Here is a 67,265-nt window from a genome sequence, read left to right as displayed (position 1 = left end):
CCCTGATTCTGTAGTTTACAGAAACACCCCATATGTGGTCGTAAACTACTGTACGGGCACACGGCAAGGAATGCCATACGGTTTTTGGAAGGCAGATTTTGTTGGACTGGTTTGTTTGACACCATGTCCCATTTGAAGCCCCCCTGATGCAACCCTAGAGTAGAAACTCCATAAAAGTGACCCCATCTAAGAAACTAAACCCCTCAAGGTATTCAAAACTGATTTTACAAACGTCATTAACCCTTTAGGTGTTCCACAAGAGTTATTGGCAAATGGAGATGAAATTTCAGAAATTTTTGGGCAAATTTTCCATTTTAATCCATTTTTTCCAGTAACAAAGCAAGGGTTAACAGCCAAACAAAACTCAATATTTATTGCCCGGATTCTGTAGTTTACAGAAACACCTCATATGTGGTCGTAAATAGTGTTGAGCGAACTTCTGTTTTAAGTTCGGCGTCTAAAGTTCGGCTTCCGGTTAGCGGAGAATCCCGATATGGATTCCGAATTCAGTTGTGGTCCGTGGTAGCAGAATCAATAATCGGCCATTATTGATTCCGCTACCATGGACCACAACGGAATTCGGAATCCATATCGGGATTCTCCGCTAACCGGAAGCCGAACTTTAGACGCCAAACTTAAAACAGAAGTTCGCTCAACACTAGTCGTAAACTACTGTACGGGCACACGGTTGGGCGCAGAAGGAAAGGAATGCCATATGGTTTTTGGAAGGCAGATTTTGCTGGACTGTTTTCTTTTGACACCATGTCCCATTTGAAGCCCCCCTGATGCACCCCTAGAGTAGAAACTCCAAAAAGTGACCCCATTTTAGAAACTATGGGATAGGGTGGAAGTTTTGTTGGTACTAGTTTAGGGTACATATGATTTTTGGTTGCTCTATATTACACTTTTTGTGAGGCAAAATAACAAGAAATAGCTGTTTTGGCACAGTTTTTATTTTTTGTTATTTACAACATTCATCTGACAGGTTAGATCATGTGGTATTTTTATAGATCAGGTTGTCACGGACGCGGCGATACCTAATATGTATACTTTTTTTTATTTATGTAAGTTTTACACAATGGTTTCTTTTTTGAAGCAAAAAAAATCATGTTTCAGTGTTTCCATAGTCTGAGAGCCATAATTTTTTCAGTTTTTTGGCGATTACCTTGGGTAGGGTAATATTTTTGCGGGATGAGATGACGGTTTTATTGGCACTATTTTGGGGTGCGTGTGACTCTTTGATCGCTTGCTATTACACTTTTTGTGATGTAAGGTGACAAAAAATGGTTTATTTAGCACAGTTTTTATTTTACATTTTTTACGGTGTTCATCTCAGGGGTTAGGTCATGTGATATTTTTATAGAGCCGGTTGATACGGACGCGGCGATACCTAATATGTATACTTTTTTTTTATTTATGTAAGTTTTACACAATGATTTCATTTTTGAAGCAAAAAAAAATCATGTTTTAGTGTTTCCATAGTCTGAGAGTCATAATTTTTTCAGTTTTTGGGCGATTACCTTGGGTAGGGTATGATTTTTGCGGGATGAGATGAAGGTTTGATTGGCACTATTTTGGGGTGCATATGACTTTTTGATCGCTTGCTATTACACTATTTGTGATGTAAGGTGACAAAAAAATTGTTATTTAGCACAGTTTTTATTTTAAATTTTTTACGGTGTTCATCTGAGAAGTTAGGTCATGTGATATTTTTTTAGAGTCGGTCAATACGGACGCAGTGATACCTAATATGTATACTTTTTTTATTTATGTAAGTTTTACACAATAACAGCTTTTTTAAAACAAAAAAAAATGATGTTTTAGTGTCTCCATATTCTGAGCCATAGTTTTTTTTATTTTTTGGGCGATTGTCTCAGGTAGGGGCTCATTTTTTGCGGGATGAGGTGATGGTTAGATTGGTACTATTTTGGTGGGCAAACGCCTTTTTGATCGCTTGCTGTGATGTAAGGTGACAAAAAAAGATTTATTTAGCACAGTTTTATTTTTTATTTTTTACGGTGTTCATCTGAGGGGTTAGGTCATGTCATATTTTTATAGAGTCGGTCGATACGGACACGGCGATACCTAATATGTATACTTTTTTTTTCCCTATTTTTTACCAATTTTTTTTAACTTTATTTGGGGAAAATGACGTTTTTGTTTATTTTTACTTGAAACTTTTAATTTTTTAGGGGGGAAACTTTATTTTTTCAACTTTTTTTTCAATTAATTTTTTTGTCCCACTTTGGGACTTGAACTTTTGGGGGTCTAATCCTTTACAATGCATTCCAATACTTCTGTATTGGCTTTGTGTATTACTCATGCAGCTTCCGGCCTGTGAGATCCAGGGGGCTGGATCTCACAGGCACATCACAGGAAGGCAGCGCGATGCCTTCCTTAGACATCGCGCTGCCTTCCATGCCATCGGGTCCCCCCTACAGCCGCATGGGGACCCAAAGGCACCGCCCGCCGCCGCCGCAATAGGTAAAAGTCGCAAACCGCAGGTCTGAATTGATCGGTCATGGGACCCCCCCCCGGGCATTTAGCCGAGGTGCATGCTCAATGATTTGAGCAGGCACCGGCTTCTGATCACCGCCCGCGTACCTGTACGCCCTGTGTCCTGAAGAGGTTAAGATCTGGCCCCCCTAACAGGTGCAGACTGGATGGTATTGGTTTGCACGCTGGCAGTGGAATAATAAAGGCTTCCATCTTATTGGTATTTACGACTGATGTAGGAATAAGTAAATGTAGGAATAAATAAATAAAACTGATGCAGAAAAAGTCTCCCTGCTCTCTCCCTCCCCAATATTCTTCTATTAATCGTTTTCAGCAACACTGTCCCTAGCACATGAGTGCTTGCCACATCTTTCCCTATGCTCAGCTCACAGGACAATGGTGGAGACCACACAGGATGAGGGTTTCACTGAGCTGTGACATCACAGGGGATGGCTATCTGCGGAGTGGCTGGCTACATGGCATTATGGGTGATCTTGCGTTCCTGGGCTTTTCTGTAGTGTACGGGGACTGTAATGCCCGTCACTACAAAAGTGTCACTTGGTGTGCTGTCGTCCCCCCTTACTTATGGGGAAGTTGGTATATGTCAGTTTTATAAAATGTCATGTAATGCAATGCTATGTATTTCCCTGTTACTGTGAAACTGCATGTACAGGCCTGCTAGGGGTGTCATTCCAGCTCTTAGTCACTAGAGGGAGCTAGGTAGCCCTAGTTTATATAAGGCCCAGTTAGGGAAGCAAAAGTCAGTCAAGTCTAGAGTTGGAGTTGGAGTCTGTAGTCTAGTCTAACCAGAGATTAGACTATGTCAGAGACCAGTCCAGGCCTGAAGCCTGCAGACCAGGAGAGGGTATTGCAGTCCCTGTAACCGGGTTCCAAATCCAAGGAGAAGGTTCCCCTCCTGAATATATAGAAATGCAGAAGCAGGAAGACCACTGTGCAGAAGTTTCTAGAGCCTAAGGAAGCTGAGAGGGACAGAGGCAAAGTGCAGAGAAGTAAGAGGTACTCAAAATAACAGAGGAGGTACTTTCTAAAGCTACAACCAAGGATATAAAGCCAGAACTAGGTTATTGGGCCTTGGTGAAGATTTGCTATATTCCAGGATCAGTCAGAGATAGAGTGCAAGCTCCTGTACTGCAAGACCTGTGTTTAACACTCTGTAATCACCTTACTTAATCTGTATTGCCTGCATCAACCGGATTGAAAAATCGACTGTATGCTAAGGAACTGCGATTCCGTAAATGTCTCTATGAAACCTACTAAAGTTGGAGTTCTGCTTTAACCTCACGGTGTTCCTCATTTATTCCTGCTATCCGCAAACGGCGTGCCACCGTTTAATTGGCACTGGCGTCACAAACAATTTCTACCATCACCTGCCTATGCAGAGAGTCAGCCATCTCAGGTTAGTGTTTATTGCACTACTACACCCAGGAACACTTTACACACAACTTGAGTACGCTGCACCTCTCTTTTGGCGTCACGAACAGGATGCGCACGCTTTCTAGTGCAAGAAGCGTGAACTTTGTGCCTTATACAGTTGCCCTGTGACCAAAGTGACAAATTGCCTGTTTATTTAAAGTGGACTTTGTGAACTGAAAATCATACCAAAAGTGTACCAAAAACCTCTAAAAAGCGCTGTGCAGTGTTGCACTACCCAGAGGAAGAAAATCGCCGCATTGGAGTGTGGTTTTGTGGACTTTTTACAATCCTGCTTGCTGTCAGTGAATGGACAGCGTTTTGCTAAAGATGGCCGCTGAGCTTGCTGAATTTACTGCTGCGTCACCTTCATCCCGAAAAGGCGGGAAAAATTGGCGCCTTTCTGAGGAAAAAGCGGGAAGGAGTTCAAGGTCAGGCGCCACTGCTTATCTGGACATTTGCATGTCTGCCAGCATGGACACCGCCTTCCATATACTGGAATACCTGGGGGGCGGCCTCCCAGTGCAATGGGAGGAGCTGGCTGCTGTAATTGACGCGAACCTATCGCTCTCCTCAGAAGGATCGAGCATGTTGGAAAGTGAACAGAGCGTTGCTGCAACGTCCGCACCTGAGATTACAAAGATGTCTGATATTGGTGTAGAGCCAGAGGAGGCTCCACCGGCCTACTCTCCGGGACCGGAGAAACCCGCCTGCCGCCCAAGGGAGAAAGAACCAGAGCCCTGCTATGGCTCGTGGAGAGACTTCTTTCAGCCCTCTTTCAAATGGTCCTCACTAATGGCGGAGATCCGGGAGGCCGCTATAAAGCGGAATACCAAGACCAAAATCGTTTATGAAGAATTGACTAAAACAATCCATGAAAAGCACACTAACACCCAACCCCGCCTGGAAAGGAGAAAGGGAGTGGTGGTGTCCTTTGACAAAACCCGTGGCTACGGGTTCATCCAAGACTATCTGACTGGCAGAGACCTATATGTGAATAGAAGGTCTGTCAAAAGAGACTACCTCCCTTCTTATCAGCACAGCCTCCGTGAGGGAGAGGAAGTGGAGTACACCCCTGCCGAGAGCCTGCGAGGCCCTTATGCGACTGCTGTGACCCGTCCCAAGCGAGAACCTGAGGACTGGGAGGCAGAAGAAGGAGAAGACTACTCTGGCTGCGAGCGGGAACCTGAACGCTCTCCAGAGCCGGCCCATCACGCCTTTCAGGAGCGGAGCTCCTTCATTGGGCCTAACGTCTTCTGGCAGCCAACCGTGTTGGAGAAATGGGTGAGCCCCTATCCTTCCCCCGAGCTGCCTCGTCGGGAGAAGACCATGCAGGAGATGGAGAATTTAAAAGGACTTCAAAATACCTTTAAGAACATCCGGAGGGGTCGGAGACCAGACGCATCGCCAGAACCTGCAGAGGCCGAGGCCGAGTCCGCACCATCGGTGACTGTACCTGCGCCGGCGGCGCCAGCAGATGACAGCGACTCCGACACAGAGAGCATCGGTGAGCAGATTGTCCGGCTGGAGGAGAAGTTGCGGGAGCTGCGCAAGATCGCGACCGCCAGGATCCAGACGCCGCCAAAGAAGGACGAGGTAAGGGTGCCTGTCACCACCCGTAGACCACCTTCTGCTGCTACCGCTCCGTCAGTGCCCCAAAGGAGACCCCCGGTTGTTGTGAATAGCTGCGCAGAGCCCACCGGACCGCTTGAGGCGGCGGTAACCACACCATTCCACCCCACAATCATTATGCCGGGACCGGTACGGTCCACCCAAGGGTTTACCCCTAGGCCCATGGGGCCTATACCTATTAGGGGCCCCTTCACCTTGCAGCTGCCCCCCAATACAGTTATGTGGGCCCATCCTCCTGTAGAGGACTACTACAGGCCGTATTTGCCAGCAGAGCCAAGTGGTTATGATATGCCACTGTGAATCAGCCTGCTAGGCCTTTGATTTATTTCACCGCAGAAATATGGTGTTAACCCTTCCAGGACAGGGGTCCTACGTTTCCTGGTCCTTTGTTGCGGCTGCCAGTTCATCCACGGCTCAGTGGTAGGTGTTGACCACTGAAGTAATAAAGCTAACAAGGCCAAGTTTGTTTTCAGGACCTCCTGCCTGCTTTTGCTACCCCACGCCAAGTTGTGCCTGTTCCTTAGTTGCACCTTTTACCCTTCACCCCCTTTTCAGGTTGATCAGGGGTATTACAGCACTTGTCTTTGCTGTCCTTTTATTGTGCAACTTCATACTAAGGAACCGTGCCCGGAGACAGACTTAAAAGAACCTGAGCCTCTGAGATTTTTGCTCTTTTAAAAGGAAATGTGCCCAGAGATGGACTCCACCGCATGAGAGCCTCTGTGATTTAATAGGAAAATAACCTGGGTACGGACTCATGTTTGTTCTTTGAGCCTCCAAGAACTTTTATACTGTTTTATCTTTTTTACTGTTCTATTATGGACTTATTCATTGTCATGGACTATCCTGGTTATAATGTTACGCTGTGCCAGGTCAGCGCCCCAGTTCCATTCACTATCCTGAGAGAAGAGAACGACGCCCCTTGTCATCACCCTTCACCTTTGCCAATTGGACCTGATATGAACGTAAATGCAGATGAATTACCTAAATGTATGCCTGCATGTTTCTTTTTCTGTTTCAGGTAGAGATTCCAGTTGGGCGAGCCCTGATGGAGTACGAGGTCGTACTCAGCTTAAAGCAGTGGGGTATGTAGTGTACGGGGACTGTAATGCCCGTCACTACAAAAGTGTCACTTGGTGTGCTGTCGTCCCCCCTTACTTATGGGGAAGTTGGTATATGTCAGTTTTATAAAATGTCATGTAATGCAATGCTATGTATTTCCCTGTTACTGTGAAACTGCATGTACAGGCCTGCTAGGGGTGTCATTCCAGCTCTTAGTCACTAGAGGGAGCTAGGTAGCCCTAGTTTATATAAGGCCCAGTCAGGGAAGCAAAAGTCAGTCAAGTCTAGAGTTGGAGTCTGTAGTCTAGTCTAACCAGAGATTAGACTATGTCAGAGACCAGTCCAGGCCTGAAGCCTGCAGACCAGGAGAGGGTATTGCAGTCCCTGTAACCGGGTTCCAAATCCAAGGAGAAGGTTCCCCTCCTGAATATATAGAAATGCAGAAGCAGGAAGACCACTGTGCAGAAGTTTCTAGAGCCTAAGGAAGCTGAGAGGGACAGAGGCAAAGTGCAGAGAAGTAAGAGGTACTCAAAATAACAGAGGAGGTACTTTCTAAAGCTACAACCAAGGATATAAAGCCAGAACTAGGTTATTGGGCCTTGGTGAAGATTTGCTATATTCCAGGATCAGTCAGAGATAGAGTGCAAGCTCCTGTACTGCAAGACCTGTGTTTAACACTCTGTAATCACCTTACTTAATCTGTATTGCCTGCATCAACCGGATTGAAAAATCGACTGTATGCTAAGGAACTGCGATTCCGTAAATGTCTCTATGAAACCTACTAAAGTTGGAGTTCTGCTTTAACCTCACGGTGTTCCTCATTTATTCCTGCTATCCGCAAACGGCGTGCCACCGTTTAATTGGCACTGGCGTCACGAACAATTTCTACCATCACCTGCCTATGCAGAGAGTCAGCCGTCTCAGGTTAGTGTTTATTGCACTACTACACCCAGGAACACTTCACACACAACTTGAGTACGCTGCACCTCTCCTCTACATTTAGCTCTGCTTTGTAACACCTGCAGCTGCCATTTTAGGAAAACCTGATTTGTTACCACGAAGCACAAGAAAATTTGAGTTCATCTTGAATCAAAGTTTTCCTAAACTTCGGACTGAATTCCACTTCGAATGCTTCGCTTCACTCAACACTAGTGGACACCTAAATCATTGTTTCTGGCCTGTAGATTGTGATCCGCTGCCCAGAAACAACGAGTTTTGCTGTAGCCATTTTTCATGCTCATACAGTGGAAGTGATCGCTGCATGTAAATTCCGCTCTTCATTTCCACTGACGAGCAGGCAGTTATCAGGAAGGAACAGTTCCTCCCTGATAACTGCTCGGCGCAGTGTAAATGTGCCTTTAGAGTAGGCCTGGTTTTAACCTCTGGATCTGAAAAGTAATAAAACACAAAAATATATCAGAAAAATTTTATAACTTTCATTAATACATTAATTAACCTTCATTAAAGTAAAACCAGAAAACTCCTCCTCTTCTTCGAACCAACTGCAATAACCAGAGTGCAATAAAATTTAACTTGTTTAGTGAACACTAGATAGAATATAATCGCATCTAAAGATCTATCAGAGAAATGTAAACTTCAAATCATGAGAACAAGAGACATATTACATGCATAGCAGCAACTGTATAGTAATCCCTTTATATTTTTATTCCATTACCTCTAGCACCTCAAAGACACCCCCTCAGTAGTAACACATTTCTTCCTAGTCCAGCAAGTACCAGTAATACTTTTTCAATGACACCTAAATGCTAACTTGCTTCTTGTTAACATCTATAGCAGCCGAATTTTTGTTGAGTCTGTAAAAATAAGGATCTTCCCTCAGTGTATATAAGAAAAATGAGTGCTTTTTGTGAAGGTGGAGGAGCTTGTGCAGGTCATTGTGCTTGTAGCTACCATCATTTTACAGCTTACAGTAAATGCTGCTAAAGTGTTTATATTTGTTTTCCCACCTACAGACATATTGCTAGTAATCTTTATGACATATATTTGTTTCTATTTCATGTAAAAATTGTTGGCTGAGATTTTTGGACAGGTTGTTCTGTATAATCAGGTTGGCAACCCTGACAGTAGGACATGTTATATCATACCTGCCATTGCACATCAACCCTGTACTGTTTTGGCAACCAACTTGCTGTATTTCTAGTACATTGCCTATTCATCCAAAGTTTTATTTTCTCACCTTCATTAGAAATGGCCACAATAATGCAGCAAATAATACATCTCTTTATAGCAGCATTGCATACCATACCTACCTATGCCCCACAAAAACATACACTCAGACAATAGATGCAGGCAGGAACATGTTTGCTTTGATTTCGTGTCTTCTCAGAATTAGGGTGTCAACTACCACAAAGGGAGGGATGGCAGTGAGACCACGTGGAAAAAAATAGAGGGTTTGTTTCAACAGAAACACAATGTCACGCTCTAGTGTGGGAGGGAAACCATCACACCAAACATAGGAGGTAAAGGGAAAAGGAAATAAGGCCTGAAAACTATGGAAGGAAGATGGACACCTTCTAGTGGAAACCCTAATCAAAGTCCTGACTGACTACCAGTATGAACAGACCCCAGAGGTAGGTGAGTTCATACACAGGAATACCTAAAGTCCTATCTAACCCCAAAGGACTCTGGTACTAATGACAGGAATGAGACAACCTGTTCCTCCAAAAGGAAGGATGAACGCGAGTCTCCCTAAGGCCTAATACAAAATAACAAAAATTCAACACACAAAAAAGCCACAATACAAAGGGAAAGGTAACATTTAACTTCCAATAAGCTATGGCAGCACCAAGAACTCAGCCGAGATCCAAGCACCAGCTATCCACAGGTCCAACTGAAGCTATAAACCGCACAGCATTGTGGGAGAGACAACTATAAATAGGAAAAGTTAAATGACCACAATAGCAACACCTGGAGGTACTGTGGCCAGTACCAGAAACAACCCAGACGCCTATTGATACACAAGGTAAGCATGTCAAATCAAACCACGTGTTGCCAGTCTCAAAGACCTCCTGCTGCTCACTGTCGCGGGGATGTCCGTATGTCTCGGTACGTCCATGACACACAAGTGGCAGCCTAGGTTTTCCTGTACCTGCCATGCCTCCTATCACGATATGTAACAGTCTTGAAATCAGCAGGTTGTCCAACAGTAACCCAAAATTATCTGCAAAAGTGTAGTATTTCAGTATAAATTTGACGAGACCGTCCAATCATTATTCTGATGACTCTTTTATACCCTTTTACTCTGCAAAGCAATACTTTTTGAATATTACACTAAAGGGCATCAGTGGTCTTAAAATGAGAATAAAAGGAGATTCATTTTCATATATTCAGTGTGTATTCCTGTAATATCTGTTAAGTAAACTTCACGTTCATCACAGGAGTTCTGGGGTCCGAAATACTGACTGTAGTTTCCTTGATTCACCACTTGCTATACACGTTTCATTCTTCTGTTCACTAAAAAGGATTTATTTTTCAAAATGTAGCATTCTTGCTCTATGGACATTTGGGATGAGTAGATGATCCAAATTTATTCCATTTTCTTGCCCTCTTCACTTGACTTCTGGAAGAAATGACACCAGAATATATTTCTGTGTTCCTCTTCCTCCCTTGATTGCATTGTCTTCTCCTGATTCTGATATTATGAGCTTACATGTGTTATGTATGTTGACCCATTGTCAAGCAGTTGAAGGTTGCCCCACATGGACACAAGACACAGGCTTTTCTTTTTTATGCAGTGTGTTATATATGTACAGTATATGTGGCTGTTTATTTAGGATCATGGCCATTGCTGTTCAGCAAGCTCCATCATCACATACTCTACACGTGATTAGACTTCCATTGGTTGATCCCATCCATGATCTTTTCTGTTACTTCATTCTCATTTGCTTCGTCTTTTCCCCTAAAGCAGTAGACCCCAAATAATTTATACTTTTTACTAGGAAACCCTAGGTTCCTCACCCCAGGCTCTGCTCCTCCACACCTTTGCCGTGGATTTACAATAGGGTAGCGGACACTGCCATCACTAAGCCATCCAGCTTCACATCTGTCCAAAAGCTGCAGTTTCCAGGCTGCATAAAGCTGACCAACTTTGGCTAAACTATCACCATTCTTCTCACAGGCTTTAGCTGCCTCTGGGAAACTCATCTTGTGAAAGGTCTTCAGGAAATAAACTTTACCTAAAATGTAAAAATATATATATATATATCAATGAAGTAAACTGATAACTTTTCATTCATTACTTTTCATTTCCTTAAATTACTGTTGCCAAATGTATATTGTCTTGTTGCCCTTATACATAAATATAACATGGCTATCAATACTAAATTATATCCACTATACAGAGACACCATAACCTTATGGAACCACTCAAAAATAGATATTAAACCAACTATGTTCCCCTTTTAAACAATTATCCTTTTTTTATTGTAAAAATAACATCTCTTAATTATTGTAGCAGAATACATTCCATATAGCACTATGAACCATACCATCTAAATATACTTAATTATTGCAGCTAATCCCTTAAACCTGACATGTGACAGAGTATGCAGCGGATTAATCAGAGGAGAACCTACAGTAATATGCCAGCAAGCCCTAAAGTACTTCCTAAGAACAAAGTAAATAAGACAACCCCCTAAAGATGGCCGCTATAGTGACTGGTCAGGATGTGTGGAAAATATGGGCAATAATAAATAATATAATGATTACATACCAAAAGAAAGATGAAGTTGGCATACCCCTCTGTTTAGTGTAATGCTTCTTCAGGAGGAGAGCAATAAATATAACATGGATATACTTTGCATTATAGCAGTACAGGTGAAGCCATCTTAGTATTTCACAGGTTTGGAAGATTCTAATAATTCATACACTTAGGCCCTGATTTATCATACCTTCACTCCAGAATTCTGGCATCAAAGAGTTGCAAAATAGGGCTTTTGCAACTTTTTTGCACTCGCTTGCGCATAATTTATGCAATTGCGCGAAATTTTGCAACTCTTTACACTCACTTGCACAAAATCTTTAAAACTTTTTGCATGTGTACACCACTCACTCCAGTTTTGTAATATGGGTGGAAAAGTGGGCGTAGTGAGCTGTGGTAATGAGTTTCACTCCAGATTTATCATTGAGACTTTTTTTAAAAGTTGCAAATAAGTCGCAGTCTCAGTCCAGGAGCAGGGTGGAGTAGGAAAATTGGAGTAGCTTCTCTAGACAGAAGTGTTAGGTTTAAGGACAAGTTTATCAAACAACATGCAACATTTGATAAATGTGGCAAAAAGTACTCCAGCACAGACTGAAGCAAAAGATATATTTGTATTTGCAAAAATCCCTAATACAATGGCCTAGATTTATGTCTCTGCACCTAAAATCTGTCCAAAAAGTGGTGCAGTTTTGGAGTCATTTTGCACAATTTCGTGTGCGGCGTATGCTTATAGCAATGCGCCACACAGACCTGTGAGTTTGAGAAGAAGGAGCGGCCGGCGGTCCCAGCACAGGTAAGTACAATGCTGACTAACTGACCATGGCAGCCAGGACTTCAGTAGCGTCCTGGTTGCCATGGTAACCGATCGGAGCCCCAGCATTACACTGTTGGGACTCTGATCGGAACTGCCGCTGCCACCAATGATGGGGGGGGTTCACTGCCAGCAATGATTACTGGGGAGGGGGGATATTGAGGGTGCACTGCCAGCAATGATTAATACTGGGGTGGGAGGGGGGATTGAGGGTGCACTGCCACCAATGATTGTAATACTGGTGAGGGGGGGGGGTTAGGGCGCACTGCCCATGAATGATTTTAATAGTGGGGGGTGGGGGGGGGGGGCGCACTGCTGCCCGGCTGCACCCAACCTCCGACAGGGTGCTGTGATCCGCGGCACCTAAGGGGTTAATTGTGTGGATCACAGTGTCCTGTCAGAGGTCAGGTGCCGCCAGGCAGCAGGGGGCCAGTATCTATGCGCCTGTTGGTATACTCTAACTTCAAGCGTCCCCATCACCATGGGAACGCCTCTGTGTTAGAATATACCATCGGATTTGAGTTTTCATGATCTAACTCAGATCCGATGGTATATTCTAACCACCAGGCACTCCCATGGTGACGGGGACGCTTGTGGGGAGGAGTAAGCCAAGGGGGTTTAACTGTACTGTTTGGAGAGAAAAAAATTAACGAATATTCTAAAAAATGTAAAACGAATATATTCGCTATAGTGCTATATATCCGTTTTTTAGAATATTCGTCTTTTTTCAACATCTAAAGTCATGATTTCTCCCTGCTTCTTGCTTGTAGGCCAATGACTCATTGACCACAAGCATTTTAAGCAGGGAGGAATCAATTTGTTCAGATGTAAAAAATGACAAATATTCGATATAACAAATATATAGCAGTATATTCGTAATATTCGCAAATTATCGAAGTTGCGATATTCGCGATTAATATTCGCTATTCGAATATTCGCGCTCAACACTACTTAATAACTGGTCCTCCAAAGTTTCATGACTCAACATTCTCCAAAGGTCCTTATATGTATTATTTTACAAAATACCTATGCATGATTATAAGATTCAGGCAGAAGCGTGAAAATGCTCAGAACAGCAATATCATGATGCAAGTAAAAGGATATTGATCGTCATATACTTGGACCAAAACTATCCTCAATTAATGAAATACACTGAGCATAATGTAGGTATGGCTGTAACAAACAATGGAATACAAATTAATTTACAAGAGATTGTTCAATTGTTTTATGTGCATCTTTAGATATACTGAACTTTATAATACACCAGAGATCCCACTATTTTGTACCTTTTTTTGACATACATTCAATGTCGAGTGGTGGCTGGAAGCCCATTCATCTCAAAAACAGAGAGACGTATCAACCCTTCCTGCCAAAGCCGATTTTTTTACATTTTTGTTTCAGTTTTTCCTCTCCATTTTCCAAGAGCTATAATTTTACTTTTGTTTTTACATTTACATATAGTCAGTCTTGGAAACCCAAACATATCAGTTCGCCTATACGATACACTGCAATACTTTAGTGTTGCCGTCTATGAAAATTCTTATGCCTTCCTAGAGTCTGTAGAGAAGATTTGACAAACTGCACAATTTGGTGGTGTGTGATACAGTGCGCCAGAGATACCTATTAGCGACACAATGAGCCACATCATTTTTTTATACCACCCTGGAGTTAGTATACTTTTAGAGATAGGACTCAAAATCTAGGACAAGACAAGGTGCAAATTATGGTTAGTGTCAGAACAAATGATCCAAAAAAAGGTATGTCTAACATGGCACACTTTGTAACACTTTTAGGAGCGGCACATTAATACAGTGTGTCATGCAAGGGATGTGCACCAACTGGCGCAGTGCCCCACTATATTTCATACTCTGTCTCCAAGCACTTCTCTGGGAACCTGTACTTCTACCACAGCAAAGGGTAGCATACATCTCATAGCCCATGCAGTAGGTCTACATCAGTGCACTGACTCCACTGACATGTCAGAGTCTTACAGTCAGAGGCATTTTTGGGTAGAGTCAGTAGAAATGTAAGAGAAGAGAAAGGATGTTCTTTATACAGAATGATAGCAATTTAAAGGGTATCTGACTGTCACCACGATATTGGACTATTATGTGTACTAATGTCTATCTGCATTCCTTCTCATGTGAGTAGTACTGGGGAGAAGGAGTGCAGATAGACATTTTTTATATTTCTACTGCCCCCTGTCTCTGTCACCTGTACACCTATGACAATGTACTTCAGCGCAGCTGTTAAAGTTGACAGTAGGGGAGTAGGAAAATAAAAAGCAGCAATCTGGACTCCTTATCTGCCATACTAGTTAAGTATTACTACAGATAATAGTCGAGGATCCTGGTAACAGATTCCCTTTAAGTGACTGATCTGAAATTCTCTGTCCATCTTTTCAGTTTTCTGCAGAAGCTTGAATATGTACTATATGAACTTATTGACCCCAACAATCCACTATTAAGACTATTAAATACAGAGACACACATTTAGGATGTCAATATGTAAAAAAATAATAATAATAAATCAGCATCACAACTCAAGGGAATTTCACTAAAAGTGTAAAGTGTGCAATTGTGGACAAAAGTTTAGGTCAAACAGACTTCATACAAGCAGTGTGATAGGAAAACTGCAGCATAGCATGCTGAAGGTGTCATTTTTTACCTTAAAGGGAACCTGTCATCTCTACTATGCTACCCTCACTGAGCGTTTCTAAATGTTCATTGTGTTACCCTAAACATATAAATTACACGTTTAATTTCATTTGCAGACAAATTCAATAAGTATTATGCATTTTTGTACTTCCCGCCTTTTATGCAAATTAACATAAAAGAGTCATATCTTACTTGTGTGACCAGAGAAGAGTCATATTTTCAGGCTCTGACTCATTTCAGGTTAATTTGCATATGTATCAAATCGGTTTTTTTTACACAATAAAAGCACACAGAGCTATGGGGACTGGGTATTGCGGATGTGCTAGCGGCCATCTAGCAACCCATGTCCTTAGATCTATACACAAAATCCAGGTGACAGGTTCCCTTTAAGTGTTCAGTTTTGTCCATTGTACAAATAAGAGGGTTGAGCCGATAGCAACTAAGAAAATGGGCCTCTAGTAGACTACCAGGATACTATACCCTTTTCCTGACTCATTAGCCTATCCCCCCAACCCTGTTCTTGCCAACAATGTAGTTTCTCTGGAGAGGAGAGACTATATCACATGTTCTCAGAAGCAAAGAATTAAAAGTCATGGAAATTCTTTGACCTACAGTACAGACCAAAAGTTTGGACACACCTTCTCATTCAAAGAGTTTTCTTTATTTTCATGACTATGAAGGCATCAAAACTATGAACTAACACATGTGGAATTATATACATAACAAACAAGTGTGAAACAACTGAAAATATGTCATATTCTAGGTTCTTCAAAGTAGCCACCTTTTGCTTTGATTACTGCTTTGCACACTCTTGGAATTCTCTTGATGAGCTTCAAGAGGTAGTCCCCTGAAATGGTCTTCCAACAGTCTTGAAGGAGTTCCCAGAGATGCTTAGCACTTGTTGGCCCTTTTGCCTTCACTCTGCGGTCCAGCTCACCCCAAACCATCTCGATTGGGTTCAGGTCCGGTGACTGTGGAGGCCAGGTCATCTGGCGCAGCACCCCATCACTCTCCTTCATGGTCAAATAGCCCTTACTTTTAAAGTTTTCCCAATTTTTCGGCTGACTGACTGACCTTCATTTCTTAAAGTAATGATGGCCACTCGTTTTTCTTTACTTAGCTGCTTTTTTCTTGCCATAATACAAATTCTAACAGTCTATTCAGTAGGACTATCAGCTGTGTATCCACCTGACTTCTTCAACGCCACTGATGGTCCCAACCCCATTTACACTGCGTGCAGAATTATTAGGCAAATGAGTATTTTGACCACATCATCCTCTTTATGCATGTTGTCTTACTCCAAGCTGTATGGGCTCGAAAGCCTACTACCAATTAAGCATATTAGGTGATGTGCATCTCTGTAATGAGAAGGGGTGTGGTCTAATGACATCAACACCCTATATTAGGTGTGCATAATTATTAGGCAACTTCATTTCCTTTGGCAAAATGGGTCAAAAGAAGGACTTGACAGGCTCAGAAAAGTCAAAAATAGTGAGATATCTTGCAGAGGGATGCAGCACTCTTAAAATTGCAAAGCTTCTGAAGCGTGATCATCGAACAATCAAGCGTTTCATTCAAAATAGTCAACAGGGTCGCAAGAAGCGTGTGGAAAAACCAAGGCGCAAAATAACTGCCCATGAACTGAGAAAAGTCAAGCGTGCAGCTGCCAAGATGCCACTTGCCACCAGTTTGGCCATATTTCAGAGCTGCAACATCACTGGAGTGCCCAAAAGCACAAGGTGTGCAATACTCAGAGACATGGCCAAGGTAAGAAAGGCTGAAAGACGACCACCACTGAACAAGACACACAAGCTGAAACATCAAGACTGGGCCAAGAAATATCTCAAGACTGATTTTTCTAAGGTTTTATGGACTGATGAAATGAGAGTGAGTCTTGATGGGCCAGATGGATGGGCCCGTGGCTGGATTGGTAAAGGACAGAGAGCTCCAGTCCGACTCAGACACCAGCAAGGTGGAGGTGGAGTACTGGTTTGGGCTGGTATCATCAAAGATGAGCTTGTGGGGCCTTTTCGGGTTGAGGATGGAGTCAAGCTCAACTCCCAGTCCTACTGCCAGTTTCTGGAAGACACCTTCTTCAAGCAGTGGTACAGGAAGAAGTCTGCATCCTTCAAGAAAAACATGATTTTCATGCAGGACAATGCTCCATCACACGCGTCCAAGTACTCCACAGCGTGGCTGGCAAGAAAGGGTATAAAAGAAAAAAATCTAATGACATGGCCTCCTTGTTCACCTGATCTGAACCCCATTGAGAACCTGTGGTCCATCATCAAATGTGAGATTTACAAGGAGGGAAAACAGTACACCTCTCTGAACAGTGTCTGGGAGGCTGTGGTTGCTGCTGCACGCAACGTTGATGGTGAACAGATCAAAACACTGACAGAATCCATGGATGGCAGGCTTTTGAGTGTCCTTGCAAAGAAAGGTGGCTATATTGGTCACTGATTTGTTTTTGTTTTGTTTTTGAATGTCAGAAATGTATATTTGTGAATGTTGAGATGTTATATTGGTTTCACTGGTAAAAATAAATAATTGAAATGGGTATATATTTGTTTTTTGTTAAGTTGCCTAATAATTATGCACAGTAATAGTCACCTGCACACACAGATATCCCCCTAAAATAGCTAAAACTAAAAACAAACTAAAAACTACTTCCAAAAATATTCAGCTTTGATATTAATGAGTTTTTTGGGTTCATTGAGAACATGGTTGTTGTTTAATAATAAAATTAATCCTCAAAAATACAACTTGCCTAATAATTCTGCACTTCCTGTATAAGGCAATAAATCCCACTTATTAAACCTGACAGGGCACACCTGTGAAGTGAAAACCATTTCAGTGGACTACCTCTTGAAGCTCATCAAGAGAATGCCAAGAGTGTGCAAAGCAGTAATCAAAGCAAAAGGTGGCTACTTTGAAGAACCTAGAATATGACATATTTTCAGTTGTTTCACACTTGTTTGTTATGTATATAATTCCACATGTGTTAATTCATAGTTTTAAAGCCTTCAGTGTGAATCTACAATTTTCATAGTCATGAAAATAAAGAAAACTCTTTGAATGAGAAGGTGTGTCCAAACTTTTGGTCTGTACTGTATATAAAGCACTTTGGGGGAGATTTATCAAAACGTGCAAAGAAAAACCACATTAGTTGCCTATAGCAACCAATCAGCTTGATCTTTTCATTTTTCAAAGAAGCTCTGAAAAATAATAGGTGAAATCTGATTGGTTGCAATGGGCAACTAAGACAGTTTTCCTTTGCACCAGTTTTGATTAATCTCCCCCTTGGTGTTTAGGCTTATTGACTTCAGTGATTTGTAATAGTCCTGTACTTCATAACATTCTTATAGTTTACAACAGGTAATATAGTTGTAAAAGAATACTGTACCATTAAGATTCGATGTAAAACAGAAGGCATCATAACGCTCATCAGCCTTATGTCTGTAGCCATAGTTTCTAACTCCAGTAGGAGTGTCTTTTTTTCCACATTCTTCACGAGGTTTGGAGATTGGATACTGCACTGAGCCATCTTGCAACCAGCCTGCATTGCACCAGTCAAGCCCATTAAGCCAGGCCTCATGAAGTTGGTCATACGATGCAAGAATTCCATCCTGCTGCTTACAAGCCTGCCCTGCGTCATGAAAGTTCATTTTATATCGCCCCATTCGTGGATAGTAAGGGAAAATCACACCTGAAATGAAGGAAACCAGGACTAGGAATCCAAAGGGAAAACATATTTGGAACATTGAGCACTAGTTACATGTCATCTTTGCTAAGAACTTACCTTCTAAATCCAGTTTTACTGTTCCTGTGTCATCTTCTAACTCATTGGTTACCTCACACTCATACCTTCCATAATCATCTAGAGTAATATTGTGGATGATCAGTGAAGCGTCGCCTGGGTCATATTCTTGAAGAGCCACACGGTTCTTGTAGGATCCAAATCTTCTGCTTTCCTTCCCCAGAGCCACAAACACATCAGTGAAAGTTGAAGGATCGCTGATCTTGGACCACTTAATGCGTACTGGTGAAGGATCCTCTCCAGAGTGTTCATAGTGGTAGCGACATGGAAGTATAATGGAACCACCTCGGTGTGTGGTCACTATACCTGGAGCTGTCTGTACAATCACTTCACCAGTCTCACCCTCTAAAAATAGTAATGGTGTGAGAAAAGAAAAAATAAAATAAAATTTTGTGGGATTCATTGGTCTACTTGTGTGAGAAGTAGGAGTGGAGAGAATTATTTTTTGTTCTCCCTTCATTCTCCACTTGCATGGGTTGTAGGTTTGGAAGGTTATATTGGATTGTCTTTACTGTATTTCTATGTTTGGCATTTGGTAATAATAAAATAAATTTTAAAAATGGATTCACATTTGACAATAAAACTTTATAACGATACAAACATTTTAATATAATTTCCAGTATCCTTGCCGTATTGCAGACTATTGCAGATGAGTACTACCATATGCCTGAACTGACTGTAATGAAGGCTTTTCTGAAGTCCCAAAGGATTAGGGGGCTGCAAGCATAGTGTAAGGCCTCATGCACACGACCGTGTGCCAGCCGTGCCTGTATCGTGGCCCACAAACAGCGGGTCCACAATATATGTGCACCAGCCATGTGCGCACCGTATCACAAATGTAGACCCATTCACTTGAATGGGTCCCTAATCCAGAAGTTATGGTACAGTGCATGCACTTCTTTTTTGCGGTGCGGACCGTCAAATGCGGATCGTGGACCTCACGCCTTAGCTATAGTGTTTTATTATAGTCTCTTCAAATGTTAATACAGCTAATAGCTCCATGATGAAAAATATTTTCAGCAATGAGAAGAAACTGTGTCCTGAGTACCAATGTCACCAATGTTTAAGAATTATATTTTTAGCTGAATTCTAGGGATTCAACTGATGTGCTGCTAAACTAAAACCTGAAATATAAAGAAACATCCAGCCAAATACTGGATTTAGCCTATCCTTTAAGGGCTGTCCAGGATTTTTTTTATTTTTATATATATACCCTCCAGCCAGTGGGATCTGTGAAAAGAAACACACCTATTCTTGCTTTGGGCTCTCTGCACTGCACTTCTGATCCTCGTCTGTCAATATCCACACGGACTGGGTCAAGTGTGCTGCTGCAGCCAGAGGCTTGTCACATGCTGCTTGGGGACACAACACCACTGAGGTCAGCCAATGGCTGCAGCAATGGCCACGACGTGTCCCCATCTGTGTGGATGTTGACAGATGAAGGCTGGAAGTGCAGTGCAGACAGGCTTGATGCCAAGGAGCCTAAACTGAGCAGCGGAGAGCCCATAAGTACCTTTCTTTTCACAGGTCCCCCTAGCTGGGGGGGTTAGATTTTTAAAAAAATCCCAGAAAACACCTTGACACAAAGAGGGTTCTTGAACCAAGGAAGATTGTTGAGATGTAGGAGTCTTCAACTATGTTAGAATTGGGAAGGGGGTACAGATAGCTGTAGCATTATTGCATTTTTATTTGTAGTAGATTTGTATTATATCTATGACCATTTGTCAGGTTATACAGGAAGACAGTATATCTGAGCCATTTACATCAAGTCGTGTTAGCTTTAATGGGTTGTCTCACTTCAGCAAAAGGCATTTAAATAAAGTTAATACAAAGCACTTACTAATGTATTGTGACCATCCATATTGCCTCCTTTGCTGGCTTGATTCCTTTTGCCATCACATTATAAACTGCTTGTTTCAAAGGGTTATGGACGCCACTGCAGAGCAGATACAGTTGCAAGAAAAAGTATGTGAACCCTTTGGAATGATATGGATTTCTGCACAAATTGGTCATAAAATGTGATCTGATCTTCATCTAAGTCACAACAATAGACAATCACAGTCTGCTTCAAATAATAACACACAAAGAATTAAATGTTTTTATTGAACACACCATGTAAACATTCACAGTGCAGGTGGAAAAAGTATGTGAACCCCTAGACTAATGACATCTCCAAGAGCTAAATGGAGTGAGGTGTCAGCCAACTGGAGTCCAATCAATGATATGAGATTGGAGGTGTTGGTTACAGCTACCCTGCCCTATAAAAAACACACACCAGTTCTGGGTTTGCTTTTCACAAGAACCATTGTCTGATGTGAATGATGCCTAGCACAAAAGAGCTCTCAGAAGACCTACGATTAAGAATTGTTGACTTGCCTAAAGCTGGAAAGGGTTATAAAAGTATCTCCAAAAGCCTTGCTGTTCATCAGTCCACGGTAAGACAAATTATCTATAAATGGAGAAAGTTCAGCACTGCTGCTACTCTCCCTAGGAGTGGCCGTCCTGTAAAGATGACTGCAAGAGCACAGCGCAGACTGCTCAATGAGGTGAAGAAGAATCCTAGAGTGTCAGCTAAAGACTTACAAAAGTCTCTGGCATATGCTAACATCCCTGTTAGCGAATCTACGATACGTAAAACACTAAACAAGAATGGATTTCATGGGAGGATACCACAGAGGAAGCCACTGCTGTCCAACAAAAACATTGCTGCACGTTTACAGTTTGCACAAGAGCACCTGGATGTTCCACAGCAGTACTGGCAAAATATTCTATGAACAGATGAAATCAAAGTTGAGTTGTTTGGAAGAAACACACAACACTATGTAAAATCTAGAAAAAAAAATGGGCACTCTCAGGATGCTGGAACCATCTTGTGATTTAATAGATAAACGAATAATTAAATAATATTAAATAAATAACAAGTACAATAAATAATCGACCTAAAATGTATAAATGATGGCTAAAAAGTCCCGAAACGCGTCTGGTGAGAGAGGACCCCATACTTGTGATCACTCAAGAAGCTATATGAAAATCCTGTACCAAATCCCCATTGCAGGACCGTCCGCCACGTGAGTGGAGAGTGGAAAATCACAACGTATGACCCAACACCATAACGCGTTTCGGGGTATCAATGACCCCTTCCTCAGTGAGGAAGGGGTCATTGATACCCCGAAATGCATCTGGTGAGAGAGTACCCCATACTTGTGATCACTCAAGAAGCTATACGAAAATCCTGTGCCAAATCCCCATTGCAGGACCTTCCGCCACGTGAGTGGAGAGTGGAAAATCACAACGTATGACCCGACACAATAACAAAGGGCCACACGTGTCAAACAACACTGCCAACGTGGGAGATTAGACGGTCATCGCCTGTAGGACATCGGTCCACATCAATACCGGACCTCCGTCCAGAGCGACATCGGGGTGGAATCGAGGCATACGGTAGGACTACTACAAGTTTATGCTGGCATATACATACAACATTTTAACCTACAGCAGAGTAGTTCAGCGGGACGCAGCTGCTACTCTAATAGAGCGGGACACCGCTTCAAGTCGATATCATTGTTGTGGGACATAAGATCAAGAAAACTGCTATAAGACATTATCATAATATATCAAGTGAACAATAAGTGAGTGCGATTACCCTACAACTTTTGAATATTATCATGTTGGGATCGCATCATCTTGACGCAGTCATATTACTGCTATAGTTGTACCAGCAGTTATATCGATTTATGGACTGGATTATGTTTGATATTGGTATTCATATGTTGCTATTTGATTGATTGCTGCTATATTACTCTGGACTTTTTAGCCATCATTTATACATTTTAGGTCGATTATTTATTGTACTTGTTATTTATTTAATATTATTTAATTATTCATTTATCTATTAAATCACAAGATGGTTCCAGCATCCTGAGAGTGCCCAGTTTTTTTCTAGATTTTACAAGCACATTTTCAAGTGGACAGGGTGAGTCCCCTTCACTGTGAGCACCTCTATTGGCCACTAGTCGGTCTTATTTTTACACAACACTATGTGTGGAGAAAAATAGGCACAGCACACCAACATCAAAACCTCATCCCAACTGTGAAGTATGGTGGTGGGGGCATCATAGGAGGATACAATGGAGTGTGGCGGAGCTCACCTGAATCACCACCAATGGAAGCCCGGAAAAAACGCCAGGAACCAGGCGTGGACGAAGGCAACAGAAGAAAGTGATCCAGCTTCCAAGATGGCAGTAGTAATACGTGATAGTCTTTATTTCATGGGTGCAGAATAAAATCCAACATGTACATCTACGCGTTTCGGATCATCAGGTTCTGATCCTTACTAATGACAATAGTATATGCTGAGTGCCGGTCTTAAATAGAAAGAGGCCGGACAACTCAGGTGGAGATAATTAGCAATAACCACTCCTTCTTACATGCAAATTAAAAAATTTCTGGAAAACCAGTAAAAGACAAAAAAGACATGTGCTAGGATCAGTAATGCAAAATTAAATCCTGTCTGCGATTGAGTCCCTTTGGTGTGTGTGTATCCATAGAGAAAATCCAGTAGGATTCTCTATTTAGGAGAGCACGCCTGTGGTCGCCACCTCGCTTAGGACAATTAACTCTCTCCACTGCTTGTACTTTGAAGCCCGTGACATCACCAGCATGACAAGCCGCGTAGTGCGCACTGACCGCAGACACATTTCTAGATAACACAAAGGGTATATCGGAGATGTGTCTCCGTATCATCACCTTGAGGTTATTGGTAGTGCAGCCAATGTATTGTAGTTGACACAATGTGCAAGTGATGCAATAAATGTGGTATTGCAATTGACATACTGTTTCAAAGTGTATACTTTATTATTGGCTGTAGATTGTATAGTTGGGCCTGGTTGTATAAAATCGCAACACATACAAATGCGATGACCGCATTTGAAAGTGCCCTTAAACTGCAGCCATATACAGGGCCCAAAATCTCCTCATGTTAGGGGACTCGGACACGTATCTGGAGCTATCACATGACCCCACCCCCCTCCATCAGAAAGATCTACTTTCTCTATTATCCATTGGTGTGACGAGTGGATTCATGGATCAAAAACAGGCAGATTATATCTACATACCTCATCCTGTGACTCCTATTTTCCACTGGCTACCCAAAATTCATAAACCTGGTTTTCCCCCTCCTATGCGGCCCAATTGTTGCGGGTATCGGATCTTTTTCCGAAAGACTGTCAGCTTGGGTGGATAGCATCCTGCAGCCATAGGTCAAGACAATCCCTGGTTTCCTGTTAGACACTACAACTGTTTTACAGTCATTCCATAATTTTATTTGGGAGCCAAATTTTGTCTGGATCACTGCGGATGTCATCTCGCTCTATACAGTAATTCCACATGAACTGGCCATTAACGCATTGAAGTGGTTTCTTAATGTATATTCAGACTATGGTGCAGCATTTCAGAACTTTTTCTGTGATGTGGTTCATTTTCTTTTACTGCATAATGTGTTTATGTTCAATAACCGCTTCTACTTACAACGGTCAGGTGTTTCTATGGGGGCAAAAAATCGCAACACATACAAATGCGATGACCGCATTTGAAAGTGCCCTTAAACTGCAGCCAACACTGTGATGTCTGAACAGAGTCCAAAAAAAGACTAGGGCTGATTTTTTGTGCTATAGTGCAGTGTTTCCCAACCAGTGTACCTCCAGCTGTTGCAAAACTACAACTCCCTGCATGCCCGGACAGCCTTTGGGTGTGCGGGCATGCTGGGAGTTGTAGTTTTGCAACAGCTGGAGGCACACTGGTTGGGAAACACTGCTATAGTGGGCGCCCTGCGAGCAATGCAGGTGATACCTGGGCGCACTATTTCTGACCATTGTGAATCATGACGGAGCATAGATAGGTGTTTTCGGATGATGAGGCAGATTTTGGAATACTCCAAGCTGTAACTAGTGGCAAAAGTAGGATTCTTACAATGTGTGTGTTTGCCTTTTGATATTCTGCCTCTATCATCCGGGAAGACCAAATCTGTGTGCTTTTTGGATGAAATATAAGACCTAGCAGCCGCCAGGGAATCATTAGAAAATCCACGTACCCTAAGGCGATCAGAGGCTGAATTCAACTTTCTGGAAAACGCTTCATCCTTGGAGCAGTTTCTCCTGAGACGTGTGAACTCGCCCCTAGGAATGTTGCGTGTAACATGACCTGGATGACAAGAAGAGGCTAGCAAGGAAGTATTTCCCGCAATGTCTTTACGGAAACTGTGAGTAACAACCTTATGAGCAAGATTGTCCCCTACCAACTTCAAGTTCAAAAAGGAGATTGCAGCCCTGTCAGAATGGATGGTAAATTTAAGTTTAAGAGGATTGTTACTGAGAAATTGTCCAAACAGTGGTACGGCATCATGGTCACCTGACCATACAAGCAGCAAATCATCAATGATGCGCCCGTACCACTGTATGGAGGTTGCCCATGGGTTGTTCTCTGAGAACAGATATGTGTGTTCCCACCATGCCCATGTATATGTTAGCTAATGAGGGCAAAAAATTTTCCCCCATAGAAACACCTGACCGTTGTAAGTAGTTTATTGAACATAAACACATTATGCAGTAAAAGAAAATGAACCACATCACAGAAAAAGTTCTGAAATGCTGCACCATAGTCTGAATATACATTAAGAAACCACTTCAATGCGTTAATGGCCAGTTCATGTGGAATTACTGTATAGAGCGAGATGACATCCGCAGTGATCCTGACAAAATTTGGCTCCCAAATAAAATTATGGAATGACTGTAAAACAGTTGTAGTGTCTAGGCTACTTTCACACTTGCGTTAGGAGCGGATCCGTCTGGTGTCTGCACAGACGGATCCGCTCCTATAATGCAAGCGCTTGCATCCGTTCAGAACGGATCCGTTTGCATAACTGTTTATTTCAGATCTGATTTTTCACTTTGGAAAACTCAGATCCGACAGTATATTCTAAACACAGAAGCGTTCCCATGGTGATGGGGACGCTTCAAGTTAGAATATACTGAGAACTGTGTACATGACTGCCCCCTGCTGCCTGGCAGATGCTGCCAGGCAGCAAGGGGCAGACCCCCCCCCCCCCTCCTGTATTTAACTTATTGGTGGCCAGTGCGGGCCCCCCCTCCCTCCCCAGTATTAATTGTAACCAGTGCGGCCCCCCTCCCTCTATATTCATCGGTGGCCAGTGCGGATTCCCAGTATTAAATATGACCAGTGCGGCCTCCCCCTCCCTCCTTCCCCATATTAAATATGACCAGTGCGGCCTCCCCCTCTCTCCCTCCCCAGTATTAAATATGACCAGTGCGGCCTCCCCCTCCCTCTATATTCATTGGTGGCCCGGCCAGTGCGGATTCCAAGTATTGTGACCAGTGCGGCCTCCCCTCTTCCCCCCCCCCCCCAATTAAAATCACTGATTACCGATCAGAGTCCCAGTTTAAATCGCTGGGGCTCCGATCGGTTACCATGGCAGCCAAGACGCTATTGCAGTCTTGGCTGCCATGGTTACTTAGCAACAAATAGCAGCATTATACTTACCTGAAGAGCTGCGATGTCTGTGTCCGGCCGGGAGCTCCTCCTACTGGTAAGTGAAAGGTCTGTGCGGCGCATTGCGTTGAGCCATATTTAATACTGGGAATCCGCACTGGCCACCGATGAATATAGAGGGAGGGGGGCCGCACTGGTTACAATTAATACTGGGGAGGGAGGGGCCACCAATAAGTTAAATACAGGAGGGGGGTTGTCTGCCCCCTGCTGCCTGGCAGCATCTGCCAGGCAGCAGGGGGCAGTCATGTACACAGTTCTCAGTATATTCTAACTTGAAGCGTCCCCATCACCATGGGAACGCTTCTGTGTTTAGAATATACTGTCGGATCGGAGTTTCACGATGTAACTCAAATCTGATGGTATATTCTAACATAGAGGCGTTCCCATGGTGATGGGGACGCTTCAAGTTAAAATATACCATCGGATTGGAGAAAACTCTGATCTGATGGTATATTAATAGGGACTCCTGACTTTACATTGAAAGTCAATGGGGGACGGATCCGTTTGAAATTGCACCATATTGTGTCAACGTCAAACGGATCCGTCCCCATTGACTTGCATTGTAAGTCTGGACGGATCCGTTTGGCTCCGCACGGCCAGGCGGACACGAAAACGCTGCAAGCTGCGTTCGGGTGTCCGCCTGCTGAGCGGAACGGAGGCCAAACGGTGCCAAACTGAAGCATTCTGAGCGGATCCGCATCCACTCAGAATGCATTGGGGCTGTACGGATCCGTTCGGGGCCGCTTGTGAGAGCCTTCAAACGGAACTCACAAGCGGAGCCCCGAACGCTAGTGTGAAAGTAGCCTTAGGCTTAGTTGTAGTGTCTAACAGGAAACCAGGGATTGTCTGGACCAATGGCTGCAGGATGCTATCCACCCAAGCTGACAATCTTTCGGAGAAACATCCGATACCCGCGACAATGGGTCGCATAGGAGGGGGAAAGCCAGGTTTATGAATTTTGGGTAGCGAGTGGAAAATAGGAGTCACAGGATGGGGTATGTAGATATAATCTGCCTGTTTTTGATCCATGAATCCACTCGTCAAACCAATGGATAATAGAGAAAGTTGATCTTTCTGATGGAGGGGGATGGGGTCATGTGATAGCTCCAGATTTGTGTCCGAGTCCCCTAACATGAGGAGATTTTGGGCCCTGTATATGGCTGCAGTTTAAGGGCACTTTCAAATGCGGTCATCACATTTGTATGTGTTGCGATTTTATACAACCAGGCCCAACTATACAATCTACAGCCAATAATAAAGTATACACTTTGAAACAGTATGTCAATTGCAATACCACATTTATTGCATCACTTGCACATTGTGTCAACTACAATACATTGGCTGCACTACCAATAACCTCAAGGTGAGGATACGGAGACACATCTCCGATATACCCTTTGTGTTATCTAGAAATGTGCCTGCGGTCAGTGCGCACTACGCGGCATGTCATGCTGGTGATGTCACGGGCTTCAAAGTACAAGCAGTGGAGAGAGTTAATTGTCCTAAGCGAGGTGGCGACCACAGGCGTGCTCTCCTAAATAGAGAATCCTACTGGATTTTCTCTATGGATACACACACACCAAAGGGACTCAATCGCAGACAGGATTTAATTTTGCATTACTGATCCTAGCACATGTTGTCTTTTTTGTCTTTTACTGGCTTTCCAGAATTTTTTCTATTTGCATGTAAGAAGGAGTGGTTATTGCTAATTATCTCCACCTGAGTTGTCCGGCCTCTTTCTACTTAAGACCGGCACTCAGCATATACTATTGTCATGAGTAAGGATCAGAACCTGATGATCCGAAACGCGTAGATGTACATGTTGGATTTTATTCTGCACCCATGAAATAAAGACTATCACGTATTACTACTGCCGTCTTGGAAGCTGGATCACTTTCTTCTGGTGGGGGCATCATGGTTTGGGGCTGCTTTGCTGCGTCAGGGCCTGGACGGATTGCTATCATCAAAGAAAAAATGAATTCCCAAGTTTATCAAGACATTTTGCAGGAGAACTTAAGGCCATCTGTCCACCAGCTGAAGCTCAACAGAAGATGGGTGTTGCAACAGGACAACGACCCAAAGCATAGAAGTAAATCAACAACAATGGCTTAAACAGAAGAAAATACGCCTTCTGGAGTGGCCCAGTCAGAGTCCTGACCTCAACCTGATTGAGATGCTGTGGCATGACCTCAAGAAAGCGATTCACACCAGACATCCCAAGAATATTGCTGAACTGAAACAGTTCTGTAAAGAGGAATGGTCAAGAATTACTCCTGACCGTTGTGCACATCTGATCTGCAACTACAGAAAACGTTTGGTTGAAGTTATTGCTGCCAAAGGAGGTTCAACCAGTTATTAAATCCAAGGGTTCACATACTTTTTCCACCTGCACTGTGAATGTTTACATGGTGTGTTCAATAAAAACATGGTAACATTTAATTCTTTGTGTGTTATTAGTTTAAGCAGACTGTGATTGTCTATTGTTGTGACTTAGATGAAGATCAGATCACATTTTATGACCAATTTGTGCAGAAATCCATATCATTCCAAAGGGTTCACATACTTTTTCTTGCAATTGTATGAGGTGGCCAGGATAGGCGCTGCTGCGCATGCATGCCTATGTGCGCTCCCACGGTCCTGGCCACCAGAGAGGCCGGTGCTTCTTCCTACTGTGAGCAAACTATAACCCCTGGAAATAAGCCATGTATAATGCAATGAAAAATTAATAAAGTCAGCAAAGGAGGCAATATAAAAATTACAATACATTAGTAAGTGATTTGCATAAACTTTTTTTCTACATGATGAATGCCATTTGCTGAACTGGGACAACCCCTTTAATCTACTATGTAAAACTTTCAGTATAGATAACTATAAATATACATAAAGCAAGCAGCAGCATAAAAACCACTGGTTACTGGATCAAGCCCATCTTTCTTCGGCATCAGCAGCTCTGGGCACTAACCACTGTTCTCAAACTAGGGCCAAACCAGGGATGCATCTACAAAACCAGCTGCTCCCTGTGCCTTGCACAGCATGATCTGGCCTACATCCAACTCTCTATTATCACTATGATCATAGGATGTAAGTGGTTATTGGACTGAAAACAGTCATGGGGAATGGAAACATTTTACTTTGCTTGTATAAATTAATTAAACTTGCATAAATTAAACTTGTATGCATCCAAATAATGTATGGAATCCAAAAGGTATAGGTCTGATCGTATCAATTTCTTTTTCAAAAAAGTGCAAACTTGGAGCAGTCACTAACCTTGAACATGGACTATTTTTCTCTGGCCCCTGTTAATGTCTGCAGCAAGAGCCAAATGAAGAAGGACAGCCAGGCAGAGTACATTGAAGAGATTGGAGAATGTTAGAAACCCAAGGGCCATCTGGGAATAAGAGAGACAGAAGGGACACCAAGTATAAAAGAGACCAGTAAGTTGGACAGGTATGTGCATACCCAGGCAATACTGCAGGTCTACATTGTATACAGTTCAAATAGTTCCAATGTATAAGGACAACAAAAAGTTAATGGTAACTGGCACTGTTTCTTTGATTTACAGCAATGACTCTGACTACAGTTGTTGACCAGGGATTCATTATGTAATCAATGTATAATGATGAGGAAAAGGTACAAGGAGACTCATCAGTTACATGGTGAGAGTTACAGCATGATAGGAGGTTAAGAGAGGGAGAAGAGAAAAAAAAGAATACAACCATGCCTAAAAGTACTGAGAATTATAAATATGGACAGAATATGATAAAATGAATCATCTAAAATTACCTTTAAGCTCCTGGTAACATTGACCTCAGGAATTTAAGAGTCCCACAGATATTTCAACCTGCTCCTGCATCCAGAATAATATGAACTGCACCAAAACACAGAGACACTTCCCCCCCCCCCCTCCTTCTTCCTTCTTGCAGAGCCTGAGCTGGGATGGAGGGGGGAGAGATAGGGAGCTCCATGTCCCGTAGCTTAGTACTGCAGTACTGTACCTCTCGCATCCTGCATTGCTCGACTGCAGGGGCAGACTGCACCAAAGTGCCCCTTATAAAGCTCAAGATGGTTCACCTCTGATGTGGTATAAACACTATAGAGCATTTGCAGGACTTAATGACGGAATCCTAAAATGTAGAGATTTACCTAAAGGATAATTCTTTTCTGAAGTTGGAAATCTGATGAATAACCTGAATGTGTATGTTAATATAATGTGTCAGAAACCAAGAAAACTTGATAGGATGCTGGAGTTATTGATGCTAGTCACCCACCTATTGGAAAAACTTTATTTACATTTTTTTTTTTTAGCAAGTATTTATTTGGAGTAATAATAATGCAATACATATCGTAGCAGAGACCCTCCATAAGTCACAAAATGTTACCACGGCCACCGGAAAATGTTGGCATTCTGCTGGACAAATACCCTGAATGTCACACTATGTGCAGTGAGCCCTTTCGGAGCTGGATCAGAGGATGGAAGTGGTAGTGGCTCTGACTAGAGTATGTGTCACAGTGGTCTCCTTCAGACCATTGCTTCCAAGGGCCAGAGCAATGAGAGGAGGGCACACCCTTTCTTCCCTCGAAGCACTCCCTGTAGTTGGGGCTTCTGCCTGATGGTAGTTTGCGGTGCCCTTGATGTTGGTGGTTGTAGGGGTGCCTGGCAGGAGGTGTAGTAGTGCAATGGCCAGTGCTATGGTATGTTAAGGTAGGAGTTAGGAAGGTAGAAGAATAAATGTCTCTATCCAACAATAATCTGCACATAGTGCAAATCCTTTTCCCAGAGGTGAGGTATGGATGTTGGTAAAGTGGCAAATAATGGCATTCTTGGTATACTATCGTGCTAATGTATTTTTCTCTCTACAATCTCTGGCTGGCAATTATGGCTGTAGTGTCTACTGTGGGATACAGGTTTTAGAGGCACGTCTGGCCAGCACGTTGTTAAGTATAATGGATGTCTTAACTTTAGTCTCTCACAAGCAGCAAAGTCTGGTTAGCTGAAGTTGCAGATTACCTTGCTGACTCCTGTGCTTGACCATGCAGTTTCTAAGTTCTTCTTGATCTTTCTCTCTTGCTCTCTCTGTAGCAGAAGCAGACAGATAAATGTTAGTCTCCGTAAGCTAAGGCCTAAGGAGCAGGAGCACAAGCACTAGCTTCCTTCCCCTTCACTCACTAGAACTCTTCATCTAAGCAGGTCACAGGACCAACCCACTCCTGGCAAGAGGGGAGCAACAGGGTGGTTAACCTTGTCCCTGTTAACCACATGTCAGGTCATGCTGGGTGTACATTAACAATAAATAAGATTAGACTTTAGACTGAAAAAACCATAGATATTTCATACAACAAATTTACCAAATAGCGAGCAACTTTTTGTAAAGTTCTTGCAAAAAAAATGGCTTCAAACCAAGCAGACACTCCTAAAAAGAAAAATGGCAAAAAGTTGCATATTGATAAATTAATTCCTTAACCCAGGCATGCTCAACCTGCGGCCCTCCAGCTGTTGCAAAACTACAACTCCCAGCATGCCCGAACAGCATACAGGTATCAGCCTACAACGGAGCATTGTGGGTGTTGTAGTTTTACAACAGCTGGGGGGCCGCAGGTTGAGCATACCTGCCTTCACCCATTTCCAACCGCCTTACATATATATACGTTGGTGGTAAGGACTTTAAATATGGCACCCACTCGAATGTGCAGAGTGCACCATAGCCACCGGGTGCCTGCCATTTTAAACAACAGGCACCAGGGGCTTATTTCCACTACCGGCGGTAATTGTGATCGCAGACATTTAAACCCTTCAGATGCCATGGTCAAATGTGACCACAGCATCTGCGATGATAAAAACTGGAAGCACGCTCCCCGGCAAGGATCAGGGGAGCTGGAGTGTGTGTGCAGGTGCCCCTGCCTTCCTGAGTGACAGGAGTCTGCTGCACATTAGTTCCTATAGAGAGCCTGCCTGTGGAACTGCCTGCCGGATCCGGAAATCCGTGTGCAAACGGATACCATTTGTTTCTGGATCCGGATGTGGATCTGTGTGACAAATGCATTGAAATACCGTATCCGTCTCTCCTGTGTCATCCGGAAAAACGGATCCAGTATTTATTTTTTTAGCCTTATCAGCACAATGGGAGATGGGAGGCTACATTACAAGCAATTTCCTTACACAGAATACTAAAAGTAATGTAAAAGAGACAAAATTAAAGGGGACAGAACCAATCAGTATTTAAAAATCCCCTTACAATACAAATGCTATGTCTTCATCTACTGTGATCCTGCCAAAACATGAATGCCACACTAATGTGTATCTTCAGAGAGTGCAATTATCTGAAGAAAACATAATATTCTACTTTGATTTGGATGATGAGCCTTCTTGGATGAGATACGGCAGAGGAGTAAATAGCCTTATACACTTTGAAAATGAAAGATAGCATTGTCTTAGCAAATATTGCTGATAATTGGTTGTGGTTCTGAAGAGCAACATGGAATAAATTCAGGAATAATGTACAAAACTAATAATTCAGGGCATGGCTATGTGGAACTGAAACTTTGGTGTTATTTTTACCCTTGTGGTGCATTTTTGGGTCAACCACAATTTTTTTTTAAAGAGGACCTGTTGCCGCTCCTGGCATGCCTGTTTTTATAACTTCATGCATTCCCAATGTAATAATTCTGGAGCATCTATTCTTATGTCTCTATGTTGTGCCATTCCTTTATTATGTCAACTAGAAGTTATGAATAAATTGCTAGCAGTCTGGATTTGGGCCGGATAAGATGTGGGTGCGTTGCGGGAAAATGCGCGATTTTTCCGCGCGAGTGCAAAACATTTTAATGCGTTTTGCACGCACGTGAGAAAAATCGGCATGTTTGGTACCCAAACCCGAACTTCTTCACAGAAGTTCGGGTTTGGGTTAGGTGTTGTGTAGATTTTATTATTTTCCCTTATAACATGGTTATAAGGGAAAATAATAGCATTCAATACAGAATGCTTAGTAAAATAGGGCTGGAGGGGTTAAAAAAAATAAAAAATAATGTAACTCACCTTAATCCACTTGTAGGCGCAGCCCGGCTTCTCTTCTTTCTTCTTCTTTGCTGTGCAGGAGGAAAAGGACCATGGTGATGGGTCATGTGACGGACCATGTGATGAGCGCAGTGACGTCACCACAGGTCCTTTTCCTCCTGCACAGCAAAGAAGAAGAAAGAAGAGAAGCCGGGCTGCGCGAACAAGTGGATTAAGGTGAGTTAATTTTTTATTTTTATTTTTTAACCCCTTCAGCTCTATTTTACTAAGCATTCTGTATTAAGAATTCTATTATTTTCCCTTATAACCATGTTATAAGGGAAAATAATAATGATCGGGTCCCCATCCCGATCATCTCCTAGCAACCATGCGTGAAAATCGCACAGCATCCACACTTGCATGCGGATGCTTGAGATTTTTACGCAGCCCCATTCACTTCTATGGGGCCTGCGTTGCGTGAATAACGCACAATATAGAGCTTGCTGCGATTTTCATGCAATGCACAAGTGATGCGTGAAAATCACCGCTCATGTGCACAGCCCCATAGAAATGAATGGGTCCAGATTCAGTGGGGGTGCAATGCGTTCACCTCACGCATTGCACCCACGTGGAAATCTCGCCCGTGTGAAAGGGGCCTAAGGGTACAGAGGGTATTAACCAGTTGGGGGTGTGTATCTGCACAGTCTCACTCTATCCAGTCATTGATGCCATTGTCAGACTGTGCAGGTATACACCCCCAACTGGTTACCACCCCTCTGTACCCTTACTGCAGACTGCTACCAATTCATACATAACTTCTAGTAGAAATTCTAAAGAAACGGCACAACATAGAGCCATAAGAATAAATGCTCCAGAAGTGTTATTACATGGGGGATGCATGAAGCTATTAAACCAGGCATGTCAGGGGTGGTGACAGGTCCTCTTTAAATTGCAGCATTCTCTGGGTAGGGCTGTTTTACCCTGGTATTTTTGTCCTATCGTCCATTGCTGTTTTTTTAGGTTTCTTTCTGGCCAGAAAAAAACAAAACTATGTGTGGCAGAACCTTAAAGGGTGTTTCCAATTACTGGAATTGATGACATAAAGCAAGAATATGCCATCACTTACTGCTCAGTGGGGGTCTGACTGTCAGGATCCCCACCAATCCACGGAATGAAGAGGTTGCAGGGCTGGTTAAAGGAGTTTTCGAGGGGTTAGAAATCAATCATCAGATTGGTGGTGGTCTGACTCCCCTGGCACCACTGCTGATTATATGTTTGAAGAGGCTGCGGTGCTCTGGCAGATACACAGCCTCTTCCTGGGTCACTGATGTCACATTCAGCGGTCACATGGCCTAGGAGGTGAATGAAGCTGAGCTGCAATACCAAGCACTGCCACTATACAAAGTATGAGCTCTGCTTGGTAAGCTGTGAGGAGAACACAACACTCGCCAAATCACTGCAGCCTCTTCAAACAGCTGATAGGTGGGAATACTAACAGTCGAATGCCCACTAATCAGATATTAATGACCTATCCTAAGGATAGGTGTTCAATATTTGACTCCCAGAAAACCCTTTTAAATCATTGTGAGAGATTTGCCCCACACAGTGGCACACCTGCCCACCTCCTGTGCAAGGAATTAAAACAGAACACTACTCACTTGACTGGAGCTCTGTTGCCAATCTCAAACTGCAGGTGGATGGGAGTGCCACTGTATAAGGAAAAAGCCAAAGTAACCTCAGTTCTCGGAATCAGTGGGGATCCCAGAGGTTGCACCCCAGCATAATGTTACAGCAAAACATTGCACAAGATGGGAATACTTAGCAATTATTAATAAGGTCTGCAAGGTTTACTGGAAATGATCAAACTTTTCTCTGTAAATAATATTTAGGCTTCCTTCACACAAAAAATATATCTATAGGAAAAAAACACGAGAAGAAAAACTGTGGTTGAAAGATAACAACTTGGCAAGTTGATCCACACCAGAAAGAAAGGTCATAGTAATTTATTGCATTGCAATGTTAATAGTTATGGAACACGTCATGGCAATAAGTCTTAAAACTCTAAACAACCACAAGACATAAATAAGTGTACTTAAAATCATACAATTCATTCTTACATTGACGGTGAAATGCTAGATCTGGATTCAGGCAAGGTGGAGATGTAATGAAAAGCATAACTTATGCATGCATAATATAGCCAAACTTAACAAGAATTAAATGATATGGGTTATTGGGCTTCACAATGTTGATGGATAGGCCTTCAGTATCAGATCGGGGAAGGTCAGACTCCTGGCACCACCACCAATCAGCTGTTTGAAGATTTATGTACGGTACACTCAATGGTTACCTGTACTCCATGTACATAGTAGCATTGGGAAAGAGTAATTACAGCTTTTGTCCTATTCAAGTGATCAGAAGAAAGTTGTAATTACCCTGCACCGCTGCTACTAGATGGCGCACAAAATAAATCACAGAAAAAAAATGCACCAAACGGATATGCCACTGACTATACTAGCTAGTCATACAAGCAGATATTCAAAGCTGAGACTTTTGCCAATATATTCCTGTCAGGAACACATCGGAGCCCCTCCCCCAATGAGAAACACGCTACAGTGTTTGGGGTTTGAGCGGTTCCCCCATATTGGCCACTATATTTCTGTGATTTTGTTCCATATGTAGTGTATGTGCCTTTACCTGGCATTCAAACACTCTTTTGCACCTGGTGACCTCCGTCACAGGGTCTGATATGGGTGTGGCTTGCAGTCTGGCTTTGTTCACATTGCACTAGTTGTCCTGCTAGGCGGTTGTGTGGAAGCCTGGCTGTGAGCTGGATTACATCACCTTCAGACCTTGTTCACACCATAGTTAGCGTAGTGGTAGGACCCCTTGCCATGCTGAGAGACGGTGACGTGGTGAATGAGGGGCTCCGATGTGTTCCTGACAGGAATATATTGGCAAAAGTCTCAGCTTTTGATATCTGCTTGTATGACTAGCTAGTATAGTCAGTGGCATATCCGTTTGGTGCATTTTTTTTCTGTGATTTATATATTTATATATTTTCATCCGCACAATGCTCCGTTTTGTGTAGGATGCCTTTGTGGTGCATGTGGACCGCGCCGGCATCCTCCATTGTACGCATTTATTGCTGGGGATGGTCGTTTGCTGCGGTCCACATGCGGTGGGACTGCTTCCCCAATGAGAAACACGCTACAGTGTTTGGGGTCTGAGCGGTTCCCCCATATTGGCCACTATATTTCTGTGATTTTGTTCTAGATGGCGCACAAGTAAAGACTAAAGAGCGAGCAGTGCTCACACAAGTGAAGGCACTTCAAACATCTGATCAATGGTGATGCCGGGAGTCGGACCTCCACTTATCTGATATTGATGTCCTATCAAAAGGATAGTCAATCAATATTGTGAAGTTGGAATACCCTTAAAAAGATTTTCTTGGAGTAGAATATTGGTGACCAATCCTCAGGACAGGTCATCAATATGAGATTGGTAGGGAGTTGAACCCTCACCAATCAGCTATAGAGGCCTTGGTGCTCTAGTGAGCACTCTGATCTCTCCCTAGGCCACTGATGTTACTTACATTCATCGGTCACCTGCCTATGTGCAGCTTAGACTCATTCAATGGGCTTGGCCTGCACTACCATCACAGCCACTGTAGAATGTACGGCACTGAGTTTGGTGTGCTGTGAGAAGGCTGCAGCACTCACCTGAGTGCCAAGGCCTCTTCAAACAGCTGATTGGTGGCAGTGCCAGGAGTCAGACCTCCATCAATCAGATATTGATGACTTATGGTGATGACAAGTTGGCCACATGGCCTGTATCTGTATTTTATGGATCCGCAGTCTTAAGACCCCGAAATGGATATGGTTGTGTGCATGATTCCATAAACTGATCCATAAAGTGTTCCTGTGCCTAATTTATGATGAGAATGCCCAAATGAAATCTATGACAGCTTAGAGCTGCCATAGATTTCTGACTTTATTTGTGCCAGAAAACTGGCGTAAATTAAGATAAATGTGTCTGGCACGCATTTCAGAAAGTGGCGAGGGTGGCGTAAAAATGCCACTGGTGGTGTTTAAAGATTCAAAAATACAAATGGGGTCATTTATCAAACTAGTGTAAAGTAGAACTGGATTAGTTACCCATAGCAGCCAATCAGATTCCACCTTTCATTTTTGACAGCTCCTTTGGAAAATGAAAGGTGGTATCTGATTGGTTTCTATGGGCAACTTAGCCACTTCTATTTTACACCTGTTTTATAAATGACAAAAAAAAAAATGGAACAGGGAGATGGTAAATCTCCCCCACTCTGTCTATCCACTCTCCTCTTTGTTCGAGAGATGAGGAGTCTGAACAGACGACCCCTCTCTATTAACTCAGATTTGAGTTTGAATCTCAGATTGAATCTTTGGAGCCTGTATATTAATCATTGCAAACAGACTTTAGGCCCTTAATAATATAATATCTACATTAGACGACTTTAGTGAGTTTCTACCTATCATTTCACTTTGATATAATTAAAGGGATTCTGTCAGTTCCAAAATTGGTTTCAAGGTAAGCATACCGCCATGTAAGGTAAGTGTCCTGAAACATAATCATACCTTTCATGTGAAAAATCAGGTTCTCTAATCCAGAGAAATGCTTCTTTTCATTTTTATGCAAATAAGGTTTTCGGTGCACCATGCAGAGGACTGCTCCTTCAGTAATGCCGCCCCCAGTCCCTGAGGTTTCAGAGCTGGTAGTGATGACACAGGGGATGCTAGGTGCACCATATGCAGCAGCCCATCCCTTGTGAAAACCTTATTTACATAAAAATGAAAAGAAACATTTCTCAGGATTACAGGCATGGTGATGTTTCAGGGCACCTACCCTCCATAGTGGTATGCTTACTTTGAAACCCTTTAATAAAAGGAAAGCTTATGGCTGTCTGAATTCAGTAACGGTGTACCAGTTCTTGAAAATACCCCTTTGGGTACAACTGACAGCGAAGGCATACACCTCTGTTTTGTGTAAAGCATCGGGCAGAAAAAACAAAAAGAACAATTTAAGCAAATGTTATTAACACAATAAATTCCTGACCACACATACAAATAGTAAGTGACCTGCTGTAGAGAGAGGAGAATATGTTTCACAATCCCGTTTTAAGATACAGACAAGCTACGTCTAGGCGGAATCTACATGTTAATTCTAATTGTCAAGACATTTGAAGTTTCCATGGAAACCTAAAAACCATCTCTATTGTTCAGAATATAATTATATCTTATCACCGGTATATTTTGCTTTAATTAAAACAAATTCCTATATTCGGTGAAGGCAAAAAAAAGTCCACATTCCATCAGAAAACAACAAAGTATCGGCATTATAAGGAAGCGAAGGAAATAAAAATGCTCCCCATTACTGTGGGATACTTGTGAAGCAGCGTGTGTGGAATGAGTAGTGTTTACAGGTTTCATTGCTCCAGCAGTATCAGAAGAAGCTGTGATACACGTACATCATATGGTGTAGCACTGAAGCATCTGGATGATGGGAGCAGTTACCATGACAGTAGAACATGTTTTTGCTACGTTCTCTAGCAGTACAAAAAAATACAAGCTATATACGTGGATTCTGCTTTTTATACCTCACTTGTAGGTGGAAGTACATCTGTTTTCTCACATTTATGGCACATAAAAAAATAATTTATCATGGTTTGTTAGGTAAGTAAGGCCTCATGCACACGACCGTTGTGTTCCGTTCCGCAAAATGGGGTTCCGTTGTTCCGTGATCCGTTTTTGTTTCCGTGTGTCTCCCTTTATTTTTGGAGGATCACCAGACATAAAGGAAAGTAAAAAAAAATCTAAGACAGGTTTGCCATGCAAATGATAGGAAAAAAGCGGACGCGGATGACAATCTTGTGTGCCTCCGTGTTTTTTAGCGGTCCCATTGACTTGAATGGGTCCGCAAACCGTTTTCCGCAAAAATAATAGGACAGGTTATATTTTTTTGACGGACTGAAACCACGGATCACGGACGCGGATGACAAACGGTGCATTAGCCGAGTTTTCAACTGAAAGTCAATGGGTCCGCAGAAAATCACGAAAAAAAGCACAACGGACACGGAATAAAACAACGGTCGTGTGCATGAGGCTTTAGGAGAAACATTCAACAGCTGATTTGTCATTGACAGATTTCATTGTCTAATCAAACTATCAGATATGGGACAGTAGAGGGGTTGTCCCACAAATAATATTCTACAGTTTTCAAAACAGCCCCTGCATCTAAATACTTTTGTAATTGAATGTAATTAAACATTTATTATAGCCTCTGAGCCTCACTAAAATCAATCTGTATAGCGCCACCTGCTGTTTGCTCCTTTTCTAATTTCTCTGTCCTGCTCACTGAGATGGAAGCACATGCTCGGTTCCATCCTATAACTGCCACTAGCTGCAGCAGAAAGGATATGCCCTCTGAGAAAGGACATGCCCCCTAAGGGTACTTTCACACTTGCGGCAGAGTGATCCGGCAAGCAGTTCCGTCGCCGGAATTGACTGCCGGATCTGTCAAAATCAACATTACCGGACATTTTTTATGCAACGGATCCGTCGTTCCGTCGACAGAAATTCAAGCCGGATCCGTCAATCCGTTGCATGCTCTAGACACTTTTTGACGGATCCGTCTGCGTCGTAATAGCGGATCCATCTGTTCCGTTTTCTTCCGTTTTTAAATGGAAAAACGGATCCGGTATTCAAATTTTAGAGATAAAAAGATGCAATCTGTTAAGCAAATACTACAAGTGGCTATAAAAGAAAACCGAAGGTCACTTACCACTCAGAAGTTCCTTCTGCAGATTGCAAAGATGATGCCGGACCATATTCGTTTTGGATTTCAGGCTCTAATTCTGGTTTCGCGCTGGAGAAGACGTCTTCGAGCCAGACGGCGTAGAAAGCGTCGCTATTGGGTGCATCTAATAACCTCTGAACGAATAAGAAGGGGAGTCTTTGAAACACTGTTTCCCGAATGGAGGGATTATCCTGAAAAATTCTTTAACTACTTACGGATGACGGTAGAAAGTTTTGATGATCTTTTACAATGGGTGTCACCTCACATTCAAAGACAAGACACCACTTTCCGCCGCTGTGTTTCCCCAGCAGAACGCCTATTGTTGACCATAAGGTAAAGTACATACAGGGGCGTAGCTATAGGGGGTGCAGAGGTAGCAGTCGCTACCGGGCCCAGGAGCCTGAGGGGGCCCAAAGCCCCCTGTGCCACATAAGACACTGGCATTATAGAAAGTGCATACTGGTCAATTTACACCTCTGGCTGGAGGGAAGGGGTAAGGTTAAGAATTTGGCATGAGGGGGTTCCCTTTCAATGTTTGCCTCAGGCAGCAGGAAGGCTATGTGCTCCCCTGCCCCTTGCCAAGAAGCACTGAGGGACTGGGGCCCAAGATGAACTCTTACACCAGGGCCCATGAGCTTTTAGCTACGCCCCTGAGTACATACTTAATATATATAGTACCAATTAATTTCTGTCTAAATTTTTTAAAGCTGCTCTTTGGTAGTGTGAAACTATAAAAGTTTTTTAACCAAAATGTTTTCAATTTTTCTGGAATCACTGTACAAAGTGCCTAATTTTGGCCACAATTGATGCTCAGCATTATTATTTTTAATTCTACATCTTGTATGTTAAAGTTTTAATCCATATTAGGCCTCATGCACACGACCGTTGTGTGCATCCGTGGCCGTTGTGCCGTTTTCAGTTTTTTTTCGCGGACCTATTGACTTTCAATGGGTCCGTGGAAAAATCGGAAAATGCACCGTTTTGCAGCCGCATCCATGATCCGTGTTTCCTGTCCGTCAAAAAAATATGACCTGTCCTATTTTTTTGACGAACAACAGTTCACGGACCCATTCAAGTCAATGGGTCCGTGAAAGAACACGGATGCACACAAGATTGGCATCCGCGTCCGTGATCCGTGGCTGTAGGTTACTTTCATACAGACGGATCCGAATATTCGTCTGCATAAAAGCTTTTTCAGAGCTGAGTTTTCACTTCGTGAAAACTCAGAACCGACAGTATATTCTAACACAGAGGCGTTCCCATAGTGATGGGGACGCTTCTAGTTAGAATATACTACGAACTGTGTACATGACTGCCCCCTGCTGCCTGGAAGCACCCGATCTCTTACAGGGGGCTGTGATCCGCACAATTAACCCCTCCGGTACTGCACCTGAGGGGTTAATTGTGCATATCATAGCCCCCTATAAGAGATCAGGGGCTGCCAGGCAGGAGGGGGCACACCCCCTCCCTCCCCAGTTTTAATTTCATTGGTGGCCAGTGCGGCCCCCCCCCCCTCCCTCCCTCTATTGTATTATTTTCATTGGTGGCAAAGTGTGCGTCCCCCCCGGCCCCCCCTCCCTCCCTCTATTGTATTATCATTGGTGGCCAGTGTGCGGCCTCCCCTCTCCCCCCCTCTATTGTATTATCATTGGTTGCCAGTGTGCGGCCTCCCCTCCCCCCCCCCCCGATCATTGGTGGCAGCGGAGAGTTCCGATCGGAGTCCCAGTTTAATCGCTGGGGCTCCGATTGGTAACCATGGCAACCAGGACGCTACTGCAGGCCTGGTTTCCATGGTTACTTAGCAATATTACAATATTAGAAGCATCATACTTACCTGCTGCGCTGTCTGTGTCCGGCCGGGAGCTCCTCCTACTGGTAAGTGACAGGTCTGTGCGGCGCATTGCTTAATGATCTGTTACTTACCAGTAGGAGGAGCTCCCGGCCGGTCACAGACAGCGCAGCAGGTAAGTATGATGCTTCTAATATTGTAATATTGCTAAGTAACCATGGCAACCAGGCCTGCAGTAGCGTCCTGGTTGCCATGGTTACCGATCGGAGCCCCAGCGATTAAACTGGGACTCCGATCGGAACTCTCCGCTGCCACCAATGATCGGGGGGGGGAAAGAGGGGAGGCCGCACACTGGCCACCAATGATAATACAATAGAGGGGGGAGGGGGGGCCGGGGGAGGCCGCACACTGGCCACCAATGATAATACAATAGAGGGGGGAGGGGGGCCGGGGGAGGTCGCACACTAGCCACCAATGATGATACAATAGAGGGGGGGAGGGGGGGCCAGGGAAGGCCGCACACTGGCCACCAATGATAATACAATAGAGGGAGGGAGGGGGGGCCGCACACTGGCCACCAATGATATTCAAACTGGGGAGGGAGGGGGGTCTGCCCCCTGCTGCCTGGCAGCCACTGATCTCTTACAGGGGGCTATGATACGCACAATTAACCCCTTCAGGTGCGGCACCTGAGGGGTTAATTGTGCTGATCACAGCCCCCTGTAAGAGATCAGGGGCTGCCAGGCAGCAGGGGGCATTCATGTACCCAGTTCGTAGTATATTCTAACTTGAAGCGTCCCCATCACCATGGGAACACCTCTGTGTTAGAATATACTGTTGGATATGAGTTTCACGATGTAACTCAAATCCGATGGTATATTCTAACATAGAGGCGTTCCCATGGTGATGGGGACGCTTCAAGTTAGAATATACTACGAACTGGGTACATGACTGCCCCCTGCTGCCTGCTCCGATCCTATGGTATATTAACTCCTGACTTTACATTGAAAATCAATGGGGGACGGATCCGTTTGCAATTGCACCATATTGTGTCAACGTCAAACGAATTCGTCCCCATTGACTTGCATTGTAAGTCAGGACGGATCCGTTTGGCTCCGCACGGCCAGGCGGACACCAAAACGACTTTTTTTTCATGTCCGTGGATCCTCCAAAAATCAAGGAAGACCCACGGACGAAAAAACGGTCACGGATCACGGAAAAACAGAAACAGTTTTTGCGGACCGCAAAAAAAAACTGTCGTGTGCATGAGGCCTAATGGTCATTAACAATGTAGAATGAACTGTGATCAATATCGGTCACCATGGAGAAGAAACCTTTAGGGTCCATTCACACGTCCGCAATTTCGTTCCGCATTTTGCGGAACGGAATTGCGGACCCATTTATTTCTATGGGGCAGCACGATGTGTTGTCCGGATCCGGAATTGCGGATCCGCACTTCCGGGTCCGCAATTCCGATCCCGAAAAATATAAGACATGTCCTATTCTTGTCCGCAATTGCGGACAAGAATAGGCATTTTCAATTAAGTGCCGGCGATGTGCGGTCCGCAAAATGCAAAACGCACATCGCCAATGTCCGTGTTTTGCAGATCCACACACACGGACGTGTGAATGGACCCTTATCGTTATTTATTTAGAAACATTTTTATTGGCCACATAAAAAATCTTGTCCAAAGAAAAATATTGATAAAAGGTCCCATAGAATTGTGTCCGATTGATATACCTTGTATATTATGTTTTTTTTTAATCTAATACCCTAATATTTTTATTTTTTTAGGTTTCTTGCAAGTGGAGAAAGTTTCAACTCACTCCATTTTCAATTTCGCCTTGGCATATCGACTGTTTCCATAATTGTGAAGGAGACATGCCGTGTTTTGTGGGATCAACTGCATGATGAATTTATTCCACATCCAACTAGACAGCATTGGACAGAAATTGCTGAAAATTTTTGAGACATTTGTCAGTTTCTCAACTGCATAGGTGCGGTAGACGGGAAACATATTAGAATAATCAAGCCCCAAGGAACCGGATCAGAGTTTTACAACTACAAGAAATATTTTTCGATAATCCTAATGGCCACTGGCGATTGGACATTTTTAAAGACCTGTTCTACATACACTAAAGTAATCTCCCATAGCTGGTGGAGCGAACCAAGTATAGTTCGCTTCAAAAGCGATGTGAGATGTTCACTTTTATTTAATTCTTTTAAAAATAAATACAAAACAAATCAAATTTTGAAACAAAAAATATTTTCTTTTAAAAATAAATATTTTTAAATAATATAAATACATTTTTTGAAATAACAAAAAAAAGGCTACAAATACCTGTAAGTAGGACCGGTGGGAGTAGAAGGTTGGGTGGTGGACGGTTGAAGACTGGTTGGTCCCCCTCGTTCCTGTTCCTTGTGGACATATAAGTGTGTGTTGTGGCAAGCAATTCAATCTGGATGGGGGAGCAGGAGAAGGAGTTGACCGAGCAATAGTAGAAGGAGTGGTGAAACTGGTAGCAGGAAAGTAATGAGGAGGAGAAGGAGAAAAGTGTTGAGAAAAGTGCTCGGTGGATTGGGAATGGGGATGGTGAAGCTGGGATGGGGGCTGAGGAGATAAGAAAGGGGGGTAGGTAGTTTGGGAAGGGGGTTGTTGAGGTTGTGATGGGGGATAGGGCATGGATGGGGGATAGGGCATGGACGGGGGATAGGATGTGGGGCGGTGCTGAATTTGCCACAAGACACTGTCCACCTGTCTTCTGGCCTCAAACAACTGGTCGGGCGTAAATCGTTCCATCACGGGGAGCAACGATAACCAATAGTGATGCACAGGACCCAATTGCGACGTATGCACCGCCCCCTCCTGCAGACGTCGCACTGTGTCCTCCAAAGCGGCAACTCTATTGGTGAATCCCATCAAGGACTCGTAAATGAGCCTTGTGAGATCCTCGTAGTCCGCCTGACGGCTCCTACCGGTCCTCTGGCGACGCATCAATGCCTCAAAGTGGTGCCATTGTGGCCATTGTTGAGTCGCCAGAGGGCACAGGTAGGGGAACATTGAGGTCCCGACCAGCTGTTGGAGTAGGACGAGAGGGACCCGCGGTGGATGGCTCTTCGGGGACTGCCTCTGGTGCTCCAGCCTCTGGAAGGACTTTACGAGGAGGTTCGTGCGCCCGAGTACTGCTAGATGTGCTGTAAAGGAAAAAAAATAAAAAATGAATGAAAAAATAGGGAACTATATGTGGATGTCCCGGACAGAGTGTCAAATGACAGTCTGCCTAGGCCACACACATACACTCACCTAAAGAATTATTAGGAATACCTGTTCTATTTCTCATTAATGCAATTATCTAGTCAACCAATCACATGGCAGTTGATTCAATGCATTTAGGGGGGTGGTCCTGGTCAAGACAATCTCCTGAACTCCAAACTGAATGTCAGAATGGGAAAGAAAGGTGATTTAAGCAATTTTGAGCGTGGCATGGTTGTTGGTGCCAGACGGGCCGGTCTGAGTATTTCACAATCTGCTCAGTTACTGTGATTTTCATGCACAACCATTTCTAGGGTTTACAAAGAATGGTGTGAAAAGGGAAAAACATCCAGTATGCGGCAGTCCTGTGGGCAAAAATGCCTTGTGGATGCTAGAGGTCAGAGGAGAATGGGCCGACTGATTCAAGCTGATAGAAGAGCAACGTTGACTGAAATAACCACTCGTTACAACCGAGGTATGCAGCAAAGCATTTGTGATGCCACAACACGCACAACCTTGAGGCGGATGAGCTACAACAGCAGAAGACCCCACCGGGTACCACTCATCTCCACTACAAATAGGAAAAAGAGGCTACAATTTGCAGGAGCTCACCAAAATTGGACTGTTAAAGACTGGAAAAATGTTGCCTAGTCTGATGAGTCTCGATTTCTGTTGAGACATTCAAATGGTAGAGTCCGAATTTGGCGTAAACAGAATGAGAACATGTATCCATCCTCTGATGGCTACTTCCAGCAGGATAATGCACCATGTCACAAAGCTCGAATCATTTCAAATTGGTTTCTTTAACATGACAATGAGTTCACTGTACTAAAATGGCCCCCACAGTCACCAGATCTCAACCCAATAGAGCATCTTTGGGATGTAGTGGAACGGGAGCTTCGTGCCCTGGATGTGCATCCCTCAAATCTCCATCAACTGCAAGATGCTATCCTAAGAATATGGGCCAACATTTCTAAAGAATGCTATCAGCACCTTGTTGAATCAATGCCAGGTAGAATTAAGGCAGTTCTGAAGGCAAAAGGGGGTCCAACACCGTATTAGTATGGTGTTCCTAATAACTCTTTAGGTGAGTGTAGATTAGAGATTAACATTCATAATTATTATAAACAGAGCTTACCTTCGCAGCTGTAGGGTTCTACAAAGAAAACCTAATGCGGCCGCATACCGGTACGGCCGCTTTTGGCTTGCTCTTGAACCACTCGGGCGCTTGACCTCCTCGTTGTAGTCCTTCTTATAGCGGTCCCTCATTGACCGCCACCGCACCAGGATTGTAGTCCCTGTCCACAAGAAAAAAAATAATAATAATAATATTAAAAATATTTTTTACAGACATCAAAAATGGTTTAGTATTTGATTGACCCTGCCACAACAACAATAAAAAAATTATTGATGTTCACTATAGGTAGCAGTGACCAACTTCAACCAGACACAAAACCAATTTTGAATGAAAAGTATACATGTGCATTATACTACTGTATACTTACGGCACTCCACCCGTTGACTGTCATTCAGGTTGTCTCAATTAGGCACTAATACTTCGCATATCTCAAGCCAGAGGAGTCGGGTAGCATGATGGTCTGCGTGGCGGCGGTCCGTTTGGTCCCACAGTGGTGGTCCGTCCTCCACCATCTGGATGAGGAGTTCATTGTCGATAATACAACTGCCAAATTCCTCCTCATCCGTTCTGGTGGAGCCTCTGGAACCCTAAAAATATAAAAAAAATAAAAATTAATTATAACCTCATGTTTGACAGATTTGCAATTAAAAATACTCATTGAGGAAATACTCACACAAACACAACCGCCGTGTGCTCCCCGACTTCCTCTGGGTTTTGATTGACGACCTCTATTGGAGTCAACGGGACGAGCGGCCTGTAATAGAAATAACAATAATGAAAAAAATATATACAAATCATAATATTGACCCTAATAAAAAAAATATATATATAAAAAATGTACCGCTTGCTGTCCTCCACCACCGACTTCCTCCTCTCCAGCAGTCTCTGGGCCAGGAGGCCTCTCCTCCGCAGATGATGACTGTGAAATAAAAAAATGAAATATTTAAAATACGTTCATAATGTTATAATGCTGAATGCTTAAAAAATTTTTTTACCGTATCATGTCTACGACGACGTCTTGGAGGAGAGGTCCTGGCCTCAGTAGAAGATGATGAGCCTGTAGAAAAAAAAATATTACCGTATTTTTCGCCCCATAAGACCCACTTTTTCTCCCCCAAAAATGGGGGGAAAATGCCCCTGCGTCTTATGGGGCGAATGCTTGCAGTTTTACATCGCAAGCTGCGATGTACAAGCGAGCGGGGACTCGGGGAGGGACTGGGAGGAGGAGCTGGGGGTCGGCAATAGCGGCGGGGCAGTGCAGTCAGTGTAGTATAGCCCCGCCGCTGGTATACTGATATAAGATGTCTTATTCAATTAATAGTTATTAAACATGCCCCCTCACTCCTAATAGTACCTTACATCCTAACAGCTTCTGTAGAATGCCGGCAGGCAGGCTGGGCGGGTGGCAGCGTAACTCCCTGATGTCACGTGCCTGCGCCGCCTACTTTATGAATGAAGCAGGCGGCGCAGGCAAGTGAAGTCTTATGAATGAAGCAGGCGGCGCAGGCAAGTGACGTCAGTGAGGGACGCGCCGGCCGCCCAGCCTGCCTGCCGGCATTGTACAGAAGCTGTTAGGATGTAAGGTACTATTAGTAGTTGGGGGGCATGTTTAATAACTATTAATTGAATAAGACATCTTATATTAGTATACCGGAGCGGGGGGGGGGGGGGGCGGCATCTGTGGATGACATTTTTATGGGGGACATCTGTGGATGGCACAGTTATTGGCTGGGGAGGTCTGTGGATGGCACTGTTATGGGCTGGGGGGGGGTCTGTGGATGGCACATATATAACAGTGCCACCCACAGATCCCCTCTGTAGCAGTGCCATCCACAGATCTCCCCTGTAACAGTGCTATCCACAGACCCCCCCTGTAACAGTGCCATCCACAGATCCACCTGTAACAGTGCAAGCCACAGATCCCCCCATAACAGTGTCCATCATCCACAGATCCCCCCATAACAGTGTCCGTCATCCACAGATCCCCTCATAACAGTGTCCGTCATCCACAGATCCCCCCATAACAGTGTCAGTCATCCACAGATCTCCAGTAATAGTGCCATCCACAGACCACCATTAGTTCCAAACCCACCAAACACACAGCACACCTTTTGGTTAAAAAAATATTTTTTCTTATTTTCCTCCCCAAAAACCTAGGTGCGTCTTATAGGGCGAAAAATACGGTAAATTAGATTTGAACTATTATTAATATATATATAAATTTGTTCAATTTTCTACAGACGTCTGGCTGGCTTGTCTAGGATTGGCTTTTTCTTGCGAGCAGGTCACAGGGTTTTATTTTTGTTTTTTTGGCATATTTTTTGACATATTTTTTGGACTACATGAGAAAAAAAAAAAAAAAGGTGAGTTACCATGTTGTAGGAGTACTACCCCTAGCATCCCCTATGTACTTGCACCACATGCATTGCCTATGTAAAACTACATAGGCACAGCATGTGGAGCAAGTACATAGTGGATGCTAGGGGTGGTAGTCAACAGGACTACTACCCCTAGCATCCACTATGTACTTGCACCACATGCATTGCCTATGCAAAACTACATAGGCACAGCATGTGGAGCAAGTACATAGTGGATGCTAGGGGTGGTAGTCATCAGGACTACCACCCCTAGCATCCCATCCACTATGTACTTGCACCACATGCAGTCCCTATGCAAAAGTACATAGGGGCCCACTGGTGGTACAAGTACATAGTGGATGCTAGGAGTAGTAATCAACAAGACTACTACTCCTAGCATATCTATTTACTACAGCTCCTATGTATAAATACATAGGAGCTGCTTATATTTCTTTTCCCTGCAAAGACAAATCAAAAAAACAAACTTTCTACTCACCTTGAATGGCGTCCAGCCTTCTCCCTCGCAGGCAGGATCGAAGAGACAACAGGAAGTTGACGGCGCCCACAGCTCCTCCTATTCGACTGCGCAATCGCAGAAAGAAAAGCCGGATCCGTTGATCAGGCACACAACGGAAATCTTTGCGACTGCGTTTTTCTCCATAGGAATGCATTAGAGCTTTTCTCTCTGCGCCTGCGCAATCAAATTCCAGCAAGTCTTCAGTTTTTTTCGCCGGAGAAAAAAACGTAGCATGCTACGGTATTCTTTTTTGCCTGATTATTCAAAATGACTGAACTGAAGACATCCTGATGCATCCTGAACGGATTACTCTCCTTTCAGAATGCATGGGGATATGACGGATCAGTTGTTTTCCGGCATAGAGCCCTTTTGACGGAACTCTGTGCCGGAAAACAAAAACGCAAGTGTGAATGTACCCTAAGCTGCCAGATCTAGCAGAATAATTGTAGCAATGAATGGGGAGATCTCTGGATCTGTGTGAGGTACAGCACTGGTTTTAGCTTGGTTAGAAAGATGTTGTCATATACTAGAATATGTATGATTTTCATTTTTTACATTAATCATAGGATAACCCCTTTAACAGCTGCAAAATGTTAGGTTGCTTTTAGAGTTGAGCGGACACCTGGATGTTCGGGTTCGACCGAACTTGAGAAAAAAGTTCGAGTTCGGGACCCGAACTTGTCCCTGAACCCAAACCCCATTGAAGTCAATGGGGACCCGAACTTTTGAGCACTAAAATGGCTGTAAAAATGTCATGGAAAGGGCTAGATGGCTGTAAATGGCATCAAAATATGGTTAAGAGCATGGCAAGTGCTCTGCAAACAAATGTGGATAGGGAAATGACTTTAAATAACATAAAATACGTAAAAATTAAAAATAATAATCTTGATCTAGAAGGACGAGGTCCATATGGAGTAGGAGGTTGAGGAGACGGTGGATGTGGCGGTGTAGGTGGAAGCGGTGGTGGAGGAGGAGGTAGCCTACACTGGTTTTTGATTTTACATTTTATTTTTAAAATTAGGGTTCACCCCAAAACATTGGGAAATATAACCTGTGATAACCCCCTCCAGTCGTGCTAAACACACGTTCAGACAATACACCGGCTGCAGGGCAGGCCAGCACCTCCAAGGCGTAAAGGGCAAGCTCAGGCCATGTGTCCAATTTGGAGACCCAGATGTTGCAGGGGCTGACCCCTGTCAGTTAGTTCGTGTAGGCGTGTGCACACTTACTGCCCCACCATGTCGCACGTCCCCGTGATGTTCACGATCCAATTTGATATCTGCTCTATCAACTTTCGATGTTCTTTTATGCGCCTACCATCGTGATCACGGGTGGCGGGGAATCAGGGTTCCAGGCCAGAGAGGGAGTGTGAAAAAGGGAGACCACATCCAAGGGAGGATTCATTTTTTCTAACTTAAAATTATAGAGTTGAAATATGGGAGAAATTATTAAAGCATAAAAGTGTGACAACTTTTCAAAGTTTAAGCATTGAATGAAAGGATGTGGCGTGCATTAATTACTGAATAATATATTAAATTTTATTCCCTGTCACCTATGCATAGCAGGTGTTTATTCACGTCTAAAATTGTATAATGTCAACCCAAGAATGTAACAGAAAAATTATTGAAATTTATTAAGCTGTCAACTAGGTAGAGGAGGGAGGGGTATATTTCACCCAAAAATTTGTGAATTTCACCAAAAAATGTAACTGACAATTTTTTAAAAAAAACCTGTCTACTAGGTATAGCAGTGGTACATCACACCCAAAAATTCGTGAATTTCACCGGAAAATGTAACTGACTTTTTTTATTTTTTTTACCAGTCTACTAGGTATAGCAGTGGTACTATATACCCAAAAATTGGTGAATTTCACCCGAAAATGTTAATGACAAAGTAGTGAAATGATATAAAATAAAATACGTACAAATAAAAAAAAAATTGGATATATGTGGAGTTCCACATGGAGTAGGAGTTTGAGGAGGCGGTGGACGTAGTGGTGTAGGTGGAAGCGGCGGTGGAGGAGGACGAGGTAGCCAACACAGGTTTTTGGTTTTAATTTTATTTTTTAAAATTAGGGTACACTCTAAAAGAGTGTGAAATATCCAAAATACAAGAATGAGCAATTGCGCTGCAGTATAACAATGGCTGGTTAGTGCCGGTATACATGTCTATTCTGCACAAGGGATCCATGCCTGGTTAATTTTAATGAACGTGAGCTTGTCCACATTGGCTGTGGACAGACGGCTGCGCTTGTCTGTGATGACGCCCCCTGCCCTGCAGGGCAGGCCAGCACCTCCAAGGCGTAAAGGGCAAGCTCAGGCCATGTGCTCAATTTGGAGACCCAGAAGTTGAAGGGACAGACCTGTCATTCAGTACGTGTAGGCGTGTGCACACATACTGCTCCACCATATTGGTGAAATGCTGCCTCCTAAGACGTTCCAGATCAGCTGGTGGTGCTATTGTTGTGGCGTGCTGACAAAGCTTTTCCCCATTTCGGCCATGCTAACCCTGCCTTCTGAGGTGCTGGCGGTGCCCCAGCTGTGTTGGCGACCTCTTCCTCGTCCTCTGCCTTCGCCTTGTGCTTCTACTGTGCCCCTGCTGTCAGGTGGGAATGCCACCAGCAGCGCGTCTACCAGCGTGAGCTTGTACTCGCGCATCTTACGATCACGCTCCAGTGAGGGAATTAAGGACGGTATGTTGTCCTTGTAACAGGGATCCAGCAGCGTGGCCACCCAGTAATCAGCACAAGTTAGAATGTGGGCAACTCGGAGGTCATTGCGGAGACACTGCAGCATGTAAATCGCTCATGTGTGCCAGGTTGCCCAGAGGCAATGAAAAGCTGTCCTCTGTTTGAGGTGTATCGTCTGTGTCCTCTGTATCCCCCCATCCACGCACCAGTGATGGCCATGAGCTGGTCTGGGTGCCACCCTGCTGTGAACATGGTTCCTCCTCCTCCATCTCATCCTCCTCATCCTCCACCTTGTCATCCTCCAGAACTGTGCCCTGGCTGCACAATTGTGTACCTTGGGTTGCCAGGAACCCACCCTCGGAGCCACTTGGGAATGACTGGCCGGAAACCAGGAAATCCAGGAAATCACTCTTCCTCCTCCTCCTCCTGTGCCACATCCTCTTCCATCATCGCCAGGAGCGTTTTTTCAAGGAGGCATAGAAGTGGGATAGTAACGCTGAGAACGGCATTATCGGCACTGGCCATATTGGTGGAGTATTCAAAACAGCGCAACAAGGAACACAGGTCTCGCATGGAGGCCCAGTCATTGGTGGTGAAGTGGTGCTGTTCCGCCGAGCGACTCACCCGTGCGTGCTGCAGCTGAAACCCCACTATCGCCTGCTGCTGCTCGCACAGTCTGGCCAGCATGTGCAAGGTGGAGTTCTACCTTGTGGGCACGTCGCATATGAGGCGGTGAGCGGGAAGGCCGAAGTCACACTGCAGCGCTGACAGGTGAGCAGCAGCAGGGTGAGAACGCCGAAAGTGCGCACAGACGGCCCGCACTTTATGCAGCAGCTCTGACATATCGGGGTAATTTTTAAGGAATCGCTGCACCACCAAATTCAGCACATGCGCCAGGCAAGGGATGTGCGTCAAACCGGCTAGTCCCAGAGCTGCTCCGAGATTTTGCCCATTATCGCACACCACCAGGCCGGGCTTGAGGCTGACTGGCACAAACCACTCATCGGTCTGTTGTTCAAGGCCCGTCCACAGCTCCTGCTCGGTGTGGGGTTTGTCCCCCAAACAGATAAGTTTTAAAACTGCCTGCTGTCGTTTACCTCTGGCTGTGCTGAAGTTGGTGGTGAAGGTGTCACGCTGACCGGATGAGGAGCTGGTAGAGGATGAGGAAACAGAGTAGGAGGAGGAAGCAACAGGAGGCAAACTGAAGCGCCCTGCAATCCTCGGTGGTGGAAGGACATGCGCCAAACTGCTATCCGCCTCAGGCCCAGCCGCCACTGCATTTACCCAGTGTGCTGTTATGGAGATATAACGGCCTTGACCGTGCTTACTGGTCCACGTATCCGTAGTCAGGTGCACCTTGCCACAGATGGTGTTGCGCAGGGCACACCTGATTTTGTCTCCTACTTGGTTGTGCAGGGCACGACGTACTGTGGGACAGCCACCGCCATAAAGCCTTTAAAACTATCCGTTTCCACCTGACGGAATGACAGCATTTCAAAAGCCAGTAATTTAGAAATGCTGGCATTCAGGGCTAGGGATCGCGGGTGGGTAGGGGGGTACTTCCTCTTCCTCTCCAGCGTTTGGGAGATGGAGAGCTGAACGCTTCCTTGGGACATTGTGAAGATGCTTGGTGACCCAGGTGTTGGTGTTGCCGGCAGATCCTCTGTTTGAGGGGTGGCAGGTGGCACTGTCACTCCAGAGGTGGATGAAGAGGCCGAGACTGCAGCAGGAGAGGAAGCAGGAGTAGCCAGAGACCTTTCTTGGTTTTTGAGGTGTCTACTCCACTGCAGCTCATGCTTTGCACTTAGATGCCTGGTCATGCAGGTTGTGCTCAGATTGAGAACGTTTATGCCTCGCTTTAGGCTCTGATTGCACAGCGTGCAAACCACTCATGTCTTGTCGTCAGCACATTGTCTGAAGTAATGCCACGCTAGGGAACTCCTTGGAGCTGGCTTTGGTGTGCTCGGTCCCTTGCTGTGGTGGGCAGTAGCAGGCGTACTGTCTGGAGGACGGCCGCTCCGCTTTTGCACCCTCCTCCCTCTTCTGCTGGGCTGGTGGCTCTGTGCGACCACCGCCTCTTCCTCCGAACTACCTAGGTCACTCGCATAACCTTGATTCCATGTGGGGTCGAGGACCTCATCGTCCTCCACATCATCTTCCACCCAGTCTTCACCCCTGCCTTCCTTGTTGGTCTGCACACTTTCGAAAGCCCCAGCAGTTGGCACCTGTGTTTAATCATCATCCAAGACGTGCTGCGATGGTCCTCCCATGTACTCATCTTGAAAGATAAGTGGTTGGGCATCAGTGCACTCAATCTCTTCAACTTCTGGGGCAGGTCTAGGTGGACGTCCCTGGGAAACCCTGCTAACAGAGTCATCAAAAAGCAGAAGAGACTGCTGCATGACTTGGGGCTCAGACTACTTGGCTGATTTGCAAGGGGGTGAGGTGAAAGACTGATGGACATCGGCTGCAGGTGCCAACTGTGGTCTTTCTGCAGGAGACTGGGTGGGAGACAATGTGAAGGAACTGAATCCACTGTCAGCAACCCAATCTACTAATGCCTGTACTTGTTCAGGCCTCACCATTCGTAGAGCCGCATTAGGCCCGACCAAATACCGCTGCAGGTTCTGTCGCCTACTCGCACCTGAGGAAGGGGTTTCATTTGTGCGTGTAGCTGGCACAGATGGACCACGTCCTCTCCCTGCAACAGGAGCTCCACCAGCAGCACCACGACCTGGGCCACGTCCCTTTTTTGACGCTCTCCTCATATTTCTCGAATTTAGGATCTTGCCCTAAATGGGTGTTTAATTAATAGTAGAATAGAACGACAGTATGTAAAGGGTGTATCTCACACGGCCTGAACCAGACTAGGCCTCAATTAAAGATTTGTTTGCCCAAAATGGCTGTATTTCAAATGCCTGAATCAAACCCTGTATGTAAAGGGTGTATCTCACACGGCCTGAACCAGTGTAGGCCTGAAATAGAGATTTCTTTGCCCAAAATGGCTGTATTTCAAATGCCTGAATCAAACCCCTGTATGTAGAGGGTGTATCTCACATGGCCTGAACCAGTTTAGGCCTGAATTGAAGATTTCTTTGCCCAAAATGGCTGTATTTCAAATGCCTGAATCAAACCCCTGTATGTAGAGGGTGTATCTCACACTGCCTGAACCAGTGTAGGCCTGAATTAAATATTTATTTGCCCAAAATGGCTGTATTTTAAATGGCAGTATTTCAAATGCCTGAATCAAACCCCTGTATGTAGAGGGTGTATCTCACACGGTCTGAATCAGTGTAGGCCTGAATTAAAGATTTCTTTGCCCAAAATTGCTGTATTTCAAATGCCTGAATCAAACCCCTGTATGTAGAGGGTGTATCTCGCAGGGCCTGTACCAGTGTAGGCCTGAATTAAATATTTATTTGCCTAAAATGGCTGTATTTCAAATGCCTGAATCAAACCCCTGTATGTAGAGGGCGTATCTCACTCGGTCTGAATCAGTGTAGGCCTGAATTAAAGATTTCTTTGCCCAAAATGGCTGTATTTCAAATGCCTGAATCAAACCCCTGTATGTAGAGGGTGTATCTCACACGCCCTGAACCAGTGTAGGCCTGAATTCAATATTGGTGCACCAAATGGTGGTATTTCAAATCTCTGAATCTAACCCAAATGTATTATGGGTGTATCTCACAATGACATCTGCATCAAAGGCTGCCAACTAATTTTTTTTTGCCCAAACGAGTGTTTGTTTAACAACTGAATTTGACAGCAGTATATAAGCCTGTAATTTCACACATGCTGATGCTGCAAGGCCTGAAAATAGTGTTTCTTGTCAAAAAAGTGTGTTTTTAAAACCCCAGAAAATGATGGGTGTATTTCTAGCTTAAATTGCACACTGACTAATCCAGATGTTGTAGATTGCCAAAAAAGTGTTTTTTTGGTAACAGAATATGAAAGCTGTATATATTAAACTTGAATTTAACACTTGCAGATCAGGAAAATAATGTTTTTTTGCAAAAAAGTGTGTTTTTAAAACCCCAGAAAATTATGGGTGTATTTCTACCTTAAATTGCACACTGACTAATCCAGATGTTGTAGATTGCCAAAAAAATGGTGATTTGCAATGTTCCAAAAGCTCAGATGCAGTGCTGGTGCACTGAGCTTGCATAAAATGGCTGCCGCCGCCCACCTAACTAACAGAATTATAAAAGTTATTTTTTTTTTGGTCAATGGGCTCAGGGCAGGGTAAAACGATTGTGCCCTGCACCCACACAACTATTTCTATGTAGATCGCTAAGTTAGATTCTCTCCCTGAAATCACAAGTCCAGCAGCATCCTCTCCCTACACTTGTAACAGCAGAGTGACGTGCAGCGCTACGTGACTCAAGCTTATATAGAGCCTGGGTCACATGCATTAGTAGGCATGGCTGTGATGGCTTCTAAGGTCAGACAGTTAACCGCTTGTTGATTGGCTGCTCAGCAGCCTTTCAAAAAGCACCAAGAAAGCGGCGAACACCGAACCTGAACCCAAACTCTTACTGAAATGTTCGGGTCCGGGGTCCAAAAATCCTAAAGTTCGGGTTCGCTCAACCCTAGTTGCTTTCACACAGTCAGATTTTGATCAGTGATTTCCATCAGTTATTGTGAGCCAAAACCAGGATTGGAGCCTCCACAGACATAAGGCATAATGGAAAGATCTGCACTTGTTCTGTGTTTTGACCCGCACCTGGTTTTGGCTCATAGTCATGAAAACCATTGACTGTGTTAAAGTGGCCTAAGAGCAGGACAACAAGACCAGCATGAATCAGACAAATGCAAGATGTGGAGGGTTTTCCTCACACTAAGGCCTCATGCACACGACCATATTTTTATTTACATCCAGTCCGCACTTTTTGCGGATTGGATGCGGACCCATTCATTTCATTAATTTCAAAAAAGGGGATAGCACAATAATGTGCTGTCTGCATCAGTATGTCCACATGTCTGTCCCGCAAAAAAATACAACATGTCCCATTCTTGTCCCTTTTGCAGACAAGAATAGGCATTTTGACAATGGGGACCGTGTAAATTGTGGGTTGGAGGCAGGCGGTATCCGTATTTTGCGGATCTGTGGACCACAAAATACATATGCTGGTGTGCATGTGGCATAACATGAGTAATTGCACAATAAATGTACAAAGGACTGATTGTTAAAAGTCTCATTGACCACCAGGTACCAGATGCTGTATGTAGCAATTGCCATCAACATTGCCATGGGGTCCTGAAAATTGTAATGTATCCTTCGCTGTTGGTGTTTTTAACCATTCCATAATTAGCCACTGGTAATACATATAATTTTCTTCTGTCAGATGCTTTGTTTTGTAAAATTCAATTGCATTGTTATTCTTGTATCTAACAAAACCAACAAGAACAGTATTATAATTAATATAGAGCAGTTTCAATAAAAACTGACATTTTCTTTGACTTGTTGGTACTTATTTTTTTTTTTTTAATTATCGTCAGAAATTATACTATAACAAGGAGTGATTGTTAGGCTTTTTTCATGTTTCCATGTATTTTTCTCCATAAGCAAACCTTAGACCTTTTTCAGACAACCACATTATGCCTCTGTGTGAGACATGTATCTGCAGAAAAAAGGTTTAGAGAAAATGTTTAATTTGCCTTCCCTAGATTGATCCATCTCTCTTCCATAGCACAGAGCAGAGACTTGTTATGCAGCAGTGAAATGAACAGAAAATACGAATAACACATAGACTGCCTAAAATGAGAGGGATGCAAGCAAAATAGCCACTGGAGGGTAACAATACCCCAAAAAAGACATGCATTGCGAACAAGACAGAAAGTAAAGTAACAGGATAAACAGATCAGGAAAGCAAAAAGGAAAATTGCACAAAGAAAAAAAACACAAATAAAAAAAAGTTATAAAAATACAAAAAAGCAGAATTACTGTATAAGCAGGCAAAGAATGCATCGAATAATAAAAAGTACAGAAGAGGTGTGCGGTATGAGGCAGCGAACACATGAAAAAAGATCACTTAACTATTAATGCAAGAGAATTGTACAAGAAAGCAGACAAGCTCGGTCTAGAGGAAAGCAGCTGTTCAAAAACATAAATGGTAAAATGAGTGTTGAGAGGATAAGTTATGCTCTGCTTCATCCTCAACCGCCTCTGAAACTGTGCTTACCAGTACTGTATACTATGAGGGAACTTATCAAGTCATGCACTCCAGAATTCTGGCTTCAAAAAGCCACCAAATTGAGCTTTGTGACTTTTTGGGCTTATCCACAGAAATGTTTTAAGATATTTTGCATGTTTATACTGCTCCAGTTTAAAAAATTTGATGGGAAAATGGGCATAGTTAGCCTTGTTAAAGGGATTTTCCAGGAGTGAAATATTGATGACTTGTCCTCAGGATATGTCATGAATATCTGATCAGTGGGGGGCCAACTACCAGCATCCCTTTGAATGCTACGGCCTCTTCCTAAGCCAGTGACATCACGTTCATTGGTCACATGGCCTAGTTGCAGATCAGTTCCATTGAAGTCCAAAGGATGGTGCTGTGCTTGGTATGCTGCGAGGAGGCTGCAGTGCTCACTGGAGCGCTACAGCCTCTTCAAACAGCTGATCAGCTGGGGAATGGGAGTCGGACGCCCACCGATCACATGCTAATTACCTATCCTGAGGATATGGTCCACAATATAGAAGACCTGGAAAATCCATTTAATAAATTCTGCTCTAGATTTATCAAATGAGACTTTTTAAAAAGTCACTAAAATAGTCTCCATCTTACTCCAGTAAAAGGGTGGCATAGAAAGTGAAGTAACATCTCAAGACAGAAGTGTTAGATGTACCAAATTTATCAAACATTGCATGAACTTATGGCAACTATCACCCCTGGTGATAAATTAATAAATCTCCCCTTTTATTTATTACAGTTCTGATTTAAATATGAAACCTCACCATTAGATATATTTTAGGGAAATGCATTATCAGATATTACCAACAATGTTGCCAAACACATCAACATTACAAGAGGGAAACTACAGTAAAATCACATGACCGTTGTCCTAAAAGGTGCCTATCAAAAGCCATGGTATGAGTGGTCAAAGGGGGATGGGTAACTATTAAGGCTCACATTTCAAGCAGAAGCTCCTTCAGAAATTCTATCATATTGGATGGATAAAACAGAGCCAGATGCTGCACTATTCTTCCCACTAAAATGACAGACACCATGATGGAAACCTGATGGAACCATCATAAATCAATGGGGTTTGTCGGATGCCACTGGTGTCATAGGACGAATTCAGCACTTATTTTCGTTCTTCTGCTCCTGTGACTAAGCAGAAGAACAAACGTTAGTGGATGTGTGAACAGAGCCTTAGCTAACATTTAAGAGAAATGCAACCTTGGTTTGTCCAGCAGCACACCTTTTTAGACAGTTTTTGACATAGTTTCAAAATATAAATATAAAAATAATTTAGACATTTGTCTGACTACTAGGAGTGAATGAGAGCAGAGCTTCAGTAACCCGTCACGTCCATTACATATTGAAAGGAGCTTCCAGCACTGTTCAAAGAGGCTGCCAACTGCTTATGGGTCTAACATATTTTGGTAACTAACAAAATAGATCAGGGATGTCCAACCTGTGGCCCTCCAGCTGTTGCAAAATTACAACTTCCATCATCCCTAGACAGCCTACAGCTATCAAGGCATGCTAGGAGTTGTAGTTTTACAACAGCTGGAGGACCACAGGTTAGACATCCCCGTGATAGATTTAGTCCCAGAGTATTCCACATAGTTATGACACTATAGTCAAGAAACATTTTGGAGGAGACTGTCAAGTTTGGGGCGGACAGTGTTTGAGTTTAGAAATGGATTGAGATATGAAGCTTTGTCTGGAAAGTTCTCATTAAGTTGCCAAGGTTGTTTGCCTCACAGCAGCTGGTTCCCTGACAGAGCTCATTAACAGAACAATACATTTTCATTGTAGCAGTAGAAACCTCAGCAGAACAGCTATGCTCTCCTTGACACCTCAGGGATGCAGCAGGGCAAAAATTGTGCAAAGCAATGCTATTTCAAATCAAAGTGTACAGTATATGCATGCATATCGTAGTCCACTAGAGATAGTATTGTACCCAAGTTTACACGTATCGCAGTGGTATTCCTGCCATAGGTATAAATCCAAGCAGCATAACATGCAAAGGTGGACTCTTGTGAGCCACTGAAATTTTTCCATAATGGCAAGAAAATGACAACTGTCAATTACTCCCACAAGTTCACAGCCCACAGGGTGCGTCCAGGAGGATTCTTGGGTATCCACTTATAAACATTTCCACTCCTAGGATCTGTACTAAAGCATATCAAAAGGTCTTCATTTCTACTGAATTCTGCAGGTTCAAGGGAGAGAGTAGTTAAGAGCTATATTTAGCCTACTCTGCCCCTAGTACACCCTAACTAGCTGCGGATTAACCACCCTCAAAAGGATGGCTCCACTCAGCAAAGGCTGACAGCTAACATGGCCCCAAAATATTATATATACAGTACTGCGCAAAGGTTTTAGGCAGATGTGGAAAAAATGATGCAAAGTAAGAACGCTTTCAAAAACAGTTTCAATAGTTTAAATTTATTTAGCAGCAGGACAATGACCACAAACATACATCCAACATCGTTAAGAACCATCTTCAGCGTAAAGAAGAAAAGAAGTCCTGGAAGTGATAATATGGTCCCCATAGAGTTCTGAACTCAACATTTTCGAGTCTGTCTGGGATTACATAAAGAGACAGAAAGATTTGAGAAAGCCTACATCCACAGAAAATCTGTGGTTAGTTCTCCAAGATGTTTGGCGCAACCTCTCTGCCAAGTTCCTTAAAAAACTGTGTGAAGGTGTACCTAGAAAAACTGATGCTGTATTGAAGGCAAAGGGTGGTCACACCAAATACTGATTTCCATTACATTTCTTTTGCATGTTCACTTTGCATTTCGTTAACGGATCAAAATTAACCATTAACACTTCTATTTTTTTATAACATTCTTACTGCAGCATGCCTACAACTTTTGCACGGTATTGTGTGCGTGTATATAGGGAATAGGAAAGCATGTGAATGTATATTACACAGTCAATAGGGATCATTTACAAAATTTTTACTCCAGTTTTCTAGTATACAAAAGCTGGCAATTTTTTAACGAAATTTTTGTGCAAAAATGTTGGACTTTTGGAGTTTCTACTTTTCCCTCACTATGTTCCTTAAAAGTTTGCAGCAGAGGTTAATGGAAGGAATGGGGCACCACAGCCCCACATGTTTACTATGATTTTTGACAGAAAACCAGTTGGCTTAGATATCAGTTTCTAGAGCACAAACATCACAAATGCCACAAATTTATTAACCACCTCCCGTCCGCACGTTGACTATAAACGTCCGGGAGGTAGATCTCTATCTCTGAATGGACGTTTCTGAACGTCCATTCAGAGATTGCAGCTGCACGCTAATCGTGCAGCTGCAGAGCGGGTTGCCCACTGTCAGTGACAGCAGGGCAACCCTGAGAGAAGGCAGGGGCAGTTCCCAGGTGTCCCTGCCTTCTAGATCGCTATGCGCTTCCTGTCCCGGCCCTGTGGTCATGTGACCGCCGAGGCCAGGGGAGTGCAGGAGCTGTTGGGTCTTTTACAGACCTCGATCAGCCCTGCACTGAGGCTGAACAGCGTTGTATAGTGCTGTACAGCCTCTCTGGGGGGTGTATTTCCCCTGTAACTGGGGCTACTATGTAAGCCCCAGTTACAGGAGAAATCAATAGTGGGAAAAATAAAGTGAAGTTAAAGGTCTTGTATGACTTTATGGGGGACGCAAAGTGTAAAATAAAAAAAATAAAAAAGAAAGTGTTAAAAAAAAATTCCCCAAGTAAGGAATAAAAAGAAAAAAATTAAATAGAAAAAAAAATAAAAAATAGACATATTTGGTATTGCCGCGTCCGTGAAGGTCAGCTCTATAAATATATCACATGATCCACCCAGTCCGATAAACACCATAAAAAAAAGCAATTTTTGTCACCTTACATCACAAAAAGTGCAACACCAAGTGATCAAAAAGGCGTATGTCCCACAAAATGGTACCAATAAAACAGTCCCTTCATCCCTCAAAAAATTAGTCCCTACATAAGAAAATCGCTCAAAAAATAAATAAATATAGCTCTCAGAACATGGACACATTAAAATATATATTTTTTGTTTCAAAAATGCTATTATTGTGTTAAAATGAAATAAATAAATAAAAAGTATACATATTAGGTATCGCCGCATCTGTAACAACCAGATAAAAATATCTTAACTAAGACAATCGGTCAAAAAATAAAAAAGCTATGGCTCTCAGACTATAGAGATACAAAAACATAATTTTTTTTCAAAAATGCTTTATTATGTAAAACTGAAACAAACAAAGTAGACATATTTGATATAATTGCGTCTGTAAAAAAATAGCACATGATCTAACCTGTCAGATGAATGTTGCAAAAAAAAAAAATAGAAACAGTGCCAAAACAGCCATTTTTGGGTTACCTTGCCTCACAAAAAAGGTAATATAGAACAATTAAAAATCATAATTACCCCAAAATAGTACCAATCAAACTGCCACCTTATACCATAGTTTCCAAAATAGGGGCACATTTTGGGAGTTTCTACTGTAAGGTTGCATCAGGGGGGCTTCAAATGGGACATGGCATCTATAAACCAGTTCAGCAAAATCTGCCTTCCAAAAAACATATGTGTTCCTTTTCTTCTGCGCCCTGCCGTGTGCCCTTACACCAGTTTACGACCACATGTGGGGTGTTTCTGTAAACCGCAGAATCAGGGTAATAAATATTGAGTTTTGTTTGGATGTTAACCCTCGATGTGTTAAAGAAAAAAATGGATTAAAATGGAAAATCTGCCAAAAAAGTCAAATTTTAAAATTTGATCTCCATTTTTGTTTAATTCTTGTGGAACACCTAAAGGGTTAACAAAGTTTGTAAAATCAGTTTTGAGTAACTTGAGGGGTGTAATTTCTACAATGTGGTCATTTATGGGGGTATCCACTATGTAAGCCCCACAAAGTGACTTCAGACCTGAACTGGTCCTTAAAAAGTGGGTTTTGGCAATTTTCTTAAAAATTTGAAGAATTGCTTCTAAACTTCTAAGCCTTCTAACGTCCTAAAAAAATAAAATGACATTTACAAAATGATGCCAACATAAAGTAGACATATGGGGAATGTTAAGTAATAAATATTTTATGAGGTATCACTTTCTGTTTTAAAAGCAGAGAAATTGAAATTTTGAAAATTGATAATTTTTCAAAATTTTTGGTAAATTTGGAATATTTTCATAAATAAAAGGTGAAATATATTGACTCAAATTTATGACTATCATGAAGTACAATGTGTCATGAGAAAACAATCTCTGAATGGCTTGGATAAGTAAAACCGTTCCAAAGCTATTACCACATAAAGTGGGATATGTCAGATTTGCTAAATTAGGCCTGGTCAGGAAGGGGGAAAATGGCCCAGATGTGAAGTTGCATGAAGGGGAGAAAAACAGAACTGGATCACACATCCACAATGCTATGCTTTGATCAAATTAAACTCGCTACTTAGCGCCATAAAAGTGTACAGCCCCGCATACTACATGCTGTACAAGAGGCATTAGTGTATGTTTTGATCAAAAGGCATAAGCCCACTCACCACGCCAAGGTCGCCTCTTTGAGTGGACCTACTCTGACAAATAGGCGCAGCACAATGCGGTGACAAAGCGGCACTGCCCTAGTAGGCGGCAGGACCCAGGAGTCAAACAGCAACCCTGCTGTCTGACACTGACACCCATGGCCCTGGGTCCCACCAACCCACCAGCACAGTGCCACAAAAACGGCCACCACGCAGTACTGCACCATGTGAACAGTTGCCTAACACAACATGTCCATTGCTATCAGGAGCTACAGGCAGTTGCGGATCCAGAGCCTGGTCTCGGGAGGGGAACTTCCAGATTATTTTCTGTCCGCTGCAACAAAACAATGTGGTGCTTATAGAACAGACTACACAGTGTAGAGGTATACTGTATATTGTGTGGCACAGTGTAGAGGTATACTGTATATTGTGTGGCACAGTGTAGAGGTATACTGTATATTGTGTGGCACAGTGTATGCTATATGTGTATAACGTAAACATATTTCACATGAAAACTTACAATTACTTGGCTTGGCCCTTGGGGATCTTGGACACCACTTCAACACTGGCTGGGGGGCTCGGTGGAGCTGATGTTGTGTTTTATCCTAATGAGAAAGATTTCCTAAGGATTTGGAGAAAGGGCAGAGGGATAGCAGAGCAGGGAGAGGCTGGTGCTGCTACTAGGGGGCTCATACCATGGGGGTAGTAATACAGCCCACCATAATGCCCCCCCAGTAGAAATAATTCTCCTTATAATGTGACAGTGCAAAAAATACCCTCTTGTAATGCACCCAGTTGAGCTAATGTCCCCATAGTGCCCCCATAATGTGCCAGTATAAAAAAAACCTATATAGTGCCCCCAGTAAATGCCCCCATAGTGTTCCTCTCCCCCCTTCCTCCTAGTGCCCCCCATAATGTACCAGTGTAAAATGCCCTATATATAGTACCCCAGTAGATGCCCTCAGTGTCCCCCATAATTTGCAAGTATAAAATACCCCTTCTTAGTGCCCCCCGTAGATGACCCCATAGTACTCCTCTCCCCCACAGTACCCACCATAATGTGTCCCAGTATAAAATGCTACTGTACAGAGCCCCCCATATAAAATACTCCTTTGTGGCCTCAGTAGATGCCCCTATAGTGCCCACCAATAATGTGCCAGTAAAAAGTGCCCCCAATAATGTGCCAGTAAAAAGTGCCCCCAATTATGTGCCAGTAAAAAGTGCCCCCAATAATGTGCCAGTAATAAGTGCCCCCAATAATGTGCCAGTAATAAGTGCCCCCATAGATGCCCCCAATCATGTGCCAGTAACAAGAGCCCCCCCAATCATGTGCCAGTAACAAGAGCCCCCCCAATCATGTGCCAGTAACAAGAGCACCCCCCCAATCATGTGCCAGTAACAAGAGCACCCCCCAATCATGTGCCAGTAACAAGAGCACCCCCTCAATCATGTGCCAGTAACAAGAGCACCCCCCAATCATGTGCCAGTAACAAGAGCCCCCCCCAATCATGTGCCAGTAACAATAGCCCCCTCCAATCATGTGCTAGTAACAAGAGCCCCCCCCCCCCCATTTATGTGCCAGGAACAAAAGCACCCCCCAGGCCCCCAATCATGTGCCAGGAACAAGAGCACGCCCATCATGTGCAGGAACAAGAGCCGCCCCCAGCATGTGCCAGTAACAAGAGCCCCCCCCCCCCCCCCCCCATCATGTGCCAGTAAAAGTATTGTAATTGTACATATATAAAAACAAAAAACACTTATACTTACCTCCATGTCAGCGATGCGATGCAGGCCTCTTCCGGCCTGTGTCCCACGTTGTACGGCTCAGGCGGCGCAATGATGTCATCGCGCCGCCTGCACCGGCCTCTGATAGGCTGCCCGCACTAGGCCGGCAGCCTATCAGAGATACAGGGAAGGGACACGCCTCTCCCTCCCCTGCCCCGCCACAGCACAGCCATCTGTATCGCTGTCCTGAGGACAGCGATACAGATGACTGTGGAGATAAGCGCTTCTACAATGGAAGCGCTCATCTTCCTGTGCCCTGCCGCCGCCGCCCCATGGCAGGGCTGATGCCAGTAATAAAGAAGAAAGATTCAAATTGCATATATCAAGGGGAGAAAAACAGAACTGGATCGCACATCCACAATGTTATGCTTTGATCTCGCTTCTCAGCGCCATATTGAAGTGTACAGCCCCCCATACTGCATGCTGTACAAGAGGAATTAGTGTACGTTTTGATCAAAAGGCCTCTTTGAGTGGGACCTACTTTGATAAAAAGGCGCAGTAGGGTAAAAAATGTGATCCGTAAAAATTGGGGGATATTGAAAAACGACCCTGTCCTAGGAAGTGTTCTCCCAAAATACCCCATTGTTATTTTCAAGAAGGCTCCCAAACTTCGACAACATTTGGTACATAGTGCGAAGTGTAAGATCGATGACAAGAAAAAATTGAATAAATTCACTTGGTGTAGGTTATGCCTCTCTTGTAGAAATAGGAATAGAAAAGATAAAGTAAGCACAATGCAAGTCGTCTGTTCTAAGAAAAAAGGACAGTCCTTTAAGGTTAAGAGGAACATTACATGAGAGAGTACATGGGTGGCCTCCAGTACGTAGGGAGAACAACTAGAAAACAGGTTAACTGGGAGAGCCCTTTGCCAAAAGGGTTCTCATGACCTGTGCTGCTATTTTATATCTTGCCCATGTGGATTACACAAATACCATTATTACTTTATGTGGATTACAAATGACTTTTACTACCTCATTTGGATTACAAATAATGACATTATTTCCAGTGGATTACAAAGGAACTGTTTGCACTATTTGATTCCCGTTTGGTGCATTTCATCTGCCAACATGGAAGGAGAGACTCGAATCTGATTTTATTGCACTATTTAATTGCTGCACTATGTTTGCACTAATCTTTTTCAAGTTTTCAGCAACGTTAAAGTATATTGTGCCCATTGTGTGTATTTCTTTTCCAGTTGCCACAATGTGACCTATCATGCACTTTAAATGGACTTTGCACTAAATCTAGTAAGCCAGATAGGTAGTACCTTACTATTACAGGTCATTATGGACTGCCTCTGAGGACGTCTGGTACATCACAAGCAGCTCTAACTTCGTCTTTGTTCATATGGACTGTCTCTGAGGACGTTTAATACTAATGGTGCTTATTGTACCTTGTGTCAGTATAGATAGCCTAGGTATACATTGAATTGTATTTTTTCTGCACAAGGAGAGCCAAGTGGTATGTCACAAGCAGATCTAACAACGTCAAGGGTAACCCCTCTGCTAATGTGTGTTTAGAGGGAGTAGCCCTCGTGGGAGTTCTTGGAGAGAACCGCTCCTCCTCCTACTTTAGGGTGTCCTAATGCTTAGTGCGCCGCCTTATGGATATGTATGTTTAGCTACCTGTTTAGTCATCAAGGTGACCGTGCAAAGTTTTTTATAGGCCTTGGTGCTAGGAAGGGATTACAGGAGGAAGCCACCCTTTTATTTGCAGGATTACAGTACATGACACCCCCATGCTCCATATACGACTCTGGCCCAGTCCTGTGTGGAGTATTTGAGTGCTTAGTGCATCATCTTTTTTGGTTCACTGGTTATACCGAGAGGGCAAACTGTGAATCGACACCCTACTCCTATGGGCAGGGGGACCTAGTGGTAGCCATTGCTATATCAGTTAGTAATAGAAAAATAGTCTCATGCAGCACTGTAACCTACCTTGGGTACCCTTAGAGCACATCTTAAGCACAAGCCGAGGATGGCTTGGTTCTAAGTAAGGGGGAATGTAATGCCCCGAGTGGCATTACCACTCCTATGCCCTGT

General features: G+C 43.5%; 1 protein-coding gene across 1 annotated transcript; it reads right to left on the bottom strand.

The window, feature by feature from the left end:
• Positions 1-10,458: 10,458 nt before the first annotated feature.
• HAPLN4 (hyaluronan and proteoglycan link protein 4) lies at positions 10,459-43,687 on the bottom strand. The gene is made up of 6 exons (XM_040419793.1): positions 43,631-43,687; positions 31,201-31,266; positions 29,460-29,580; positions 18,612-18,974; positions 18,216-18,518; positions 10,459-10,817 (listed from the first exon to the last, which is right to left on the bottom strand). Exons 1-6 carry the CDS (start codon positions 43,685-43,687, stop codon positions 10,459-10,461), a joined length of 1,269 nt encoding a protein of 422 aa, XP_040275727.1.
• Positions 43,688-67,265: the final 23,578 nt, after the last annotated feature.

Source organism: Bufo bufo, chromosome 2 (genome assembly GCF_905171765.1).
Source record: "Bufo bufo chromosome 2, aBufBuf1.1, whole genome shotgun sequence".
Taxonomy (NCBI): Eukaryota; Metazoa; Chordata; class Amphibia; order Anura; family Bufonidae; genus Bufo; species Bufo bufo.
This window is presented reverse-complemented; position numbering and strand designations above follow the sequence as displayed.

Bases quoted from the DNA above. Each gene is read 5' to 3' on its own strand.
- HAPLN4 (XM_040419793.1), bottom strand. From the start codon at position 43,687: ATGTCTCCTTCACAATTATGGAAACAGTCGATATGCCAAGGCGAAATT. The intron at 18,975-29,459 runs GTTAGTGACTGC...TACTATTTTTAG, and splicing joins AAAAATAGTCCATGTTCAAG to AGGGTGAGACTGGTGAAGTG. The intron at 10,818-18,215 runs GTACAGTATTCT...TTTACATTTTAG, and splicing joins TTTTACATCGAATCTTAATG to GTAAAGTTTATTTCCTGAAG.